This window comes from Chiroxiphia lanceolata, chromosome 3, assembly GCF_009829145.1.
Source record: "Chiroxiphia lanceolata isolate bChiLan1 chromosome 3, bChiLan1.pri, whole genome shotgun sequence".
NCBI classification, from domain to species: Eukaryota; Metazoa; Chordata; class Aves; order Passeriformes; family Pipridae; genus Chiroxiphia; species Chiroxiphia lanceolata.
This window is the reverse complement of record NC_045639.1, coordinates 88,784,435-88,856,523: the sequence shown is the minus strand read 5'-3', so window position 1 is coordinate 88,856,523 and position 72,089 is coordinate 88,784,435. Positions and strand designations below refer to the sequence as shown.

Genomic DNA, 72,089 nt, shown 5'->3' with positions numbered 1-72,089 from the left:
TGAAGACTAAACTTTGTATCTTCAATCAAAAGATTAAAAATGCACACTAAATTCAAAATGTGCATACATATGAAATATTTTTCCTTTAGTATGCTATCATTTGGTAATATAGACTATACATATAATGTCTCATTTTTCCATGTGCGGTGACAGAAATATTTTTCTCTTAAGGTCAAAGAAAAGGAAATATACACGTCACAATAATATGCAAAAAAGTGAAATAAATGTGTGGATAAGCCGCTTTAGCTATTTGAATATACAGAGTATAGAATATAGAGAATAACTAATTAATACAGTATTTTTGCCTAATACATTATGATGATTTCTTACCAATACCTAGTACTTTCAGTTCTGCATGCAATATGAAACTAATTCTCAGTAGAGAGAATGTATTTATGAGAATATTAAGATGTAAGGCTGGCTGGATTATTCATTGCAAACTACTTTCCTGACCAGTGATTCTCATCCTATTAATACAGTTGTTACAAGTAGATTTTGCCAAATTGCTTTTTTGAAAAGGATGCCAGCTGCTATATAGTTTAAGAATTATTCCTTCTGCTGTTTTTTCTAATAAATGTAAAACAAAGTACATTAAACTGATGAACTGAAATCAGATTTTTTTCACTGATATCACTGTGATTTGGATTAGCCTACATTCTCATTAGTCCAGCTTACCAAATACTTTTACCTGTTGAATTGTCCTTCAAACTTCTTCTCAAAGATCCTGTTTCAATTACAAAAAAAAAGACAAAACCAAGACTAGTTCCAGTTCCATAGCCCCATTGTTATTGAATTGTTTCATTGGACAGAATTATCTTTTCTATCATTACTGCACTGCATAGCAGGAATTGAGGCCATCGTGTAAGTATTTAAGGGTGAGATAATGTCAGTTTTACGTTGAATAAATGCTTATTATTTAAAAAATAACCCAAAAAATTTGTATATGTAACTGCACAGATCCTTCCGTATGATTTGAAAAGATCGAATAAATTCTCACTGAATATTTAATCTGGGCATTGCTCCAGTGGGCTTAATGATTCCTACATTTATTCCCACATAAAGAATCACATGTCAACAGCTCAGCCTGATTACAGTCCTTCTTCTTTCTTGAAGTTTTGAACTCTGGTATCCTTACAGCATAGCTGTCTATTTTTAAGTCGAACGGAAAAAGTTATCTAGAGTTTGTAAGATGGCTTCCACCTTCGGAGAATAAAGATTCTGAAAGAGTGTTGTTGGTCTTGGATGAATGTCAGGTGCACATCAAGCCATTCTAGCGCTCCTCCATCAGCAGAACAGGGGGAGAAAATACAATGAAAAGCCAATGGATCAAGTTAAGAACAGGGAGATCACTTACCAGTTACTATCACAGGCAAAGTAGATTTAGATAAATCAATCTAACTTATTGCCAAAGTAAAGACCCCAAGCCTGTCAGTGTTTAAGAGGCATTGAGACAATGCTCTTAATAATATGCTTTAACTTTTGATCAGCTAGGAGTTGTCCAAGCTGTTGGACTGGATGATACTATAGGTCCCTTCCAACTGAAATCTTTTCCTCTCCTCCCCTCTCCTCCCCTCACTTCCCCTCTTAAGCAGGATAATGAGAAATAAGAAAAATCTGAAAACACTTTTCCCCTCTGAGCACACTTCTTCCAAGTCTCAACTTCCCTCCTGCCTTTTCTACCTCCCCCTTGCTCAAGCACTGCAGGGGGATGGGGAATTGGGGTTGAAATAAGTTCATAATGTTTTGTCTCTACTGCTCTTTCATCCTCACACTATGCCCCTGCTCCATCATGGAATCCCTTCCTTGGGATACCACCCTTCATGAAATTCTTCAAAGTGAATCCTTCCCATGGGCTGCATTTCTTCACAAGCTGGTCTAGAATGGATTTTATTCATAGTGTAGAGTTCCTCATGAACAACCTGCTCCAGTGTGGGTCCTGCATGGGGTCACAGATCCTGCCAAGATTATGCTCCAATATGGGTTCTTCACAGCCTGCAGCTTTATAAAAAAGTTTTGCAAAAAGGCAGGGCAAGTGTAATTATTTGAAGGTGGAATATTTCAGTTATAAAAAGAGTTTACGTACTTCCTAGCAGTAGTAGGATACTAGAGAAAGTGGTGCAGATGATCCCTCACATTGTATGCTAATAGATTCATTTGTAGAGAAATTTTAGCTTTGATTGTGAACACATTTAGGTATATACCTCAAAATCATTATACTACATAATTTCTGATGCTGTATGCTTTCCTTCAGTGTGTAAAGTGGGGAGTTTCTATTTGTTATTTGGCCAATCATTTTCATAAACAAACAGAACAAAAAAAATTCTCTAAAAACTCAAAAAATGTAATATCTCTAAATGTTATTCTTTTGTATTTAGTTGTAAATGACCATGTGATTTAAAAATTATTTAAAAGATCATAAAAATGCAATGCATTGATAGGTTGTACCATGGGATTCAACAGTTAACAAGGAAGCTTGTTATTTGCAGTTTTGAGTTGTTCCAGTACAAAAAAGCCATTGACATATTGTAGAAACTTCAGTGGAAGCCACCGAGAGAGTTGGAGGCTGGAGGACTTGCACTGCGAGGAGATGCTTATGGAGCAAGTCTTGCTCAGACTGCAAAAGGCACAGCTTTGGGAGGGAATTGTAAAGCTGTCTGACAATACAAGATGGTGCCAGACTCTCAGAGGTGTGTAGCAACTAGATGAGAAGAGACACAAGTGGCAAAACTGGAAATTTATACTATCTAAGTGGATTTTTTTTCACTCTAACAATAATCAGACACTGTGGCAGCTTGTTGGTAGGGGCTCTGGAATCCCATTCTCCAACACTGAACTATACAGGACCTTGAACATCTTGTTCTGGGTTGCCCCTGGTTCCAGAGAATGACTGAACTACACAACTTCTAAAGGTCCCTTCCTATCTAATTTACTCTGTTTTTAATGTAATCCTTTCACCATCAGGAAATAACTTTAAAAGTGCTGTTAAATGTAATTTTTTTTATTTAATTGATTTAGTTTTGCTACCTGTAACTGTGCATTACTTAACACCCACAGAAGCACTTTCAAGTACGAATGTTGGCACCAGAGTTTGAAGATAGTTGTAACTGCTTTAGTGTCTGTTATGGCATCTGTGAATTTATAGAACATCTAGAAACATACATTTTCTCTGTTGCTATGTAGGAAGACGTGAGTAAGGTATAACGATATTTCTTTGGAAACCAAATCTAACTTATTAGGGAAAAAAGTACCAGTTTTTCAGCACCTTTTTTTCATTCTGAAGTGCTTTCTCCACCACTTAGTCCAACAGACATGCAACAAAATGTGCAGGGAAGGAAGACTAAATCACAGAAAACCTTGACCTATAAACTTGGAGGAATTTTAATATACTTAATCTTTTAAGTTCTCCTCCTCGAGAGACAGTATTCTTTCTTAAGTGACACATGGTACAAAGTTCAATTTAGTTATATACTCTTTCATTGGTATTTTTGCATTTGAGCTTTGAAAATTAATTTATGGTTACTTTATAAAAAAAATCCAAACATCACTCCTATTACCATCATATGTTACATTTGTGCTCTCTATTGAGAAAAAAAAAACAAACCTGCAAAAATTATGATTAACTTTATTTTCTCTTAAAGAAAATGCTTTAGCATTTATTTTCTTATTTACTGATGAGGAAGATCCTTATCAGTTTTTTTTTTTTCAGTACACTGTAGTGTACATACAGTGAAAATCTTAGTGATTAAGCACATAAATATATTTTTTCTAATTAAATATAAATAAATATTTTAAAGATGAGGTAACCAAAGAGCTAGCAGCTTTAACTGAAAGTCTAAAAAACCAGTATAGCTGTTGCACCTGAAATTATGGCTTGACAAATTGGAACATCCCATTCCTTTACATCTTTAATTTTTCAGTGTTTCAAGATTTTAAGGGTTTTTGCTAATGCTAACATAATTATAATTATAAATGTTGATATTTTAAACATTTTGCTTTAAGATAGTCAGTGATGTGATTCTTGGAGTGGTCCTCTGCAGGGTCAGGAGTTGCACTTTGGTGATCCTTGTGGGTCTCTGCTAACTCAGGATATTCTATGATTCTATGAATACCCCCAGTCTTCCTCTGTGGCTAACAAGGCAAAACAGATCTATTCCCACTTATAGATGTACTTTAGGATGAAGTTGATGAAAAATGGTGGTATTTCTTTCTGCTGTTGTCTGCAAAGTACTAGTTCAAATGTAAATATCTAAAGAATAAGCTCAGATGTCATTTTCAGATAACCACATGCTATTTCTGAACAAAAATTTAATTTTCAAGGAATTTTGGTAGGAGATCTCTTTCCTTGCTGAATCAGAAAAAATAGGTTATGAATCACCTCAACCCAAAAGCCCAAATCAAACCACTTCTTAGTTTTGAACTTAGTTATTATAAAAACTACAAATGAGGTTTTTAGTTAATGTTAACCAGAAATTTTTCACATCGTTGTCTCTTGTCAGGTGTTTGATGATTCAAAACCTACATTTTAGGTTGAGCTGAATAGCTCTCTACACCCCGCTAATCACATGGAATTCTCAACTGACTAAGGAGAGTTTAGATAACTAGCTTTTTGGGTAGACACCTTATTATGCAAAATGGATCCCACCCATAAGCCTTTACTTAGTAAATGCATTTGCAAAGGCATAAGTTCCATAAGTTCCTTATGCGTTACCATTGTAAAAGAGAGGGAAAAGAAAAAGCAAAATAAGTAAAAAGCTTTGAGGAATTTTTCATGGCTGAATGTAGCATATTCGAAGAAGCTTTTGCATTAGTTGTGCCTGTGTCTATTTATCAGCTTTATCTAGTCTTGATTTTATGAATAGATAAGTTCTACTATGTCTTTATTTTTCTCCTTTATGTCTGTGGTTAGACAAACTTTTTGATTATATGTTTTTCAGGTCTTCCATGATAATTCTTTATCTAAGTTTTTCTTTTTATCTTAGAATGATTATCTTTCTTACAGTCTACTCTAAAAATTTGGCAAATATACATATCTAGGTTTAGCTCTTTTTTATCTTCAGCATTTGACTTTAGCTTTATTCATGGCCAGGGAGCAGAATCTTTGAGTTGATGGTAATCTTGTTCACCTTAACCCTACACATCACTATTAACTGAAAAAAAAAAGAAAAAACCAGGAATCTGACTCTACTGTATCTTTGACTACCCAATAAATAAACTGATGTTAGTGGAATTCTTGCACAGCTGGTTAATTCTTTCTTGCAGGAGTTTCTGAGTTCTCAAGTATTCTCAGATCCAATACTGATATTTCTGGCCCAATTTTCTAAATAATGGTTTCATTTTTACTTTAACCTCAGAATTTATTTCTACCATTTTCTTTCCTATATTTCTTCTGTTTGCGTATTCAGAAACATGCTTCCAGTTTTGATGTTTGGGGGTCAAGGTCTCCTCTTAACTGAGTCACTCCTTTTAGATTGATAGCATATCACCTCTTGTGTGCTATCTGTCAGTGTTTTGGTGAGATGTTTAAAAAAGAGTTTTATACACTAAAGAAGACAAAGTTGGGAAAGAGTCTAATTTCTTAAATAAGAGGGAAACATCATCCATTAACAGGAAAGCCTTACTGAGTTGGGAGACTAATTGAAAGCTTTGGTTAGGAAATGTGACGTGTTCTTTGCAGCAGAGATGCAATTAATACATAAACCCTTTACTTGCTCCTAAGAAAATGTTTAAGTGCAACACCAGTCTCTCTTTCTTTAATTGGCTTTTCAGCAATTCCCTTTCATTTAAAGAAATGTATCAGATATTTTCTGTGTCACCTCTGGGTTTTGACCTACATACATTTTAAGGGAAGCTCTTAAAATTTAGACTAAGACATCTACTAATGTTACAACTGGAATGGTGCCCAGGACAACTCATGAGTGGCAATTCTGGGTGCTAAAACAGCAGTAGTTTTCCTTCTGCAAAATACCATCTACCTGGTACTCTGCTCATTACACATTACTGCATTATCTGAGGCTGTTGAATTGTATTTAATTAAAACCTTTAGTAGACTCTGGATTGATGATGTGGTTAACAAAATCTTACGTTGAACAGTTTCTCCCAAATATATTTTGTTTATTGGTCTTGGAACATTGTGCTCCAAGTGTTTTTGTTTGGTTTTGGGGATTTTTTTTGTTCGTTTGTTTTGTTTTGTGTTATTCTCAGAGGTGTTAAACCTGAAGGGAGCAGTAGACACAATATCTCTTGTTTCACTTTATAATGTGGTAAGAGGGGAACTCCCCTAGTAAAGATTTTCATGTGTAACCAGCTCTTAAGCAGTTTTACTTGGATAAATTCCTACATTTTCTTTGACAATCTAACAGCAGCCAATAATAAAGTACTCTTTCTGCAGTTTGTATCACTTCATAAAATTGTCCTACAGACTCTTCACTATAGCCTCTCCTATGAAAGGCTGGGCCTCTCTTATGTGGTGTTTTTGCTAAGAAAAACTTGTCATATCTTTTATTAAGAAAAACATTTTGAACAGTACAAATGTCAAAGGATAAATACCTGTCTAGACACTATTCTGGAGAAGGTATGGGGATTTTGGCTACATCGAATGTTGAACAGATTCCTCTGGTTTTCATGGGCTCGTTCACCTTCTATAAATACTTACACCTGTTTGTTTTCAACTTTTCCTCAATTAATGTCTAAGGACAATACAAAAGGTAAGTGCATAGTGTGAGATAGGAAGCTTTTCTCTGCTCTCCTGTTTTAAATTTAGTCTGGTATTCATACTTATGCTCACTGAAAGAAAACTAAATAAATTCCTCATTCAGAGTCTTGAAGTTGAGTAACTCAGAATATTTGTCTGTCAGTGCTTCTGATTCTCGCTTGCAAAGTAATCATGGAACTGTCTTTACCATTTGGCATTTGAAACTATGCCTATTTCATTTAAAATGCTAATATGCTAGAGTTTACTATTGCAAATGCAGTTTCAATTTCAGAGGCAATGGGGAGAAACAAAATGTAGAAAATACTGTAGGTAACCTTAAATCTGATATGTTGAGATTTGATAATTCATCTAATTTCTTTTCCATCACTATTATGTACAATCTAACAATACAGTTCCATACAAAACATCTTTCCATCACCCCCATATCACCACTGGCGAATCAGAGCTCAAATCAGTCCAGCAGTTTAATTACCTAGGTAGCCTCATCTCCTCAGACAGTGAGATTGACAGAGAGATAGACAACAGGTTAGCAAAGGCATATAATGCCTTCGGAAAGCTTCATAAAAGAGTTTGGTGAAATAAACACTTGAAGAAAAGTACAAAGATCAGTGTTTATAGAGCCATAGTGCTGTCTACTCTCTTAAATGGATCTAAATCATGGGTCATCTACCGCCACCACCTGCGTCTCCTAGAACGCTTCCATCAACACTGCCTCTGTACAATCCTAAACATCCACTGGTCAGATTATGTGACCAATACATCTGTTCTAGAACAAGCAGCAGTCACAAGCATTGAGGCCATGTTGCTGAGAACACAGCTGCGCTTGGCAAGGCACATCTCAAGGATGAAAGATCACCACCTCCCTAAGATCTTTCTTTATGGTGAACTTGCCACCGGCTGCCGCAAGAGAGGAGCCCCAAAGAGAAGATACAAGGACTCCCTGAAACAACATCTCAGCCTCGGCCATATTGATCACCATAACTCTGGCCTCCAATCAGGAGGTCTGGAGACACACCATCTATAACGCTGCTGATGCCTTTGAGAAAGCACACAGGATCACTCTCAAGGAGAAAAGACAAGGCAGAAAGAATCGTGCCTTGCAGAATTTACCAGCTAAGGAGTCTTTCTGCTGTGCCTCTTGCAACCGGACATGTCTATCTCGTATTGGCCTTTTTAGCCACCAACGCGCTTGTAACAAACGTGGGTAGAGCCCTTCCCAAATCTTCGTTCGCGAAGCCCAGCCACGATGATGATGATGATGATGACAGGTCTGTACAAAACATCTTTCTTTTACTGATAGTCTATTGTGAGGTTTGGAGTTGTTTTTCATTTATTTTGAAACACTTTTTTCACCCAGAGATTTATAGAACTACTGTTGGTGATAGTGTTTTTGATTAAAATTTAGATATTCATGCAGACAATTCTTTGAGGAATGTCATAATCAAATGCAATTTTCCTTGAAATAACTATATAGATTAGATACAGTCTCAGTGTATTGCAAATTCTTTTCAACTCATCTCCTTTTTATTTAACGTTATTAATTCTTTCAATGTGGTGAGAACTAGCCACATCTTTAAAGTAATTTGATTATTTTATGCTTAAAACAGTCCTGTTCCTTATTAGTACTTTTAAACTCTTTCTTGAACCTAGAATAGAGAGAGGCTAAATGATTTCATCATTAATATTTAAGGCAGACTAAATGGAAAGAGGTGCTTATAAAGTCCAGACATCTTTGTCATTGATATAATAGTACAAAGAGACAATTTTCTTCATAAGAACAGGAAGATAGTTCTGTCTGTTCCATGTTGGATCATTTATCTCTGTTACATTGATGAATTCCTTTTAGTGACAGTACTTTTTCTGAATAATGGAAAGCTGCATAAGATAGCCTGATGTTCAAGATGGAATGCTTAAATTTTGTCCCACTTACAGGAAAGCTTATTTTTAAGATTCATTATTTGGTAATCTATCTCATTTTTCTCTGTTTCTTTCTTTTTCTCTGTACATTCTGGCTCTTTCACCATTTTGTTAAACAACGGCTCTCTTCACCCTCATCAATTAATATTTTTACCTCTGTTATCAGAAATTCTTGAGAAATTGGTATTCTTCTATAGCTTTGATACATATTATTTTGTCAGTGATACCAAGTTTAACAGTATAGTACAGAGCAGAATTTGATGACTTTTTGTTCTTGAAGAAGTTAACACTTCAGCAGAAGTGCTAACCATTTGATTTAATGGGATGATAAATAGATTTATATAGTCAACGAGTGTTTAATTCTAGAAGACACAATTGGGTTACTTAATTTGACTTGCTGATTAATGTAAAGTGTAGAATTGGACACTTTTAGTCCTGTGTTAAACACACTGGTTTATGTGTAACTGAAGCATTTTCAAAGAAGGATGTCTATTCATAAATTAAAGGTGTCAAGAGATATATAATTGGCTAAATTTGAGGAAATGCTAAATTAGCAACTCAATTAAAACTTTGCTTCTAAGTGAATTTGCCTTTTACTTTGTTATGTTTTCCTCTCATGGACTAAAGACCCTTGCACTACTCAGATTTGTCCCACCATGGAGGTATTTAGTACTACTGAAGTTATTTTTTCATATACCAAATTGTTTGAATTACTAAAACTGGAGACATAGACTAAAGCAGACCTGATTATGACATTAAGATAAAAATCCATAAGTGACCACACCTTTCTATTTCCACTAATGTGCCTCTTAATTTCACAGTAAAAAAAAGAAATTCATATTTGGTAGTTTTTAAAATCTATAATATGCTTACCGGTACAGATGCTCAGCTTTGTAAACATTGTGGCATTTTTCTGTGTAGATTTACACTCAGCCTGCTCAGTAATGACAGCAAGAGACTGCCTTGTCTGATATGGCAGTTCTACTCCTCCCCTTAACTAAATTTTCCACATTTTTAATTAAAATAATTAATCATCAAAAAGAAAAATTTGTTAATGTATATAAAGGGGACAACCATAACTGAAGAGTTGCATATGAAAGAGAAAGGTATTCACAGAGAGAGAGAAAGAAGATGGAAGAAAGGTTGATTTACAGATGTTTATATTCTTCCTGTAGTGTTGAAACAATGGTGTTGCTAGTGGGATTGAAATGTCCAAACTGAAACATTTCACAAATCTTTGAATGAATCACAGTCAGCAGCAACTGTCTAACTAAATGAAATCATTTGTAGAAAACCAGTGACAAGGTTGATTTTGGAAATAAAAAAAAATACAGTCAGTCAACCCAACTGTCTTAAACTGAATATACTTTGTATAGGATGACCACCACGTTTTCTGTTGTAAATTGAAATAATTCTTCAAAATAAAAAATGGTACTTTTTCTGAATTTATTTTATCAAATACACAGGGATTATAAACCTCTGTTTACTGCAATCAGTTGATTTTGTCTTGTTTCTGTAATAAAAAATGTATGTAGTTCATATAGAATGTGATTTCTTAACAGAATGACAATGTTCTGTTCTGTTAAAACCTGGATTTAACAAACTATAGCTAAAATATGGCTCTCGCTCTATGCTATTACAGAATACTCATGGGATCAACAGGACAATTCAGATTCTGAGAAGTATGTGCTCTACCAAATGTGATCCTAAGAGCTCTTTTGCATTGAGTAATTTTGTTTTCATGTAATTGATGTTCTCGCTCACTGCTGACATTTAATGAGAAAGGAATTTGAACATGCCATTGACTGTATGCAACCTACTGAGCAACCTTTAACCAAGTTGATTGAGTAGTGTCAGCTTGAGCTTGATAGGCTTCCTAGGGTATACTAACCTCTAGGAAACTGAGCATCAGAGGCATTTTAGATAACATACCAACTAAATTCTATGTTTTCCCTGTTTAGGAAGATAAATGTGTTCCTGATATTTGTCAATCATCATTGCACAAAGATAAAATTTTCTCTTGTGGAACGGTTGCATGAATTGCTTTGAAGAGTAATTTTTTTCTTAAGCAGTTAATAAAAGATTCAGATAAACACCTAGAAAGCTGTCATTACAGTTTCAGTGCAATTACAGATAGATGTTCAAAATTCTCTCCTAGCCTCATCTTTCCTTCTCATCTCTGGATAAAATCCACTTATAGCCTGAGACTTTAAACCCGAGTATTTTTCTTCTCCTTCAGCTTAATTTATTTAGAAGAACCAGTTCTCTGAGAATTATTTTTTAACATGGAGTGTTTTAAAAGCCTATTCAGTGGATAGTATAAGATAATCTCTACCCTTTTTCTAGTGTGTAAAATTGCTGGTGGTTTATGCAATTTAGGGAAAAGTAAGATATATGATGACACAGTGGTAGTTGTATCCTTTTAGTTTTCAAAAATAGTTCAAAAATTTTGCTCACATATTAAAATATATACAAACCCAGTGACGGCTAAAACAATCTTATGAAATTATTCAGAGTGGAACTCAGGCAAGGGCAAACTGGAGGTACAAAAACAAAACTTGGATGTTTTACCTTGTGAACAAGTGAAAAACTTATTCTACAGCAAATCAATGTATATTGATTTTGATAAGGTTTGTGCATGGCATAGCCCATACATACAGTAGCACTGTACCCTGATTCTTGAATTGGTCACACCTTCATGTTCATTTGTATAAGAGTCTACTGTACTGTTTGTCACAAACTTAATTTTCCTGTTCATGTACCCTACAGCAAATAGTCACCTCATTCCTTTCTCAAAGAGACTGAATTGAGCGCAGGAGAATTACAGTTGATTCAGCTTTTTAAGCTGCAAAATGCTGCTCTCTTCACCAGAAAGAAAGGGAATTATACCTATAATAATTTTTTTTCTTCACCTGTCCTTTTTTCCTGGGTGAGGACTTTGACTATATATATATATATATGATTCAATTTGCTTGAGTACCATGAGAACAAAGAGCTGTACTTGGATAGTATGTATTTTATGTGCAGTTCATGCTAGTTACATACATGCACAGAGGCTATGAATGATTTCATAGCATTAATACGCAATATGCTATGTATAGCATATGCATAAATCATTAAAAAATGCACTTCCTCCGTCCAAAAGTGACTCCTCTGTTTGCAAGAATTATGTTCTAAATCCTAACAGAAAAAAAAATGCAAAGTGTTTTTTTTGTTGTTTTTGTTTTGGAGGTTTTTTTCTGGATTTTTTTTTTATTGCTTTCCAGTTGAACCATCATTCGACAGCTCTGCCATCACTGACAGACATTTTGCTTGTCAGTCTCAACGAATTAAATACACTGTCTCTGTTTGCCAGTGTACATTTACAAAAGGTCAGTATAGAAAACGATATCAATTCCTTAGATGTTCCTTCTAGGATTGCCATAACAAAAAAAAATATCAATTCACTGATATCTTCTGCTCAATAATCATATTTTAAAATAATTTTATGATATACTTCTTCAATCTGCTGCAGTTCTTACTGCATAATTTTGACAGAATCATTTGGAAAATCAATGCCTCAGAGCTGTGTTTGGATTTACTGCTGAATCCAATTACAGTGTATTATCATAAAAAGCATCAAAGTGAAGTTTATTGATGGTGCTTGTTTAGTGAACATGCAACTGTTAACTCTAAATATAAATATTTTAGTGGTGTGATTTCTCACCATAACAAAAGAGTAAAGAGAAATAAACTCTGTAATCTGGCACAACATCCTCTTACTTTCAGATATAAACAAACACCTTAGAAGGAAGCACTTTACTATACATAGGTCTGCTCTTACCTGACTACATTCCCAGGCAGAAGTACAAGCCTTAAAATGGTGTTATCATTGTTTTTTTCTTATTACTGTTATTGATGTTACCTAAACAAGAGACATCCAATAAATGCTATTGTGTATACCACTGAAAATTTACTATTATTTATAGGTTCAAGAGCACTTAAAGCAATGTAATTTTCCTGTCCAGCATCCCCAGATGAGGCTGATATGTTTCTCCCTCAGACAGCCATCAACTTAATTGCTATTCCAAATTAAATAACTGTCATATAAAAATCAGTCATTTTTGTACATTAAGAAATTAGACTCTATTTTTTAATACGTTAAAATTTTTAACATTCTAACATAAATGCTTATACATTTATTGTTTTGACTAGTACACATTTTCAGTGATCTCTTTATCACTTTGCATGGTGCAAGACTGAATACAAAGCGCTACTGCATTCTGTAGGCATGATAAGGTGTAGAATACCAGAGAGGGTACAGAAAAGGAATCTTGCATATCAGGATAGATACACAGCTTGGGTTCCATCTATTTTTAGCATATAGAAATAAGATGTGATGCTGAAGATTCCTTGCATTATGAGAAACCTGTGCTTCAGGAATTTGTGTCATTAGCACTTTAGCCAAAGATTACCACTGGAAATTTTCACAATACATCAGTTAATGCGTAGCAATTCAGGTACCAAAAAACTGTGGTTGTGACTGATTTCGCATGTGACTAAATGACAATTTCGATAAATTCAGCAGTGCCTTAGTTATGCCAGATCATATGATGATGTGAGCTTTAGAACCAATTTTGTCTGACTTATAATGATGAGCACAGACATCTCCCAATAGCTTGTATATTAGCATTGTTCAGGACATTGTGATAACAAAGTCTCAGGGAGGACATATTGAGCTTAAACACAGATGTTATCTGTTAGTGCTACTTCAGTAACAATATATTTACTATTCATCTTTGCTGAAGCATTTTCAGAGCTGAACATGCCAATCATAAACTCCACAAAGCAGAAATAAGCAGATATCATATGGTCCTGGACCAAACCTTGCCATACACACGATAAGAGGTCATATCTGAGAACTATCTGTCTACAAACACCAGTTCAAAGAGGTTTTTGGGTGACTTAATATTTGGCTTTCTTCAGTAGCTTAAAAAACCCTATGTCTTGTGGGTGGTTTTTTGCAAACCAAACATCACAGAAGTGTTTCAATAAACAACTTCCCCATACCCAGAAGTGTTCAAGGATGAGTTGGTTGTGGATTTGAGCAACCTGATGTAGTGGAAGGTGTACCTGCCCATGGCAGTGGGGTTGCAATTGAAATATTTTCTTTTGAAGTGAGCAGTGTACCCTTAACAAATTCATCTAAAAGATGTACACAGGTTGCGGTGCACTCAAATTTAAAAAAGAAATTAATAACTACAATACTGCATCCTCTTCACTGCCAAACACAACAAAAATTGCTACGTATAAAGAAGCACCCCATCCCATACATTCTTTCAGACTGCTCAAATACAGAACTTCTACAGGACTGGAGTGGAGGTGTTTAGGCAAGAAGCATGCACAGCAGAAGGTAGCATTAAAGGCATAGCTCAGAGAGAGATGCTAACCAGTAAAACACATTTTCAATTGGTGAACTGTTTCTCTAGTCAGAGAGAGTTAGAAAAAGGTCATCCAAAATGTTCCAAGACAACTGTTCACACAATAATATACATACAAAAGTGGGAACTTACACAAGGAGAAAAGGCAAACCATCCTGAAATAGCCACTTACACTACACTACTCATTTGTGAAGTTTGAGAGTTCAGTGATATTCTCAGGACCACTCTAGCCAAGCTCTTCCTTCACTTTGCATTAGACTTTTGTAAAGCCTGTTCCACAGAATAGAGCCCAAAGCGAAGGAAAAATGTTATGGTTCACTCCCAACCATTGTTTTTTTATCATGTGAGCAAGTTCAATTATAAATTTTCCTTCTCTGAGTGCTCTCAAAAACATGGTCGTATTTCCATCCAAGAGTGGTTCTACAATTTTCACAATAGATAGTGTGAAATTTATTTTTAAGGTTTTTTCTAATCCAAACCTATGCTGCTCTATGATTCTATGCTCTACGAACTTGAATTAGGTAAAAAGAAAGTAGTGGGAAAATTTAAATATTCTCTGAAAGATCCTTGTTTCTTTAGTTTGACGAATCTATGAATTGAACCACTGTAATTTATTTTGAATCATACACAGGAACTGATGCATTGCAAAATGAAAGAGTTAAAAGATATTCTGAAAACAATGGCAAATGAAAAGTACCCTAGTGATACACCCAAAAAAAAAGACCTAAATGGTTAACTGTTTATGTTATATTTCTCAGTTTTAAAAACCCGATTTATTTTAATTTAATCCCACAACACTTTGTGCATAATACTGTATTTTTCTTTATCTATTTATGTATTTCTTATCTATTAAGAAACAAGCTTGATTGGTTTTTTAAAAGGGAAACCTGTAAATTTGCAGGGAGTCGTCACTTAGGAAAAATGTATTCAAGTCTCTCTTGAACACATATTCAAACAGATATGGTAATGATACATTTAAATAAATAAACTGGCAGTTTTATAATGTATGCCAATAAAATATGCCAATAAAGCATTAATTTATTTATCTAGGACTCTTACTTCTACTCTTGCCTGTATACACCCAAGTGGTCCTTGGTTGCTCTTCCAATTTGAACCTGGTTCTTTGCATATAAATAAATAAAAGTTTTATGCTGCAATATTTATGATATAGCAAAAATTCCTCAGTATCTAAGCCATCATTTCAATTCTTTTAGGTACTGCTATCTTGGTATATGTTTGAGAAGCTTTAGAAAAGAAATACAAATTGCTCAGGGTATGTGAAGCTAGGTCAAAGACCAAGGCTCTGAGCTAACAAACTGTCATTATCAGTTTTTTAATCCAAGGTCTGTTTATGTGTCATTTTGTCTGTGTTTGAACATAGAATTACAAGCATGTAACAAATTGATACTGTTTTTTTTCACTACTGTATTGTAGAAAGAGCTGCCCAATATTTTAGTACGCTGTTTCTTCAGTAATTTGTATTTGACTGTCATTCTTCACCCTAATGCTGCTGCAATAAACCCTTGATGTAGTTCAAATGAGCTTTGGTGATGGAAACACATATACAGGCAAAAGTATAGTTGAATGAAATTGAAAAATAAGGCAGTTGATGCAAGTAGCAAAATTTTCAATGACCCTTTTTTTGTAAAATCTTAGTTCTTGATGCCATTCTTAAGGCAAGACAAAGATAATATTCAGAGGTCTCCTAACATTATTTTAAAGCTCCAAAGATACCCACGGTTTTACACAACCTGAGTAATCTATCAACAGTTTTTTGAAGTGATGTATTGTCAAGGTTTATGAATATATTCCCCAGTTTCCCTGTTCTCACTGAAAACATGTGCCTAAGCACGTGCCACTTGCTCAATTCCCCCTCCTCCTCACCTTCCCTCTGCAGAGGGCTGGAGAGGAGAATTGGAGGCACAAAAGGTAAAGACCACGGTTGAGAGAAGAGCAATTTACTGAAAACAACAGTGAGATAAGAAAATTGAATGGTAACAGCAAGAATATTAAGAGTGTACAATAAATGAACAATTGGCACACAAGTGCTCACCTCTGACAATGCCTGACTGCTCCCTCAGCCACGCTATGCAATCCAGAATGGACCCTTCCTCCAACGCCAGAAAATTATGTGACATTTTATATAATAACCTCTGGGTCCTGGCCATGCCTCCTCCCAGCTACTGCAAAAATTAACCCCATTCTGTCAAGAACCAGGATATATATGAATATTGGAAAGAATTAGCTAACAGCTGTCCAAGGGGAAGTGAGAAAGAGAAGAATGGAAAGTCTTGCTTATGAATGGGAAGCAAAAAGCAAAACAATTCATTGAAATAGCAGCTTAGGTTAGCATATTCCAGTTATAAAATAAGAGGTTTATAACGATTTGCCAAGTCTAGCATGTTTCTCACTCTGAAGAAGCAGAAATTTTTGAAATCCATCATTGTGACTGTGACTCAAGTCCTCGATTCTGAGCAGAGTATACATAGCTCTAATGCAACAAAACTGACTCTGTGGGCTGCTCCCCTTGAATATGTTTACTCTTGTACTTTCCTATTTCCTTGCCTAAATGAATGAAAAAACCTGGCAAGAGAGTATACACACTGTTAGCTAACTGTGAAGGAGGCAGAAATGGCTGAGGAACAACGACAGGTATGCATGTTAAAACTTTTATCAGGTAAAATATGTTTGCTATTTAAATGTCAATTTTTTAAAATATTACCTTTTGTTCTTCACAACTATGGTGGGTAGATCAAAAGATGATAATACTCTGACAAAATCCATATTATTTATTAATTTATATTACACTAAGTCAAACAGTTATAGTACAGCTTAGATGCCTTGCATGCTTTTCCTTCATATGTTCATTATTGTAAAGCCTGTGTTTTAAATACACTGATGGGTAGAGAAATATCTGGATTCTGAAAACAGAAAGGACATGTGTGGGCAGACTCTCATAAAGTGAAACTTTGTGCCTGTCATGGTTTAATCCCAGCTGTCACACAACTACTTGCTCACTCCCCCACCAGTGGGATGACAGAGGGAATCAGAAGGGTAAAAGTGAGAAAACTCGTTGTTTGAGATGAAGACACTTTAATAGGTAAAGCAAAAGCCACACATACAAGCAAAACCAAACAAGGAATTAATTTGCTGCATCCAGTTGGCAGGCAGGTGTTCAGCCATCTCAGGAAAGCAAGGCTCCATCATGCATAGCAGTGACTTGGAAAGACAAACACCATCACTCCATGCATATCCCCTTCCTTCTTCTAACCCCAGCTTTATATACTGAGCATAATATCATATATGGTGAATAATAGTAAGGAGTGAATAATGTGCTAGTTTTGGCGGGGGTAGAGTTAATTTTCTTCACAGTATTGCTATGGGCTTTGTTTTAGATTTGTGATGAAAACATTGTTGATAATATAGAGATGTTTTTGTTGTTGCTGAGCAGCGTTTACGCAGAAGCAAGGTCCTTTTTTTTCTACTACTGCCTCCCCAGCAAGCAGGTTGGTGCTGCTAAAGGAGTTGGAAGGGAACATAGCCAGGTCAGCTGACCCCAACTGGCCAAAGGGATATCCCATACCTTATGGGGTCATACTCACTGCATAAAGGTGGGGGAAAATGGAAGGGGGAGGCACTTGAATGAGGGCATTTGTCTCCAAAAAGTCTGTTATTTGTGAAGCCCTGCTTTCCTGAAGTTGGCTGAACACCTGCCTCTCCCTGGGAAAAAATGAACAAATTCCTTGTTCTGCTTTGCTTGCGTGCACAGCTTTTGCTTTACCTATTAAGCTGTCTTTATCTCAACCCACCAGTTTTCCCATTTTTAGTCTTCTAATTCTCTCCCCATCCCACTGGTGTAGGAATGAGTGAGCAGCTACATGGTGTTAGTTGCCAGCTGAGATTAAACCATGACAGTACCTAAATAAAAAGCTAGTTCAAGAAGATTTTTATGGACTTGCAAACAGAATGAAGAACATCAAATGATATACATTTTTTGTTAGTCTAAATTGTATATTCCACTAACTCAAATATTTTTGGTCACACTGATCATGAGATTCAAGACCAGTAATATACAGAAGAGTTGACAATTAGGAAGGGCAGCAGAGATGAATAGGAGGGCATCACCAGAGCCTGACCATCCATATTTTCATTCTTTTGTTTGTTTTAGTTATTTCTTGAAAGATTGCCTGGTTCCTCACAACATTATTCTCACTAATAAAGAATTAAAGTAAAAAGATAAACCTCGACTGAGGAAAGGTTAATACAGTGCACTTTTTCTAGGGTTGCAGTCCAGTTAAGTATATTCTAATATAACCCTAATCTTGCAATGAATCATTTACCTGAGACAGTAAAGTAAAATCAGGTTCTCTATAAGGCAAATAAATGTTAAATCTTTAAAACCACATTAATACACTTGAATATAGAACACCTGTTTTATTTTATCCTTTACTTTGTGTAACACAAGAGAAAAACTTCCTACAGAAAAAGAGATTGTTTTTAAGTGAATACCATCAAACTAATAATTTGTCATTTCATGCGTTTTCACAATCTTGACCTTCTGAGTTATGTTGTTTGGACAATTTTTACTGTGAACCAAAAGACTTTGCAGTTAGTGCATATGTAACTTTAAAGACCAAAACAATTATCTATTGATGAACATGCACAATAGATTATGAGACTTAACAGGTTAAGCATTAATATGCTCACCACTCATGGTACAGCACCTAATAAGTCTCTGTTGTCCACTCACTCACCAAGCAGATGAATAAAGGTTGACTGCTGTTACTTTTAGATCTGTGCTGTTCCTTTTACTTTACCAAGTTGTTATTTTTCCAATTCCCAGGGATTTTTTCCTTAGGATTTTATACCTTTTCATATCAGTGTTTTTCCTTCTAAATCCTTGACCTGCTAACTACCCAGTCTCAATGGTCTTCTCTTTGCCTGAAATTTTACCTTTCTTACCTTGAATGGCTTATGGTTTATGTACTTTCTGATGGCTCCTTCCCACTGCTTAGCAGTTTTCTCAGAAATCTAAGCCAAGGTTGCACATCTGTTCTCTATCAAAACCAGGCCTTGTACCATAGCCAACTGAACCCCTGGGAGGAAGATTATATACAGGTTACACCTATCCTGGTTTATTTGACTGGGTCAGGGATAATCACAAGATCCTGGAAGATGACAAACTCTGTTATTAAATTACTGCCACACTTACTACAGTTTATTCAGGGTCAACTAGCACTCTCCAGATAGTACCTGGGTATGATTTGAGGGGTAGTATTATACCGTTACTGTTAACCCCACACAGTTTTCTTGTGGTTTCCTAGTAGTGGGCTGTGAGAGTTTAATAATGCAAGCTCCAATACCAGAGAGCAAATATAGGCATGTATAATTTATAAATGCAGATTTAGCTTATCATACTACCAATCTGGAATCAACAACAATGTGAAAAAGAAAAGGAGCATATAAACTAAAATCAGAATTAATATATTATCCATTATGTCAGCTATAGAAAATATGTTTATGTTGTAATGAGACACTTTGGGGAGATTTGGGTAGTGAGAATACTTGATTGTCTGAAATAACTAATCTCATTACAATTCAATACCATAATCCACAAAGCTTTGAGAAAAAAATCAGTTTGCCAAATGAGGACAAGTTTATTTTAAACCACATATGATTTTTCCTGAACAAATATGCATGAACACGTGTGCATGAACACATGAAACCGAATATGTTCCGGTGAAGGTTGCTAACACATTCCTCGCAAAATAACTTTGAAGAATTAACATAATGTGTAAATTAAAGCAGAAACATGTTACATTTTTATCACTCTGCAAGCTGAAAGCAGCTTGGCTGATTTGCTTTGAACTTTCAAAATATTCCTCTTTTGTAGTTTCAAACTAGACAAAAGAATTTACAGGCCAGTCAGTATAGCTTTAAACAATTACAGAGGTGCTGAAAAGTAGGCCAACAAGTGGAATACTGGTTGAATCTTTAACTAGTCTCATTTTGTCAAGTTCTGCAGATTCATTCCATAGTCTGCAGAAACAAGGAATATTTAAGCTTCTTATGTAGGTTTGCTTAGCATCAACACAAAGCAAAATTGCAACATTCCTCTTGATTTGCAATGTATTATACTATTATACACACACACACCACCCACTCACCTCCCCCCAAGAATAATCTGCATTGTTAAAGTTGCAAGAGCTTGAAAAAACAAAAGGAAAAAGAGAAAAAAAATGAAAAGAAAAAAAAAGGGAAACCAGGTAATGCATGTCACTATGCAGTTTACAGAGAAGGGAATAGAAAGAAGTTAAAACCAAAGAGTAGAAATTCCATATGCCACGGATTGTTGAACACCTGTTTTTCTCCAACATCATGGAATCTAATGGGATGGCAGTGTTGGAGTTGTGGTGGGGGAGCTCATGATGTTAAAATCACAAACTATATTTCATAAAAATTTTGTTTGTAAGGCTAGGACCGGCACATCATTCTATTATGAGACAAAAGAGCAGAATTGTTGAAGTTGCACAGCTTCATGAAGGCTGGTTACTTATTATTGTTGTTGGTCTTATTGTTGCTGTGGCTGTTGTTTTATGCATTTCCTTATTTTGATTCCAGGCATTTTTTCACTGGTTTCTTTATTGTGTTTTTGCACACAGCAATCAATGATCTTGTTTCCTTATCTAGCCCTACAGGAGAGCTATGTTCTCTCACTCCATCTTCCATCAGCCTCTCAGGTAATAAATGAAAAAGATGATGAGCACCTTGCTTGCCTCCCTCAGTACTCTGACTCACCCTCCTGGAAGCACTTTCTGCATGAGGGATCCTGGCTGTTAGTACTTTCATCCTTTTTTTCTCTCTCCTGCACCAATGAATAGCCAAAAGCAGACCATAGGACCATAACTGCTAGCCATCTGCTTTCTCTGCAAACTAGAAAAAGCATCAAAAAGATTAGAAATTATTCACTCTGATTGTGTCTTGATTTGTTTAAAGCGTAACTCTGTGAACAAAGAAAGGAAGCAGGGGAGAAATAGAGAACAAGAGATAGTTATTAGTTATCACTGCAATTTTCAACCACAAAAGAATCAGAAAACAGAAAGAAAAATTAAGTAATCTAAGCCAATTCTTTATAAGTTTTGCAAAAGGCTACTCTCTGTCAGCTACTCTGATCAATGATATTATTAACATTATTTTACACACATATGTGCATGCATCTTTTAAAAGGTGCAAAAGATACATATGAAAGGTACTAGCAGAGGATTTTGTTTTATTGTCATGGACACTTCATATCCAGAAAGTTTTACATTATCATGAACTATAAAGAGATGCATTAGAAGGTGAACATTTGCTCATAAAATGTCAATGACATATACATTGTTGGCTAACCTTCATGAGCGAAAATGCATGCTTGGTTGATACCTCAGCTACATCTGAACCACTTGTTTAGCTGTATTAGCAGTTAAAATTAGCCAAAGAACCTTTTCTGCACTCAAAACCAATTTCAAACTATTAAAAATTAACCATCCGCAAAAAAAAAAATCAAAAAAAACCTGCAATGGACCAAAGATGGAATTTGTCCAGTAAATTTCAAACCGTGGTAGTATTTTGATTCAGATTTATTAATAGGGAATTTAAATGGAAAATTCAAGTATATTTCCTAAAAAAATGCAGTAGCTGTAGACATGTTTTCTAGTTTTAAAAATTTTCTCATAGAAAGATGAACAAAGTGACAATTGAAAAACAGACTTGCAGAAAATGTCTCTATATGTTAAAATGAGAGAGTTTACTATTAATTTATCAAGTATTTAATTTAGTCATAGATTTGTCAAATAATAAAGTATAAGGTTATAAGAAACTATTAGATCATCCAATTTGTTCAGTACATCACAAGTCATTACATTTTACTTCACTAATTCTATATCAAACCCACTAATTTTTCTGAAATATATTTTCTAGAGGAGTAACTTGCTTGTATCTGAAGTACTCAAGTATTTTAAATATCTTGCTATAAGTTTCATTTTTTCATCTGCCCATTTTAAGCCTTCAGCCATCTTGTTTCCTTCATTCTAGTAGAAAATGGATTATCCCTTTATTCTTCCTTTCTCTGCTTGTGAAATATTATATCAAAAGCCAGTGTCTGGATTCAAAATGCACATCCCTATGAGTAAAACATTATCAGGGCATGAATCTGACCACAGGTGTGTGCTTATCCATTCCATTACTATTAACATAGCCTCTGGAAGGCTTTCGGCTGAGCACAACTAATATTGTCTGATACAATGCCTGAGTATAGTCCAAGGTTTAAAGACCATCGGGCAGAGGGTCAGTTCTAGGTCTCAATCTGTATGCAGCTACCCTGTTTCTGAAGGGACAGTGGAACTGTATGATTCATGCTTTGCCACGTTATAGGGACTATCAATAACCTCCTGGAAATGCACTTCTGTGGGTATGATGTCAGGTCATAGAAATGATGAGGAAAGATTAGAATTCGGTTTAAAATAGATAGGAAAACGAATTTGAAATTATTATATCAAAATTAAAGAATCATATTTTTCACTTGAATTGCAGTCGGCATACATGACATATTTTGTGGTTAATTTCCCTTCCATTTGAAATATGATTTACAAGGATATCTACAAACTATAGCACTTATTCTTGCTGATAGCCCAGCAGGACACCACTGTTAGAAGACAAGACAACAATATTAGTAGTAAAGTATTCAGGAGAGAGAATGCTTTTGACTGAAGTCATGTTTAATGAGGCTATTAGTATACACAAAAGGGGCTCCAGAAGTAGCATACAGAAGGATTATACAGAAATTCAAGTTAGAAAATGTTAAAAAAAAAATAAAAGAAAAGGCATGATTGCATGAAAATAACTTCTGTCAAAGAATAAAAGGGTGAATTCCCAGCCACATAAATGCTGGCTCCAAACACAGGGCTAAATCTAAAAAGATTCGTACATCCACTCAATCTTGTCTTAAGCATCAGAATTGACTATAGAAAATGAAAAAGTGCAGTAATAGAATTTCATGAAAATTCAGGAGCTTTCATGTCTCAGTAAGTCTTCACTAACCACACGATACTACACAAAAACACGTCAAAGTTGAAACAGTGAAAACAGACATAAAATGAAAGTTACTGAGTTTCAAAGACTGGAGGTTATGGCGCAGCTCAGTGGGGGTTTGTTTCCTGGACATGGTCGATAACAGAAACCAGTTTCATTCTGCTTCAGCTGTCGACAATTTTTTAGTTGGAAGAAGTCCCTGAATAGTTGCCCCACAAAAAATTTCCATTGCAGAAGAAAAGTCCTCAATTTTGAAGCTATTAGAGATAAGTCTGTGATGGGGATAGGAGCAGGAAAAGACTCTGCTCTGCTTTTATAAAGATAGAAACAATCTCTTTTATTCCTTTCTGAAACTATGCAGGATATCGGTATAAATGTGTATTTGAACGCTGTAGAGAAAATTCTCAGCAACTAAATCCTGTAAACACATCCACGTCTCTGTGTGTTTTGATACAAAGAAGTTGCTAGAACAAGGAAGCTGGTCTGAATCATAAAATCATAGAAAAGTATGAGTTGGAAGAGAACTTTGAAGATCATCTAATTTCAAATCCTCTGTCATGGGCAGGGATATCTTCCACTTAGGTCACTATGATCAAAGCCCCATCCAAACTGACCTCTTGAACGCTTCCAGGGATGGGGCATCCACAGCTTTTCTGGGCAACCTGTTCCAGTGTCTTGTCATCCACATAATAAAAAATTTATTTCTTATATCTAATTTAAATCTACCCTTTTTCAGTTTAAAACCATTGCCCCTTGTCCTATCATTACAGGCTTTAGCAAAATCCCCATCTTTCCAATAAGCCCCCTTCAAGTAGTGATATACCACAATAAGGTCCCCAATGAATGCTTCAAAAGTGGAGTACAATCCTGAGCACTTAACCTTGATTATTACCATGCAAAGTAACTTGTTTCAACATCTTTGACTGAACAATGTTTCACCATCTTGACATGTCTTTTTCCTTAACAATAGCAATTTTCTTTTGTTTAAAATCTTGAGCTCATGTTAAACAACTCCATAAGTCAAAATTTCTCCAGTATTCCATTAAAAGTACTGTAAGAATAACCACATTGTTTCGAAATAAAAGTATTCACTAGCATGATCATCTCGAAATATCTAAAAAATCCACAAAGATTAAATGAGAGACGAAAAAAATGTGGTCCCTAAAGCAAAAAAGGTGTCTTTAGTACTGAATATAATATTTTAACACACATTTTTACAATTCTAAAATATTAAGAATGGAAAATGTCAGACTTCATAAAAGAATAAATTTTTATGCTTTAATTTCAAGTCAAATATTTTGCAAAGCTTAATGAGAATTTCAACTATTTAATGTTAAATCAAGGATGGGAGATAGAGTAAATTTAAAAAGTAAAGGCTTGATAGCTCAAATGACCTTTTCTTGTTCAAAAGTTTTAAGTCTTCCGATAAAATAGATTTTTTATTTCTATAATTTCAGCAAAAACACACTGGTAGACTTCCTGAAATTACACCATACGTGACATTTCTACGAGAACAACTGGCAAGTTTGATAATAAAACCTGATGTAACCAGTAAGAAAATGTAGACCCCAACTACAAAAATTATTTTTCTTCAGTTTGAGTCTATGAGACCTAAAAATATTCAGATGTAAGTTTCCTATCAAACGTGTTAACATGATTGACAGTAAAGGAAATATATACATGAAATCTTTGAACAAAAATGAAACAGAAAATACAATTTATTTCACTTTAAAAACATGCACAAACATATATGTATGTTATTTGAATTCACACATGTATATATCTGTAAAAGAAAATATCTTTCAGAAATTTCTTTGATAATGTTCCTCATCATTAACCATTGGAATATGGTAGATTTCCATTAATATCTAAACATTTTTTGGTCAATCTTCCACAGAACTCTGAAAATATACCAACTCCTACTACTTATAATCCATCCAGACTGTATGTAACTAACTCATTTGAAATAAATATGTATATGCATAAAATACAAAATAAAATTAAAAAAAAAGCAAACCAAAATAAAACCCCTACAAATTTGGGGTTTTTAAATGCATACTTTCTTCAAAAATTGATTAATTTTGCATGTAGTTTTTCAACAAAGAAATCTCTGAAAGAAAAAGTCTCACATGCTTTTAACAACTTTGTGCCATCAGTTTTTTAAGAATTGTTCTTATAAACATTTAGAAGGAAAAAATATCACACACTGCTGAACATTTTTTCTGTACTATTTTCTTTTGCAGATTTCTTTGGTTAAAAATTAGGTCAATAGTCAATCTGATAGCAATTGTACAGCATGTTTTGAAATACTAAACATTCTTTGGAATAATTTCTTCTATTAAATTTTAAAAAAATATTTACAAAACTTTTTTTATTTTCCTTAAGAAAAACAGCATTCAGTCTTGAGGTTTGATATAGTTAAGATATATAAAAGCAATGTGCCTTTGAACTTTATTACAGTGATCATGAAGAGCAGAATATGAATAATGACACTCAGCTGGAAGTTTCTATTTCCAGCTCTGTGAATTGTAATGATTTGAAACTTATTATTGGGTCATATTTTGGACAAATTCTTCCAGAACCCTATTTAAAAGTATCTTCATAAATGCTTTAAATTATCAAGAGACCTAGAAAATGGAATTTTTGATATTGTGAAAAAGTGGGTTTCATGCATTGAGTTTGACAACAATGTTATGTTTTAAATTATATATCTACGCAAGTCTAGTACATCACTATAGCCATAAATGACCCCTATGTAAAAGTGGAAACTGAATTTAATTTGCAAATATAATTCATTTATTATCCTATAATTTCAGACTCCAATGTCATTCACAGGAATACACTGTTGTTTCATTGCCCCCTGCAAAGCTGAATGAATATTGTGACTTAGTTGATGTTATTATTCTTATGAATATAACACAATTTCTGTTTAGAAAAAGCCTGCCCTTTAAAAGAAAAATTGCGTCCTGAAGAGTAGTAAAAATTTCATCATCCTGAGTTTTATATATTAACATTTTGTCCTCTGAGGATTTTTTTATAGTAGCTAGTTAACAGGTGGACGTCATCTAAAAACTATGTAGTTTCAAAATGCAAGTTGCTATTAATGGTGGATAGTAAAGCAGAATGGAGCATGGTTGCATTCCAAAACCTAGAGACACGTAAGCAAAATATGCTTGTTTTTTTATGCAAGAATGACCTTACTTTATGACTCTGTTTGTTCCCTTTCACCTATTGGTTTTTTTTCTTATGTGATATCATAGATACCATTTCATGTACAGGAGTATGATCATTATTATTCGTTGTAGTCAATGCTTCATCATTTCCACATTTTTATATACTTTTTGTACTCACCCATCTCATTCTCCTTTCTGCCTCCTCCACGTGGGATCTCAGTATTAAAAAGTGTGCAAGAAGGAATAGACTATAAGGTAAGGTTCAAAAGATTTCTTGGTCATAAGTTTCAAATGATGAATAGTGATATTTTTCCTGGACTCAGGATAGTCGACACATCAGTTAAAAACAATACTATGGAAATCATTATTAAGATGGCTTGGTAGAGGCTCTTGTTAGTAGAAGGAATGACTTGAATAGATGGATTCATCGGTTTTATCTGGATTAGGAAACATTAGTCTGTGAGAAAGTATACAAGAACAGCACAGAGATTTTATGAGCATCAATTAAACATGAACAACTTGTCATGTCAATCTACTTATCTTTAATATAGGGTAGTTTACGATATGCAATCGTCACTATAGAACCACATGTCATTTCACCTTTATATTATTTTGCTTTCTGGTATATGCCAACCAGGGACCCAAGGACTCTATCAGTTCTATGAGGGCCAACCTCCAGCCTTTTTTAATAGATAGGCATGAGACTTATGTTACAGGTAACTTGTCTGATCCTTGTCTCCTTTTACTCCTGTCTGGACACCCTGACTCCTGACTTATCCCTCCTGGAGCAGTCCCACTCTTGTTGCTCCCTGGAAAGGCCTATCTCAACATCACCATTTCATTACAGCATCTAGATGGTGATTAAAAGCATTCTACATTTTTATGACCTTTTGCAAATAAACTGTTGACTAGAAAAAATAGCTGACACTCCCTAAAGAGGTCTATTCTGACTTATTTGTTAATTTTTATCCTATTTATTGTTTTTCTTTATTTTGTCTGTGTCCCATCAACATACATAGTTGCAACAAAAATTTGTGCAAAACATGGTTGAATTTAATTTATTATAAGCCTTAAGTTGGTATTATACCTCTTCTAAAATAGTTCTCTCATATACTTTGGTGAAAGTTGAGGCCTTTTGGGTAAACTTTGGTCTAGTTTCTAAGTCTTTTCTAGATTGTGGTAGGGTTTTTTATTAACTTTTAATTTAATTCAGTTATTTATCTTGTTTTTGTATCATTAGACTATGCAGATTATACATAAGAATTTTGGTTTTATGACTCCAGTGCAGGGCACCTAGGGTTACAGATTTCTTTATTCTATTACTTTAGGACTTTTGAGTATTTACGACACAGTATCTATTAATTTGAAATCAAAGGGATTTCAAACCAGCAAAGGTATTTTCTGGAGTGTATGAGTCTGTATACTGTGTGAAATTTGTAGTTGTTGAGTGATTTTGTAATAAAAATCCCATTGGAGATATGTGAAAATTCCAATACTGTTCTCTGAAAAACTGTTGTCTAAAAATACACCCTTTGTGATAGATCAGCATGAGAAAATCTCAGTTTGTCTTTTCTACAAAGTTCTTATGTATCCTTTAGTAAGAAATATCAGCTTTTTAGCCATGAATCATTGGCAGTTATGAGAAATAAATTATGAAACTTTTGAGGTAGTGAATTTTTAGATAGCAGAGCATTTTCTGCATAGTTTTGCTACCACGTCATTTTTTTTGTCCATATCACATTGATGGCTTCATGGTACTTGGGTGAAATTTCATGGGATATGGCATATGGTAGTTAACATGAAAGAAATGTTCAAAACTCAGTGGAAGATATTTTAACTCTTAAAAGGGCATATAAATTCTCTTCTATATCATCAGCTACTTCCTGCAAAAAAATAAACAGACATCACTGACAAATGGTGTTCCTCAAAGGTTAGTACTGGGACCAGTGTTATTTAATATCTTCATTAATGACATGGAGGAAGTGATCAAGGGCACCTCAGCAAATATTCAGATGACACCAAGCTGAAGGGTGCAGTCGACACACCTGAAGGATGGGATGCCACCCAGAGGGACCTGGGTAAGCTCAAGAAGTGGTCCCGTGGGAGTCTCAGGAGATTTAACAAGACCAAATGCACGGTGCTGCACCTGGGTCACGCAAACCCATGGTATCAATGCAGGCTGCAGAATGAACAGATTGAGAGCAGCCCTGCTGAGAAGGACTTGTGGATGCTGGTGAATGAGAGGCTGCACATGAGCCAGCAATGTGCACTTGCAGCCCAGAGAACCAACTGTATCCCAGGCTATATCCAGAAAAGCAGTGTGGCCAGTGGAATGAGGGAGGTGATTCTACCCCTCTACTCTGCCCTGGTAAGACCCCACCTGGAGTGCTGTGTCCAGATCTTGTGTTCTCAACACATAGACTTCTATAAGCAAGTCCAAAAGACAGCCCCCAGTATGACTAGAAGGATGGAGCACCTCTCCTATGAGGAAAGGCTAAGACAATAGGGATTGTTCAGCCTGGAAAAGAATAGGCTCTGGTGTGACCCAATTGTGGCCTTCCAGTACCTGACGGCAGTCTACAAAAAAAGTTGAAGAGAGACTTTTTACAAGAGCATGTAGTGACAGGACAAAGAGAAATTTCAAACTGAAAGAGAGTAGGTTTAGATTAGATATTGGAAAGAAACTCTTTACATTGAGCGTAATGAGGCACTGGAACAGTTTGTCCAGAGAAGTGGTGTATACCTCATCCCTGGAAGTTTTCAAGGCCAGTTTGGATGGACCTCTGAGTACCCTGGTACCTGAGTACCCATGGCAGGGAAGTTAGTAACTAGATGGTCTCTAAGGTCACTTCCAACCATTCCATGATTCTGTGATATTATTATTAGTTTTTTTATGGAGAATTCTTTAAAGTAAAAATCCTTCTTTCTAGTCAATATTCCTCTTGAAAAATAAAGATGGTATGTTACTTTTAGCAAAATGAAGTGGTTCTTTTGAAGAATGCCAAGAGGTTTTTAATAATAACACTAATGGAGGGAGTTGATTCAATTTCCTTCTTATTAAACCAGACTACTAGTCTCAGACTGAAATCTTATGAGTATAATTTTTCAGAAGCTATAAGAAATTCTCTGTATACATTAGCAGAACTACAAAATGGATATATTGCTTTTCCTATTTTTTGCAATGATCCCACCCTCTCTTAGCAGTCCTTTCCAAAAAAAGATTAAGAACAATAGTTGTATTATAGTGTGTTACACAGAACTAAAGTGGGGAAAGACCCAAAAAAGCAATCAGGAGAACCTTGACTCTGACCATGTTCCTTCACAGATAGAGAAAAATTCCGTGGATTCCTGTAGGATCCAGTACCAATCCAGACGGATTGCTCCCTCTATTCAAATAGAGTAAGTTTATTAGCAGGGTGCTTACTATGTCCTGAAAACACATCTTACATGGCCTGAAAATCTGTGTCTGGTCATATTTTCCTATTGATACAAGCTCTTTTTTAATGATACTTTTTCAGAGAATCACAAAATACGCTGAGTTGAAGGAACCCACAGGGACCCTTGAATCCAACCCTGTGCAGGACCATCCCCAAGATCACACCATGTGCCCAAGAGTATCATTCAAACGCTTCTTGAACTCCATCAGGCTTGGTGCTGTGACCACTTCCCAGGGGATCCTGTTCCAGTGCCCACCCTCTGAGTGAAGAACCTTTCACTAATGTCCAGCCTAAACCTCCCCTGACAGGGCTTCAGGCCATTCCCTTGGTTTCTGTTACTGGTCACCACAGAGAAGAGATCAGCATCTACCCCTCCTCTTGATTTAATCCCAGTGGAGCCAAAATGAATTTAAATATTTCTTTTATATAATACATAAAAAGAAGTGAACTGAGTCAAAGTATTAATTTGTGAGAAACTATTCACTGGGTACATAATATTCTCATTTTTAGGAAAGTATCTGTTAGAGTTCTTGGCCAAGACTAGATTTAGAAATGCATTTAAATTGTATCATGTTGACTAAAACCTATAAACGACAGAGACAAAGAATACTTAACCAGGAAGCAGTGGACTATATGTTATATTTAATAGGCTAAGAATTTTCCACATAAGAATTACTGAATCCTTGTCTTTAAGGAAGGTTTTGCTGCAAGGTCATCCATCTTAGTGTTCTATGGGGCTGTGTAGAGCTACTTCAGGGAAAGTCATAAGCACCCCTTTTACATGGGTTTAATTTCCTTGGAGCTAAGAAAACTAAAACCATAAGATACAAAGATTCCTTCAGCTCTCCATCATGAATATGTTTTTTGGAGTGATATGTTAAGTAATACTTCACTTCCCTTCACTATGTTGTTATGTTATTGAATTATAATAGCTGAGAATTTATTTTTCAAGTCTGAGTGCAAAATAAATTTTAACAGTTTTCTTATTTTATGGAAAGAAGAATCAAAGTGAATGAGCAGTAGACTTGTGATTGTGGCAGGAAAAAATCACCTTTATATAGCCTAGGTTAGTTGGGAATGTAAAAAACGAGAGAAGATGAGCCAGTAAAATGGGAATATAGATGTTTAATAGTGCACACAACATCCCAGTTTTGTTTTCATTTTTCTATTAGAACCAAAGACATCATGAAATACATTATTTACGTTAACTGGAATTCGTTGAATAATTTAATGTTGAGGTTTTCAACTGTATTTTCCTTCACGGAAATTTATTCTAAAGTTCAAATCATTAATTTACATATCAGGGATTAAATGTCATTGAAGCATAGCCAGTGCCAAAGTTACTTTAGTTGTTTCTCATTGTATCGAGTCTTTCCCTCTCTCATTGAATATTACCATGTTTATGGACTTTTTGTCTCATATTCCTACACATAAATAGATATTCAGTTCCTTCAATTATTTGTGTTTCTGGGGTTTTTTTCTACTTTGTTTTCTTTATCTTAATGTTTTTACTATGGCAAATTGCATTTTGTTTTTTGTTTGTGTTTTTTTTTCCGGCATAGCTCTGTCTTTCTAAATATTTCCAGGAAGAATTGTTCAGCAGTTTAGAATTATTAGTAGAAGATTTTTTGTATGTGGATGTTTTTTGGGGGAGTACTATTTTCCAAGCTTAAAAATAAGGTTTTATATTAAAAACACCTTCTCTGTTAACTCTCATAATACAAGGTGATTTTTTTTCCCTCAGACTTTCCAACCTAAGTGATTCTGTGATTTTTAACATTTGTTAGTACGATAGTTATAAATATTACTAGCCTAGAGTGAGTAATGGGTAAATCTTTTCCTAGATTAATGTTATGTTATAAAAAAAATGAACAGGAGAAATATACAGACTTCTGAGTCAAGACTAAAAGAACTAGGTTTAACAGAAGATGACAAAATAGGTCATGATATTCTACAAATATTTGAAGGCTGTAATAAGGTATAGGGAGTGTCTGTTTAGTGTGATACATAGTAGAATAACTAATAAAAAATAAAAGAACCTCTGTAGTTAATATCAGGGAACACTTGCCAGTAGGAAGATAGAGATGCCTATTAAGACCTCTAAAGACATTTGCATAGAATTAGAAAATATGCAGTAGGCAAAAATCTGACAAGCTAGTCTGTAAACCTTTTCCATATCTCTTTCATAATTCCCTCTAATTTTTATTTGATTAATAGGGTAAGATCTGGAACATCCTTCTAAAGTCAATGGTTAGGATCACTATATGCCAATATTTGAAAATGCTTGGGTAGATGTTAGAAGGTTCTGGTATTATGTCTGATGACAATCTGATGAATCTCTATAATTGAATCCTCATCGTCCTTTCCTGTTTCATTCTGCGTATCCCAAAAGAATTCTGTAAGCTCTCAGCCAGATATGTGCATAATTTACTTGGGATTTAAAAGATAACCGAGGGCCGAAGCAGTACAAATTCAAAAGGAATACTCATGTGAATCAGTTATTGTTCAATTCTCATCTGGATAATAAAACAATGTAACTAGAAATACCAACACAACATGTGTATAAAATCTAGGTCTTTGGCATATCTGGTGTGAAAAGCACCACTAATTAATTGTCTGTGATATAGTTTTCTCTTATTTATTTTATTCTAATTGTTTATTGATGTATCTCTTCTCTCCTGGTTACAATGATAAAAGGATCCATTGCAGCAGTAAGGAGAACCATATACAGAGAAAAAGCACTTTCTTAAATCCAAATTGCAATTCAGGGAAGAAATGAAAATTTGGAAGGGGCTTAGTAGATCTCCAATATCAGAAAAGCATAGTATACAAGAACCAGAACTATTGTCTTAACTGGGGAAAATGTGAGTTTGTCCTATTGTGGCAATTTCGAAATCAGCTGTCAGCTTCCTCTATATAAAAAAATTACTGCTAACTAGATCTTCAAGAAATATTGCTAGCCTAGAGTGAGTAATGGATAAATCTTTTTCTAGATTAATATTATGCTATAAAAAAATGAACAGGAGAAATATAGAGACTTCTGAGTAAAGATTAAAAGAGCTAGGTTTAACAGAAGATGACAAAATAGGTCATGATATTCTACAAATATTTGTATACCAATGTTATACCAATGTATTCTGATAAATTTCCATCACTTCTCTACTCTGTAGTTTCTAAAACTCTTATTACTACTATTTAAATCTAGTCTATGCTGTCTTATTAATTTTTGTATTCACCAGAGTTGTTTTGTTTTTAAAAAGCTCATATCATTTTTTAATATGTTTTATTTACATTTCTTCTTAAAATAAAGTTGCATAGTTTATGTTCTCTTTTTCAGTCCCCCTAATTTTTTGGTTTGGTTGTTTGTTTTCAATGTTTTCTTTTTCCTATGGGGTCATCAAAGAGACCAGAGAATAAAATATGTCTTCATTAAAATGCAGTTTCAAAAACTATCCTTACCCTTCCTGATGAAACTCACTTTATTGTCGGGAGACTTCCAAAAATATTTTCCTCTGTTGACCAACTTTAAACTACTAAAGTTTCAATGAATTTAAATGATTGTGCTAAAAGTCATCCAAGAGGTTATGAAATCCCCCATGCTCAGAAGTTGCGAAAACATGCCTGAATAAACCTCTGAGCAACATTGAAGTCGGTGTTCTTTGAGCAGGAAGTGGTACTAGGTGAACTTCAGAGCTCCCTTCCAGCATTTTGTATGATTCTGTGAGAAAAGCTGTTGTGAGGTTATAGTCTGTTGTTTTCCCTTTGAAACTCAAACAGGTGTTGAGGGCCCAGACACTGGCAGAGCTCACAGATTGCTGGGTGCTGGGTTCTGAAGGCTAAGAACAACCAGACACAGGTATGGTGCATGTAGAAAGTGGTGACTCACCAACATCAAAAGTGTTATTCTGAGGTGTCTTTATAGAGTAGGTGATGAGTGTCTGGCCCTCCAACATTCCAGAGTGATAGAAAACATTAGTTTTCACCAATGTTGCGTGAGAGCTCAGCCAAAAGCTTCAGCACATCTTTTAACTGTGGCCGGTACTTTTCAGCTTTGGATACAAATTTAGCCAGCTGTTAAAAGACTGCATCCATTGATGTAAACCTGCTAAACTGAAATTGGAAGTGATCCATGCACCATTTGGAAAGGTTTTTGTGTGTAGTTTCACTGCTAGGACATACCATTGTTTCAGTTTTTGAGTTGGGTGTTTATGAATGTCCAAGTTTATTTATTGTTCTTATATGAATTTAAAGCAGGCAGATCTTCCATTTTGTCAGAGGTTATAATTTTTTTTAATTAAATATCTTAGAGGTATAAGAGCGTTCTATGTCATAACTTTGAATTTCTTGTGATTTGGACTTTCACATACAGATTTCTTGATTTTTTTTGAATAATTACAAATTAGATCCAAACAGAAGGGCACTATGGCACACATCATTTTGCCAGTTTGTTTTGTTACTAATGCATGGAGTCAAAACTTTTATTAAAAAAAAAAAAAAAAAGACAAGGCAAATTGTGTCTATGACATGTAAAAAACTCTCAAACATCTCTGTCGCACAATGCATGCAGAATTATGAAGAAAGACATAAGTACAAGAAGTTGAGAAAGGCAATTCAGGATGGTTTTAGGTTAACTAACCTTATTCTTTAACCATAGGCATGAATATTTAGCCAAACACAAAACCATACTTATGGACACAAATTATGTTGTGTCGTGTTCTGTGTGAGCTGGTTCTGCTATAGATTATTTATATTGTTGGTAGTTTACAGCATGTTACTGAAATAGTCATAGAAGTTAAGAATACTAAATCACTTGTTTCATAGGGTAAAATAACTGCAATGTTACAGGTCTGACTGACATGAAGTAATGACTAGTTGCTGTTTCTACTACATTAATCAATTGCCAGTGAAAGAATAAACTCTCACTTCCTTTGATTAGAAATCCACCCTGGACCAGATAAATAATGCCAATTGAAGATCTTCCATACAAGTTACTCCCTGAAAAAGCTTCTTCCCCTTACCTCAAACCCTCTACCTCTTTATTATAATAGAATTTTCTGAAGGAAAAATATCAGCTATTGCAGTACATGTCATGGGAGTGAGTAGAAAATAATTTAGAAAGTTTCTGATTAAAGCTTCCCTGAAGATTTATTTTATCATTCATTTAAACTTATTTTCAAAATCTTATGAACTTTTCAGTTGCTTTATTTCCATTCTCAATCCCTATGTAAAGCTTAAAAATCTATAAAACATATGCTAATTTTGTTAGATGTATTATGAAGAAAAAAATATTGAATACTTTTGATGCAGCCTTTTGTGAGAGCACCCAGTCTATCCCTAGATATTCCTTTCAATCAAAACAGAAGGCAAGTAAAATATTTTTGTGTCCTTATTCTTTTTCCTTTCATGTCTTTCAAGAATTCACAAATCTGTCTCATTAGTTTGTGCCTTGGTTTCCAACTATGATCTTAAAACAGTTTTTAAATGAAGGTAAAAACTTTATACTCAAAATTGAAACATAACAGTTTTGAAGCAAAACATTCTGTGTAAACATCATTTATATACAGTTTTTACTAAGATTTTAGGGCTAAATCTGCCTTCTGTTAAATTATGTGGGGATAATATCAGTGAAGTTGATAGGAATTAAATCAGATTGCCCATGATTCACTGCAGACAACATTTAGTTTAGTAGAAGATATTTCATGAACTTCAAGACCTTGAAGTTGTAGGTACTGTATTATGATTCCATTTTAGTTACACAATTATTTTTCACTATATTATTAGATCTGACATGAACAATGGAGTCTTAATAATTGGAACTACCCAATTAACTCTGATGTATAACTGATGGATCTCGTTTCTTCTTCTTAAGACCTACATTATTTTATTTTCATATAATTAATTCATTTCAACTATGAATCCATATTGAGCTAAATTTCTCATATGCTGTTCTGGACACAGACTTCAGTGACCATTCTGTAACCTTTATAACATTCAATCCTATTAATTTGTAACCTGAGTTTGTCTTGTCTAAGTCTTTTCCTTCATTATATAATGAACTGACATATAAAGTCTGCATAGAGGTACAAAGACAATTTATTTGCTGAGGCTAGTGTCATTAAGTATACTAAACATATTTTATTCTGGGAAGCAGTCAGCACGTACTTACAGAGTTTCATTATGTCATATGAAGAGCCTTTAATGAAAATTCCAAACAAAACCCTTCACAGAAGTGTATGCTAACATTTGGCTTTTATTCCAGGAAAACAAAAATCAGAGCCCTGATAGGGAAAATATAGAGCTGGATACAACAAATGCTTTTATATTTTGTGTTCCCATTGTGAGCTGTTAACTGTTTCCTCTATCTTAATACAGAGATAGTATTAATTGAAAGGAAATTGGTTATGTGCTTACCAGTATGTCCTGCCCAGAAAAAAATTTATTTTCTTAGGCTAAAGCTACTCAACAGTTACTGCTGAGAGCTGTCAAATATAAAATATTTTATTAAAAAGAACAAAACTGTTAATATTTGAGGAAAATATCAACACTTAAACATATCAATAACAACTTCTTCCCAGAGTTACCCAAGAACCATTGAAACGCCTAATTTAAATGGGGATTTTTTTGGTCACAAAGCATGACTTACAGTTCAGCCTAACTTTGGAAATTAATAAGTTTCTCCACTTAGGTAACATAATTTTGGTTAGCATATTTTCCTAGATAACCTTGTCTGTGCCTGGTGCTTTGTATTTTTTAGTAACAATGAATTCTATATTTTATAATAATTTTCATTAAATATGTATGCATATATATATATATGCACACTTGGTTACGAATTGGAGTCATATGTATGTATGTGTATGGCCAGTCTTCATGAATGAAGATTTGGGAAAGGTCTTTACCCTTCAAACCTGCGCAGTGGATTTTTTAGGTGAGACACAGTGTGCACTGAGCTGAACCCACCCTTTAATCCTAACGTTCATCTGCTGGGGCCGAGCAAGCTTGGACAGTGGCAGTGAGGTCCTCAGGACGTAGGTTTGTTTAGAGTGACCTTCTCTTAGATGGATGGCCTTACAGGGCTGATGAGCTCCCTCTGCCTGGGGGAGTTTCCCTGACCGGGAATCAAACCCGGGCCGCGGTGGTGAGAGTGCTACATCCTAACCACTAGACCACCAGGGGTCCCCGAACTGGAGTCATAAGCTTGATACATCCACCTCTTTCAGTTGACCGCGTAATGATTGGCAAGTGTGGCTGTCTAAGCTGGCAAATTTAAAAGTCTTTGCTTGGTTAAGAATGTACGTTTTTGATGCTCTTCTGCTGGGTTGAAGAATGAGATTTCACGTGTATGCATTTTACTGTTAAAAATCTTGAGCTGGGCCTATGTTGAAGAGACACTTTGATCTTCAACCTTAGAGAAATACTGTACTCATTTCTCCAATCATCAATTTTTAATTCTTTTTTTTTGATGCTAATTCTCTAACTAAATAATTCGGAGAAGACATTATGGTCTCCAGAGAAAGAAGTTTCATAAGAAGATGAATCTTCTACCTTACTTCCTCTCTCCTGGACTGAAAGAAAACTACCAAAAAACAGTGCTAAACTGAATTTACATAAGTGTGAGGATTCCCTTTTTGTGTTCTCTAACCAGTGAATGAATATATATCATATATCTACTGCTTTATTTGTATTTTTGCTAAGTTATGAATTTTATTCCGATATCTTTCATCACTGTGTTGAAGCTGTTCCTCCCTTACCGGAATTTCAGCCAGGATGAAGCATGTTCTACTGATATCAATAATCATTTAATTTGTTTCTATTGTTTTACTATTACTTCTTTGGATTTTGGACAAGGTATTCTAGATTCCTTTTTCTTGTTCTTATTATGAATTTTCAGTACATTATTGGGTTTTTTTCACATCTGGAACATTCAGACTAACATTTGCTCATTAATTCTGGGATTAATTCCATTATGAATTTATGCATCTATATTTTATTGATTTTTTAAATATTTAAAAGGAAGGATATTATAAACATTTTAGAAATGCTACCGTTTTAAATATGAGTATACTGTTTAAAGTTTTGCAAGTAGCAGAAGCAAAGGTCAAAAAACAGGAGACTGTGAAGTACTACTGTTGCGCAAGAATCCCAAAATGATTGTTCCTCTGTGGGATTTCTGTATTAGTGAACAAATATTGACTCATGATACGTAAAAGTGATAAGTGCAAAGTCACTCTGTGTTATTGTGACTGTTATCTAAATTTTGCACTAGCAAAACTGGTAGTGATTTTTTGTACGATGGTGGAAAACGAGCTGTCCATGAGCCAGCAGTGTGCCCTTGTCAGCAAGAAGGCCAATGGTATCCTGGGGTGCCTTAGGAAAAGCATTGACAGCAGGTTGAGGGAGGTGATCCTGCGCCTCTCTTTAGTCCTAGTGAGGCCACATCTGGAGCGCTGCGCCCAGTTCTGGGCTCCTCCGTACAAGAGCTACACAGAACTCTTAGAGTAGGTCCAGTGGAGGGCAACAAAGATGATTAAGGGACTTAAACATCTCTCTTATAAGGACAGGCAGAGGGAGCTGGGTCTATTCAGCCTCAAAAAGAGATGGCTTAGAGGGGACTTCATCAATGTTTATGAGTAACTAATGGGAGGGTGTCAAGAGGATGGAGCCAGGCTCTTCTTGGTGGTGCAGAGCAATAGATCAAGAGGCAATGGGCAAAAACTGATGCACAGGAAGTTCCGTCTGAATAGGAGGAAGAAATTGTCTACAGTGTGGGTGACCATGCATTAGAACAGGTTAACCAGAGAGGTTGTGGAGTTTCAGTGGAGATATTCAAGAACTGTCTGAACACAACACTGTGCAGTGTGCTCTAGGATGACCCTACCTGAGCAGGGAGGTTGAACCAGATGACCCACTGTGGTCCATTCCAAATTTATCCATTTTGTAATTCTGAAAACTGGACATCTAGTTCTACATCAAGCAATCAGAATTAAACTTTATTCTTCAAAAATGTCAGGGAATATGTCTATATCCACTACTTGCTGAAGTCACTGCAAAGATTTTCATTGGCATAATAACTCAACAGGTTAGACTTTGCTTTCTTTTTAACTAGAAACATTGCTTAGTATCTTGATTTGCCATAGAGCTATCCCTTAAACCAGAAATAAGTAGCCATGTGACTAAATTGTAATAAATCAAGAAAAAAAACAATACATGTGTCTTCTTGCTATTCTACCAAACAAATAGGTTTAAGACAAATCCCAGAGATGTCATTGAAGAAATTAATAAAATATATATAAAGAACTGTATTTTAAACAGCTTAATCAAGTTCTGTTTCTTTAGTATTTTCATATATTTCTGCTTTCAAAGCTCTCCTACAGAAAGGTAAGACAAACTTTAATGTATATTCAAGCATGTTTAAGCATGCGGGGGTGTATAAGTATGCACAATATCTGTTGATTTCACAGTAAGTGCCAACTGCAGATGACTTACAGATCTTTGTACTAGATTTTACCTTTCCATTTTTATTTAAATTTTTAGAAATATGGTTTTCTTCTCTTGCCTTTTTCTCCAGGCTATTGTTTATCCCAATAGAAAAATTCCTTATAACCAGGATTTGTATCTTTTACATAATTACTGACAACTTGCCTATAGCTATATTGCCTATAGAAGCAATTACAAAATGACTGGATTGCACATAAGCAGCCCAGAATCAACTTTTTACTGCAAATTTCTTTTAAATAGAAATATATTACCATTAAAACAGTGTTAGTTTTGGCTGCAAAGTTAAAGGCAGAACATCAACAAATCTAAAATGCTTTCAGCCCTGAGGGAAGAGAATATTCCATTTCATGAAATAAGAGTGGGGAAGCTTAAAAAAGCAGCTCGTAAAAATCACTGACTTTCTGTTTTCCCATATCTGGTACCCTTCTTCCTCTGAACAGAAACAATGTTTTCCATCTATTTTTTCCTATTTTGAGTAATCACTTCCTTAACCCATTGTAGTTTTTACCTTTAAATTTTTTTGATACTGTGCTAGTTTTCTTCAAAATTTTTTAGAAAAAAAGCTTGTTTCTCTTGTACCTTTTTACACTGCCTTTTTACCAAAGTTTCCCCTTATACCTCTGTAAGACAAAAACCAATAAGATGACAGAAGCTTACTTCATAGGCATCATCACCACCATGCTACAAGAACAGCAGAGATTAATATTACAGAAAAATTACTTCAAAGTACAAGTCTTTTTCAGAAGGTACCGCAAAGCAAGATCTTTCATCTTTTAAAGAATTTCCCCCACCTTCTGACTTTTAAGATGCTATTTAGGCTGGTGAAAAGTTACAATTAAAGACATTAAGTTTTAAAAATTATTAAATTTTATCACAAATATGTATCTCTTTATTAATTTTTGGCAGTTTCATTTTTTTTTAGAAAGATTTTTGTCTTGAAATATTTTGCCAAGAAATGCGGTTTAAATATATATACCTAATTTAAGTTTACTTAATATTTCTGTTTAGAACAGATAAATTACCCTTATAATTACAGATGTATATAATATTTTTAATCTCTATTTTATTTTAAATTAACTTTGTGTGACTCTGCCAAAATAGACAACCTTGTTTATACACAATGTGAAAAATTTCGATTCACTATTGTGCAGAAATTGCTGAAATAGGCATAAAATTGTTGTAAGATCAGGACCTTTGAAGTAGATTGAACTGGCAAACAGACACTTTTTCCATGTAAGTAATTTCTACTTTCTCTACTTGATTTCTCATATAAACACCTGTATATGTTCCAGTATGTGCCTCTGTTTGTGGTTAGATGAACAGGTAAGGAGAGAAAGAGAATTTATAAATAACTTTAGGGAGGAAAATGTAACATAAGCATTAGATTCAATGATCTGTTTGATCTGTACTTGAGTGGCTGGGAAATATTAATTTATTAATAATAAAGACAGCAAATGCTTGATAGTTGAGATTTTATTTTTCAACATTACTTAAGATAAATTCCCCAAATCAAGTATAAACCCATAATTAAAATAACAAACCTATGAAGATTAGATTAGATCTTGTCAATCAGCTCTGAACAGAAGAGTCACAAGCCTGTATTTTAAAGAACATTCCCATGAGTCCAAGAATTCAGTTTTCCAAAATGAAATGAGAAATAGAATCCTTTAAAAGAAAGATGAAGTCCTAAAGGGCTTCATGCCTTTTCAATTATTTGTAACTTTTTAAACATTTATACACTTCAGTTCAGATATGTGTCTCTAATTTATAATTAATATGTATAATAGATCTAAAAAATCCCAAAACAAATAAAGTACCCTGTGCTTTTTTTTTTTCTGTATTTCAGTTAGTCCACTGTCAATGACTCATTTTAGAGAGAGAAGACAGTGTTCTTTAAGTTTCCGTCTGTTAGTGGCACTTTCAACTCTATGCTGAATTATTTAAATGTAGAGAATTTCATTTGTGGTTCCTTTGGATACTGTTCAAAACTCCCTGAAAAGACTGTTTACATGATATTTAAAATGTTCAATGCTCCCTATTGAATTAAACTCTTTTATTACAGAAAATATAACTCAAAGATCAAACTGGAGATCAAACTGTCACTTTAAACAGTACCGGATTTGACCATGCTTGTTCGTGATATCGACTAAAGGTGAAAGAAAAGAAAATTTCCCAACCTAAATAGTAAGGACTGCAAACTTAAAAGCAATTGTGTATGCAAGAATCTGTTACTACTCATAAATATTAGAATTCTATCCTTTTCATAGTTAATTGACGTCTTATACAGCATTCAGTGCAGCAGAATATCATTTTTTGCTGATTTCCTGATACACTTTCAAATAATAAAAACAGAGAAGGTATCAATATTCTGAGCGTCACAACATTTCAGCAATTGTCATCAGAGAAAAAATTTATTTCCCCATGTTAAATACATTTTTAGTGTTATATCTGCTAGGGTATCCCCATCTAGAAATTAGTATGAAATTGAAAGAAAAACAACCACTATGTGATGAAAAGAACCTGTCCACTAGTGAATATGACACCTGGAGGTGTGTTTTAATTACTTTTAATTAACTAATTAGAATTAATGGTTTTAAGTAACTACTTACTTACATTTTACTCAGAAATTTTGAGAGGCCCACAACACAGAGCCAGTTTCCAGAGTATATCTTGCTGTCACCTCAGAACTCTGTCTTAAAAAATTCCTTTTCCCCTCACTACAGCATTTGCAAAGACATGGAGTTTTTAGAAATTATATTTAACTACTCTCTACAGTGTGTTAAGAGATAGAATGCTGTCATACACAGATGATAGATAAGGGCTTGTATCTCTTCAGATAGTAGAGAAAATTAAACTCTGGTCTGAACTACCTTTTATATAATTGAATTAATCATATCATGACTTAATTACAACTAGCAAGATATTATTTAAAGGGGACATCATATATACCCTGTGTTTAATGGCAAAGTTTAAATATAAACAACACCATGGGCAGTGTTGTAAAGACTGAAATCTTTCTACCATATCAAGATACAAAGTTTTGTAAAAAGGAAATAACATCTATTTATCTCAGGAGCTTTCAGGAGTAGGCGGCAACTTAGCTGTGGTCATGAGAATCTACAGTTTTAATTTAGTTATCAAAGTTGAGGCATTCTATTGTGGTTACAGCTCTAGTTGCATTGGTTGATTAATTGATTAATATTTAAATAAAATATCAGAAATATCGGCTTTAATATTTGAGTTGTAGTCTTTCATAGATATGCTATCCAAAATGATCTCATGCAGTTTATACGTTTTTTTTAAAAGTCCATCAGGACATGTAGTTATGCCTAATTCTAGAAGTATTTCCCTATGTTTTGTCTTCTAAAAAAAAAGATTATATCCAGTTTCTCACAGTAGAAAGAATGTCACTTATTTTCTAGAAAAACAGAGCAGTATCTCAAACCTAAGCTAATTTGGTTGTTTGGGGTTTTTTTTAGCTATAGTCTTCTACAAATGACCATTCAGTTATTCTTTAGTCAATACCAAAAAAACCCGGAAATTATCATACCTTATTGGCCATTGTACCTTGAGGAAAGGCAGGATCTGATTTCAGAACTCTAAGATGCTACTGTGGTAGTTTTAGTATAGACCTTCCTTGGTGACCAGTTTGTAACCAAGGAAGTGTCCAGATTATTCAGTATTCCCTACGTTTTTTAGGTAAGCCAGGGGTATAAGAAGAAAGGAGGAGAGACCTTCACTCTCTTTCCTTCTGGTGGCTCCAGAGGTGCAGATTCCCTGCTGTCAATTCTACCATGATGGGGAGTGAGGCCTGGTAAGGCCTTGCCGACCTCGGGAGGCCAGAGGTTGCCGGCGGTCGTTCCAGTGCGACTTCTGTTGTCCCAGGAAGAGTAGTAAGGTATTCCTTTGCTAATTCTTTAGTTACTAGATCTTGAGCTTTTGACTGTGTATATTTTAGTTTGGTTTTTTGTTCCTTTCCCCTTCCCCTTTTCCTCTCAGAAATTGTATATAGTATTTCATCTGTAACATACGTAAATACATTTATTTTCATATAAGTTTGGCTAGTTTGGATCTTTCATGGGTTTTTTTCTTAGCTCTTTACCAGAGTTCTTTTTCGTTGGGTGTGGGGACTTGGTGGGGAGCCAAGTAAAACTTAGACAGCTACTGGAAAAGAAAATACTGATAATCCATTCTTAGCCTTAACTGCAGATTTTGAGAAAATAATTTTTTCCACTATCATAATAATGAGTGGTTTTGGCCTCAAGGCACCTTAAACTGATCATACTTCAACATAAACTTTGGATTTTGGCATGTATCATCTATGATTTCTTTGCTAAAATTTGTTGTAGACAGGATATAAAGGAAAAACAAGAAAAGACATAATGCTCTTGAATAAAAAGCAGACGGTATTATTCTTTGACACTGTATTTCACAGTCTTAACCAGTGTTCAGAATGTGGAACTTTCAACAAATAATGAGTTCCACAACTCTGATATAAGCTAGTGGCATTCATAATTTTAAGTACTCTCAACTGTCTATTGAACATATTTCTGGTTTATCCAAAGTAGTATGAATATCAATTTTCAAACAGATTTGACGCATACATAAAATAATGACTTTTTCTTTAGTGATGAACTGCATGGTAAAATTAAAAAAAGACTTGCATTTTCAGTTTATTTGTTGTTATTACTCATCTAAGTACCTTTCTGTGTGGGTAAAATTTATTTCATTAAAAATGTCAGATAAATATTGACTAAATTTCTTTTAAGTAAAAAACGGTTGTAAATCTAAGATAATAGTGTGTTAAAATGAGTTTTAAACTGCAATTTTTCATAGTAGCATTTAAATAAACAAGCATATATTTTGTAACAAAAAGAAACATCCTAGAGTGAGATTTTCATCCAGAAAACCCAATCAGATAAATGAATTATCGTGTTTATAATCCGAAAGCAGAATTGCAATTCACTGTGCAATAATCTATCAATGTGCATTAAGTTGAAAATTCCCATCTCTGAAAATTATTGTAAATCTATTTTTTGGATAAAAGAAGGCATTGGAGGAAAAATAAATTACACTGAATAAAAAATTAAAACCCAGTTAATTCCTAGCTCAGGTTCACTGCCTGTGGAGGGAGTGTGCAGTGTTACTGATTGCATCAGAGAACAACTCTTGTCTCAGTAATAAAATGGACTGCAAATATTTTCCATTTCAGTGCTGTAATGTATATCAGGGATTAATCTTTTTTTTCTTTTGACCTAAGAGGCTCATAAAGGAAACCTTTGTGCTCTCAACAATATTCTGATAGATCAGAAGCTTCTTACAGTCATCCTGAACAAAAGGAAAACAGAATTGCAATGTTTGATTTTTGAAAGGGTAGCATGATTTTCGATCAATGTCCCAGTGATTTTCAATGGATTTTGGCTCTGAAATTTTTAAAGGATGTCAGTACTGTACAGAGATATCAACTTGCTTTGACTACAATTGAACTAGCTTTGGGACTGGAAGTAGTATAGTTCTTTTAATCTTAAGCTAATTCATGAATTAAGCTGAGAAACAGGTTTGCTAATTTGAGTGAAGCATGATGACGACTGACACACTCTCTCATACGATTGAAAGAACAGTAACTGAAAGCAGTTAACATGGTTCCTGCAGTCTGACTAGGTAAATTTAGTTTATCTTTTGGAAGCTCCATCAACATTTTAAACAGCTAGTCAGACAGTTAGAATTTACCACCTTTGTGAATACTCAGATCCTCTCAATCTGTGGTTGCATCAAATTTGTAAAAAGTACTCTGAGGAGGTATCAAAGGCAAGGAAGACCATGGTGCTATCAAGAAATCCACACCTTCTGGATTAAGGGTTTGTACTGACCATTGATTAACCTTCAGATTCAGCAGGTAATGAGAGGGTGAGCAGGTCACTGGATAAGGGGTAGTGGTAAGTTTCTTTCTAGTGAAACCCCAAAAAGATCTATTCAGGTACTGATTTTAACATTCAAATTATTTGTAAGTATTTTTTATATGTTTCATTGAGATGATGGAGCTTGTCCAAAGAAAAGAAACAAAGTTGGTGAAAGATCTGGAGCACAAATCTTATGAGGGGCATTTGAGGAAGCTGGGGTTGTTTAGCCTGGAGAAAAGGAGGTTCAGAGAACACCTTATCGCTCTCTACAGTTAACCTGAAAGGAGGCTGTAGAGAGGCAGGGCAAAAGGAAGCAGGGTAAAAGGAAATGGCCTCAAGTTATACCAGCGTTTAGATTGGATATTAGGAAACATTTCTTCACTGAAAGGGTTGTCAAACACTGGGACAGGCTGTCTAGCAAAGTGGTTGAGTCATCCTCCCTGGAGGTATTTGAAAGATGTAACTGTGACACTTAAGGACATGATTAGTTGTTGGACTTGGTAGTGCTGGATTAGTGGTTGGACTCAATGATCTTAGAGATCTTTTCCAACGTAAATGATTCTATGAATCTAGGATTTAGGAATTTTTAAAAAACTCACCCATCCTAAGTTATAAAGCAAGATGAGGAAACGGTATGCTTATTTCTCTGTTTTTTAAAAAGAAAGAATTTTGTGTGTTTTTTTCTGAGTCAAAGATACCATTCTCTTTTCTTCCATATTCCAAAACATCTCAAAGGAAAAAAAGTACAAAAAATTAATTCTGAAAGGCAAACAATTTAATGGCATTAGAAGACACTGTAAACAACAATCTAAAATTCAGAGATGCTGGTTTTTTAATAATAATTTGAATATTTGAGAAACTATGTAATATTAATTTAATTAATTTACTATGTTGCTTGTACAAAAAGCTGCCAGCTATTTTATAAAACTTGTAAGAGTATAGCTCATTCCTGTGATTTTTCTAATTGAATGCTATCATACTACAATTGTACATGAGTAATTATATGCATCACTAATCCCTGTCTTGCTCTCAATAAGTCTGTTCATATGAATAATGTTTACACATTTTGCTTCTAAATAGGAAACCAGACAATAAAAAAAAAGCAATGCAATGAAAATTTAATAATAAGAGAAAACAGAATAAAAGCCACTATAAAGAGCAGAAAACCAACAAACAAAACCCTGCTCCAGGATTTGAATTCATATTTTTAAATAGCTGGTTTTCCATTCTTGACTATTTTGCCTTTTGTCTTCTCTACATGTACAAAATTTATTAGCTACCTTTTATTAAGCCTTGACTCTGAAAATGCTTTGAAATACGAATAAAGATTTTGAGAAATCAGATTGCCAACAGAATTTAAACATTTAAGCTTTTACGTGAAGAATTGCTAATGGTGTGATAGTTTGTGGCTTTATTTACAGAATTTTTTTTGTTGAGATTTACTTACAATAACCCTAAAAATCACCTGATACTTGCAAAATAAATACTTGTAAAATTCTTTGAGAATAACCCCATGTATACTGTATTAACAAGCACTTGATTTGTCCCCAAAGTTATAGTTTTAGTAATATTAAAATAATAGGCATTTCTCTGTTAAAGAGTTACATATTAAAACTGTGTGATAGGTCATATTTCTGTTTAAAAACTTAGTAATTGCATTTACCATAACACGAATTTTAAGATGTTCAGTCTCAAGGATAAATAAAAATACTGTTTTTCAATACTAAAAATTACATTAAACTCTTTCCATATTATGTAGTGAAAGGAGGATTTGAAAGAAAGATAATCCTAAACTTAAAATAACCCAAACAACAAAGCAACAAAAACCTCACAAATTATGAAAAAAGGTTTTTTTTTGTAGAAATCATCAAATCTATATTTTTAATTAAAAAAAATTAACTGGAGAAATTATCTCAGCTCCTCAAAATATCTGTATTCAACCAGATTATGCATTTGCCTGCTGTCAATATATTATTTCAACTTAGTGTATCCAAACCTTATAGCTGGATATCTTTATAGCTGAAGAAATATTTTTATTCAGGAAAAGTGACAAAAATTAAATACGGTTGTTAAAATAGAGTTGGGGTAAAAAAAGAAAAAGAGCCCAGTTTTATAATAGCTGTCTAAATCTTCTGTAAGATTTGAGAACCTGAAGATGCAAATGCATCCTTTATGGCTATGGAACTTGCACTGTTTGAAAACCTCTGCCTCATAACTTCTAAATCCCTATTAACTCATTCCAATCAAGTGAGGAACTAGCAATGACTGAGTGGTTGTATCAACTGATGTTGTGATTATTCAAGTGGCTGCAAATAGCTGCAGTATATAAGTGCAGAATCAAATTCACGATTTCAAAGGTGAGGCATAATATGGGCATGATTTAATAGGTTCATCATTTGATGCTTGTTCATACATTTCACATTACTCAATCAAGTAAATGTCTGTGTGTGGATGGACCACTGAAAGAGTTCAAAAATGCCACCCCAACCTCAAATCAAGATCCCATGGAGTCTCTCTGCATGACTGTCTCTCTGTCTGGGCTTTGCTGAGTATCATCATGTTCCTGTTTGCCCATTCCTCCATCCTGTCAGTGTAATTTTTGACGGCAACCCTGCTTTTACATATACTGATGGTACCTGAGCCAGTCTGATGTCATTTGCAAACTTTATGAGCAAGTACTCCGTCACCTTCTCCTGGCCATTGACAAAGATGTTAAACAGAACAGTTTTCAGAACATATATTCTTCTTATATAAAATAGTTGACCATTTTTTAAATCACAATTTTAAGACAAAAATGGCAGACAGAGTCTCTGGTACTTCTTTCTTATATTTCTGGGTGGTTCTTCCTATGCAGAAGAAAATCTGTAACAAAATGTGCATACTCATGAAATGAAATTTGTACAAAGAGGGAGAGACAAATCTGTAGAATCTGCTTGGGGAGTTTCTTTAAAGATATTAATTAAATTAATCGTCCTTGATTTTCTATGATATTTTACATACTAATTTTTAAAGAAATTATTATAAAGATTCACTTTTTTCACCTGAAATATACTGTTAGATATAACATTAGTATGGTTAGCAACATGTAAATGTTGCATGTAAGCAACATGTAAAAAAATCTCAGAAGAATTCATGTTGGTGTCTTAGATCAAAATCAATTGTGTATCAAAATCTAAGTGAAATTATAATCTACTGATACACAATAGTGTATCTTTATATTCCTTCACCATAACTGTAATATTTGTAAAGATGTAATTCAAAGGAAGATGCAAAAAGTTCCTCATGCAATTACACCACTATTTAATCTGACAAAATTTTGTCTTTCAGTAATATACAAATAATGTTCTCTCAAAAGGTCTCCAAATTACTATCTCAAAATCTACTGGTGTGTCATGGTTTGAGAGCCCCAAAATCCAATTCCCTAGTCCAAACCTCCTCCCACATCTCAACCCAGTGTGAGATGGGTTTCCAGACACCACACAAGACCCAAAATGGGGGGAAAGGGAATATATTACAATGATTGTACAAATAAATACTACAATACATTATATACAATCTTAGTTATCTCTACCATGACATAAAAGTATTTACAATGGATCAAATCTCTTCTCCCCTCCAAATAAAAGTCCAGGAGGGAAGAAGGAAGAGATCCTTTCCACTTTCAGAGCACCATGTCTCTAGGGTAGCAGTCTATCCTCTTCTCATGCAGCAGCTGTAGCTGGATCTTTGCCAGTACATACGAGGGGGGTATCCAAGCCCCTCGGCCCATCGTCTCCAAGCAAGGGTCTTTCTCTTCCGTGGACTGTGTAGCAGGGACAAAACTCACTTCACCACGTCATATCACGGGCTGTAAGACCCCCATGAAGGTCCCTTCCCCACCCCTGAGTCAAAACATCTCAGGCAGCTTTCAGTTGAAGGCCTTTCCCACAAGAGTTCTATCAGAGCTTCTGTACTCTGATCTCAGGCTGTTAGCTTAGCTTGGCAGCAGCGGCGAGGTCACCCCCCTACGCATTCCTTCTGAACTTTTCAGCTCCTTTCTGCAGTGCTGTAGCATTCCACGTCTCTTTCAAGTAAGAGTCCATCATCCTCCTCTCTCTCAGAGGTCTCAGAGGGGTTTGGGGTTTTGTTTTCAGTTCTTACACAAACTCTGTCTCTGCAGAGCTTAGTTTTACTCTCTCTGCTGTTGGCTCTCTTTCTCTTGAAATGTGTCTCATTTGAAAATATGTATTTATGTATTAAATTCCCATTGAAACAATATATTTAAACAATATGTATTCCAACATGAATATGTTGGAAAAATTCAGAATTAAAGTGGTGGTCACATTTCATTCCAACCACTTATTTTTTCATCTTTTGATAACCATATATTGCTCAAAGGGGAGACACAAATCAAAAGGTGTGGTAACTGTAACTTTGCAGGTAATGAATCCTAATTATAACTACCCTGTTGAAACAGGAAGATTTTAGGTTCAGTTGCTTTTTGTCTTTTTATATCCTTAATTTAAACTTATTCTGTTTTTAATTGCCATTCTCTTGAACTGTGTAATGGTCAGCAATGGAGGGGTGGATCTTAGGTCCATTTTTGAGGATACAGAGAGCACTAAGCCACAGGAAAATCTGTGAATTATACTTGTAATTAAATATTTATATTTCCAGAAAAAAATGTGAACTAAATTTTCAGCTATTCTTTGTTCTGTTACTTAGTGGCTTGTGAACGTTTAACTTCTCCAGAATCAGATTTACTTACTCATTTTTGAACTCTCTTACCTTTAGCAGTTCCATTTTCCTATTTTTCCCATCATACAAGGCTACCAAGTCTGCTCAGGCCATCTTTTCCCCTTCCTTGTTTCTTTGTACTTGGTCTTGTTAACCCTCATGGGACCCCTGTGGGCCCATTTCTCAAGTCTTTCCAGATCCCTCTGGATTGCTTTCTGTTCTTCGGGTGTGAATGCATCATTAGTGTCATTTAGGATATAGTATGGACCACCGCCTCCCTAAGATCTTGCTTTGTGGTGAACTTACCATCAGCTGCCACAAGAGAGAAGCCCCGAAGAGAAGATATAAGGACTCCCTGAAACAACATCTCAGCCTTGGCCATATTGATCAACATAACTGGTCTACTCTGGCCTCCAATCAGGAGGACTGGAGACACACCATCTATAACGCTGCTGATGCCTTTGAGAAAGCACGCAGGATCACCCTTGAGGAGAAAAGACAAAGCAATAAGAATTGTGCCTTGCAGAATATACCACCTAAGGAGTCTTTCTGCTGTGCCTTTTGCAACCGGACATGCCTGTCTCGTATTGGCCTTTTTAGCCACCAATGTGCCTGCAACAAATGTGGGTAGAGCCCTTCCCAAATCTTTGTTAGCAAAGCCCAGCCATGATGATGATAAAATGTCATTCTGGAATGCATGTGAAGACTATTGACTCACAGTTCACTGGGTTGTTTTTTTTTTCCCCATGGGCGATTGCAAGTAAGACCATCTTGTGTGATCTTGTGTGATCTTAAAGTATCTATGATAGAATATATTTTATATATGTTTACTGTAGATACTACACTTAAAATAAATGTAGAATAAAATCTTACAAATTTCAGTTAAGCTAAAGTAATTTTTAAAATAAACAATCTATAGATCCACTGTGTCTAGCTATCACAGAAATCTCATTGATGAGATAGAGCTTCCCTACTAGTCAGAAACTGGTGAATGAATAGAAAGAAGTTAGTTGGCAAAAACAGTTACTATAATGAGATTCAAAAGGAATGTGGCAGAACAGTGGTAGCAATAGTTTATGTGATATGTACCATCAAATCAACATCAGGGTCAGGATTCTTGGATCGCAATAAGGACAAATCTCTTTAACTGTTTACTGGTTTAAAATATTTGGGTTTTATGCAAGTACATTTCATTTTCTTTTGTCTTCATTTCTCATTCACAGATATGAGCTGTCAGAAAGAAGTTGAAATACTTTGTACATATATGTGGATAAACTTTCCCAGTTATTTAACAGTCGTAATTATGAGATTACTGTTTATTGGTCAGAGGTCTCTATGACTAAATAATTAAGTCACTAATATCTTTTGCTTTTCAGAGGTATGAAATCTAAGGATATTATCAAGGTGTGAAAATTTCTCACATAAATTAAAAGAAAATGATAGAAAAAAACAATGCCTACTGTTTTCTAATAGAAGAACCATAGGAGAGACTGCTATGACATTGTCTGATCCTGTGAGGAAATGTGGCCCTTCACTGTTAAAAGGAAGGACCTTTAACTACCCATGTCTGTTAGTCACTATCATCAGTAAGGTAAGATGAAGTATTCTATTATGTCCTCATATTGTCGCTAAAATGAAAATACAAAAGCAAAATTACTTTGACAAGGGACATTCTATTTGCAAATACTGCAAAATGCTTTGGGTATTCTGGATGTCTGCAGTAGTGGAGCCAAGCGCACTCCATGAGTGACATGATTACTGTATGTTCCCTACTACACAGCTAAAACATCTTGAGACGCTTATGCCAAGGATCTTGAAGCGGTTAAGTAGAACTGCTTCAAATTCTTTCTTCGATGCTGATTGCACCGTCTGTTTACTCATTCCTGTCTGTTGTTTACTGCGGGAGTCACCTCCTAAGCTAAAATACCTCACTGTCATTATGTTCTGAGACAAATTTTGTAGGAAGAGATAGTAGCTGACAAATTGATAGAATTGGAAAGAAGTTTTCAGAAACAGCTTTTGTTTAGGTCTTAAATAGAAACAGCAATTTCACAATCTAACAATGTGTCAAGAACAATTTTTCTGTGGTTAGATGGATTGTGCTCATCAGTTAGACAATGCTAATCATACTTGTGTTTTTCAAGTTTTAAAAGATTTAAACAAAGTAACACAAATCCTTTTGCCTCTTGAAATAAGTTTACTTTGGATAAACAGTAAGCCAAAACCATTGGTTACCACTTTTTCAAACCAAATGGAGATGTTAAGTTTTGGGTTTGAAGAATACATAAAAATTAAAATCTAAAATATCAAAAATACTAATACTAATTCAATGATAATATAACCAAGGCATTTCATTAAAGAGCGGGGAGAATATAGCTCTATGTTGGGGGGGGGGGGGGGTTAAGTAAAAAAAAAATTAACTAAAGCAATTTTTTTTCTATGACAATTTGGGGGTGTTAATTTTCCAGTTGGTGATATTGTTCATCAAGGTAGTAATTTCCTAAAACAAATAATAAATCTGCAGTTCAGATTTCTAGAAAACACTTTTCTTATCTAAGATTTTGCTAAATGTCAGTACATACACAATCACTGGTTTTAATTCTTTTTTTTCTCACTTCTTGCAAATATCCAAACATGTTCAGAAAATAAGTACTTAATTTTTTCTAATAACTTCTACAAACAATTTCAATTTAAATTATCTCATTAGTGAATTTATCTAATGATTTAGGGAATACAATTTTCATTTAAGTATAGTGGCATTAGTAGGTTTTTTGGCATTAATTTTGCTTTTTCCCTTTAGTAAATGTATTTCAGCAAGTTAAACTGCAAACCTGCATTCCTGAAAACAGTACATTGATGTTTTGGCTTAGATCAAGACTATAATTTTGAAGTGAATCTCCTAATTATTGTCACTTATCACACATACACTTAGATTCATATCACAGGCTGGTTTCAAAGTGTCAGTTGTTTACATTCTGGATGAAAATGAGGCCAAACATAGAAAATAAATACTTCTAGTGTTCTCTAACAGCTAAAATAGCTTCAATCCAGGGTTCCTATCTGGAGTAAAACCTTCTATAGTGTGGCCACTGGATCTTCAGTATTTACTGTTTCAGCCTGAAGTGTATCATCTACTGACACGCACTACTCATGAGTGTAGACGCATTAAATAATCCGAATGTACACTCTGTGAATAACTAGTTCAGATAACTTTAAAATCCTTAATGTTGCAAAGCAAGCAAAAGAAAAGGAATCCTCATTTGGCAGTTTTTCAAAAGGATCTGGGACCACTGCATTCCATCATCTGACCTTGAACGCATTTGGAATAATGCTTTTGAAAGATATGGTTGCTTATTCTGTCCTGCAGAAGAGGCAGGTTTTACTTTTAACCTGCATATTTGTTAAGAAAATCATGTTCTAGTTCCTTGTTCATCATATTTAAACACCTTCCAGATTAAATGTACAAGTTCCTTCACCTTTTGCAATCATGTGGTTCAACAATGGAAAATTATTTCTTAGGTGTTTCTATTCTTTCTTTCTCTTTCTTTCTTTCTTTTCCTTTCTTCCTTTCTTCCTTTTCTTTTTTGCCTCCCCATACAGATTCCTAACATATTTAGTACCTTTCATGGATTACATTCTGTTTGAATCACAAAACAGTAAACAGAGTCCAATTTCAAATGTAAAAGAAATCCAAACGATATCCCCAAAAAAGTACATCATGTAGGGCAAAAAAACCCAAACAAGACCTATATATATTCTATTCATATCTAGGCTTTAACTGTTCAAATTTTTGTAAGTTCCAGTCATCCTAGTTATTTATATTTCCTGGAGAAAAAAAAAAGAGAGAAACAGATTATACTTCTGTAATATGCTTTCTGTGTTGTCTGCTTGAGATTCATATCCATCTCTTGTTATCAGCTTGAGCAAAATCTTTTCCTTCTGAAGAAACCTGTAGTGATTTTTGCATTACTCTCTTGCCCAGAAGTGGGACTTTCAAAGAAAGAGATTATCTTCTCTGATAATTCTCTTTGTCTTTAAGCATTATTATTTCTGTCTTCTTGTTTGCCTTCTATTTTGTCTAATCACAGTGTTTTATTTATGTGTATACAGCCATTCCACATAATAATAATAATAATAATAATAATAATAATAATAATAATAATAATAATAATAATAATAATAATAATAAGAAGAAGAAGAAGAAGAAGAAGAAGAAAGAATAAGAATAATCAGGTAAACTGTAGATGATGTGTGTATTGAAACAGAGTGCCTCCTTCCCTTTGTTTTCATATAGTCTTATTCCTTACATTGCGGTTGAATAGCAATTTCAGTAATTGGAAAAGTTTTTTACTATTAGATGAAAGGAGTGACATGTGAAGAAGTACTTAAACTGTTGTTGTGAAAGATATAAAGCACAAATAAATATTCTAACCTGTAGGATTCCAACTTCAGGAATAGCTGAAATCAGCAGGTAAAGGATGCCCAGGGTAATGTTGCAGACTAAGTAGTGATATATCCCCTTTTGTGGCCCTCGGGAACAGTGTTTTAGCAACAGAGTGGCAATATCTGTACAACTAAAATATTGTCCTTTATTATTGTTCCCTCATTTCTCAGGTTCCAAATATTCGTCTCCTTCTAGAGCAGCCACACTAAGGCACTTCAGCAGGTAACTATGTATAAATAGTTGAGTTACCCCTCTGAAGACTACTGATGTATTTAAAATTAGACTCTTGCTGAAGAAACCTGTTGAATTAGGACCTGAGTGATTGCACATGCAAATTGTAATTGATATCAACAATAATGATAGGAATCTGTCTTGGTAGCCAGCTGGATTGTCTATGCCTGAAAGCTCCTTCTGACTATTATACACATTTTATAAATACAGACAAGGACAGTTACATGTTTTGGACGTGACAACAAAACTTTGAGTAAGAAACATTGACTCCAGAATTGTTGTGCCCTAAATTTCTATTTTGAAAAATATGTCCATTAGTACAACTGTTGATTATAAAGGTAAGTTACAAATATATCCTGTGTTTCATCAAATGACTGTGCATTAAATTAAACTATAGCATGTATAAAATGAAATATTATTGCCAAAAACCAAAGGGTCTAAACTCAAAGGATTTTAAACAGATTTCAAAGACTGAGTTGAAGTAGAAAAGAAACATGGGGGAGCATCTGAGCTGGCACAGAAAATGCTTGCAATTAAGTAATTTTAGAAGAAAGAACCTGAAAAACTCATCTCAGCTCCTATAAAATTACATATTTCATGTTGTTACCTTGCTGAGATGAGGAATATTTGGATGGTGCATAGAGGTAGGAGGTATGGAACAATTTACAAACACATGCTGCCTTCAAATTATAGCACTCTCCTTCTAAGTAATTATTTGCACATTGTCTCTGTCACTATTGATTACACTAAATACATTATTAAAAGACTATTTTTTGGGAAGGAGAAGAACATGACTCAGTAGATAAGATTTTCATCTTTAGAAACAGACAGTAATTGTGTGAGCATTTGGAAATAAATATTAATTTGTTGGACTTTTGTTTGAATTTAACTACAGTGTAAAACCCCTACACAGTTAAAGTGATTGGCTAGCAGTTTTTTGCAAAGACTCTAAGGTAATAATGTAAATTAAAAGTACAGAAATACATGGCATACAGATTAACTGTATATTTCTGAGAGATTAAGAAAAATGAAATTCTATTTACAGAACTAGTGATCTCTAAAGTCCATTTTTAAGCACACAGTTCTATTTTCTGTACAATTATTTGTGCTTAGTTTAACATCTGACATAAATGCTCAACCCTTTTCCCTATTACCCCACTAAACTTAACCTAAGTTATTTCATTAAATTCGATAAAACTAAGATTTCACATCTAGGAAATTAGAAACTATTTATTCAAGATGTCTACCAGGATTGTGGTAACTAGGTGCATTTTAGGTTTAAAAAAAGAAGATAACATTCTTCAGTTGTGTTCATCACACCACTGACTCTTGTTTTCAATATGAAACAAAGCCAGTTTTGAAGACCATTATTTTGATTGGAGAGATCAATTACCTACAGAGCTTGTAAAGCTCCTGAATCAATGAAAATTTGTTACTAATCTTGTGCATTGCATATAGGTAGTATATCACATCACATTACATTTAGGTAGCACATCACATTAAAAATGCATGCACACATTGTTTCCTATAAACAATATTCCTCCAATATTGAGAAAAGTAATCCACACCTTTAGAAATATTATTTTTTTAAAAGACCAGTGATATGAACTCAAACTTCACTCCTCTAAAAAAGTATTTATTTTTTTATTAAGCTTTGTGATACTACAAGTACATACTAGCAAAAACTGGTACTTGTGGGTGTTTATACTCTCTGGTGCATTTGGTTTCCTGAATGCTTACATACAAATTCTGTCCCTGTGCATAAACTCCACTCCATGTTGACACCTGAATTGAACATACCCACCTTTGTGCCTGTTGCCTTTGAAGAAGGTTCCTGGTTATACCAGGGAATTTCCATGGATCACTCAACAGGTTTTAGATTGTTAGGCAGATATACCTTAAGACGTAGATACTACCATGAAATTCAGAGATTCTTGAAATTCCTACATGTGCAGCTTAACTCCTGTGAAAGACATATTTACCGTTAATGGAACCTGGTCTTTTGTCCTCAAAATACTGCACTTTGGGAGAGGTAGAGAATATAAATACACTTCAGCCACTGCTTCTTTTGGGCTTCCCACTCATTTAAGTGACGTTGGTTCCAAGTTAATCGTCTTTCTACTTCTGAGAGAATAGGTCCTTGAAACTGTCCTCTAAGACTGAACAATTGCAACATAGTAATACTGTAACAAAGTTGATCAGACAAACTCCAAGGAATATCAGAAAAAGACAAACATTTGGAAGAGAAGTATTTACCAGAAACATACTGTTAGATGCTTTTAAAAACTAAACACTGTACAGTGTGATAGAGCTCATCTGTTTGCTGATTTTAAATTGTATATGTTTATACCACATAGAAATTGAAATCCAAATTATTTTTTCAGCTTCTTGGTAATTTATTATTTGAATCAACAATTACTTTAAGGTACGTTTTATATGAAATTTTCACTTTTATTTAGTTCTTTTTCTGTGCTAGCACTAAAGAAAAAGATAAAATAGCTGTTGATCAGTTGTTATGAAAAAAATCATATTTTATATGGAGAAATAAAGATAAAATGATGTACCATGCTTACCATTATAGAAGACTACTTGGAAGATGGAAAAATTATATTTTGCTATGGTCATCTCAATTCATATTATTTGTTGTTAACTCTCAGTAGCACGAGTATTAGCAAGTTAGAATTTAATGATAAATACATATTTACAGCTGAACATTTGTTAAATGAAACACCATTTCTTAGTAATTTCCAAACACATATTTAATATTTATTTTTCATCAATATTTGCTAAGTAATTCAATTTTCTTAATTAGTATGGCTCATATTAAACAATAGGAACTAGCAGGCATACACGTGAAAGAGTAAAATAAATCTGTTTTAGAGTTGTTCTCTAATGGTAATTAACAAGTAATTTATTAAATTTCTCCTTCACGTATGTTTTCTCTAGATGAAGAAAATGGATTGCAGTGAACAGCAAGGGAAGTTACCTGATTATGAGTTGATTAACAATTAATCACATATATATTGTCTGCACTTGTTTATAAAACAGGTAATGGTCAAAGCAACTAACCTTTAACCCTTATCTGTCCTTGATTTGAAATACCAGATCTATCCCAAGACCTGAGCATCTGACTGTGACAGAAACAAATACTGAAGGAGAATGTACTTGATCAAAACTCAAATCTCACCTAAAGACATGTCAACTGCTTCTGAACTGATTAAAGCTGATTTGTAGTATTTCCTCAAGAGATCTCTACACTACCTTATTGTTCTTGACTAAATCTCTGGAGAATGCAACACAGTTTTCCAGTTTAGGTACATATTCATATCTATTCTCCTGGAATAATATTTTGTAGCATTTCCAAATGTCACCAAAATGTGTTAAAGTTTCCATTCTGCATGCACAAAGCCTGGTCTTCCTAAAATTTCTTTACAAATACTTCAAGTTTTCATCAGTTTATGTGTGGAATACACGTTTTCTTTCCTATTTTGATTAAAAAATATTAAGACCCTGACTCTTCACAGTTGTTTCTTCATTGCTATTGTCAGGATCTTCAAAAGTCTCTGTACCAAACAAGCACAGCTCAAAAAACCCACATTGTTTCCATCATCATCATGATGGCTGGGCTTCGTGAAGATTTGGGAAGGGCACTACTCACGTTTGTTGCAGGTGTGTTGGTGGCTAAAAAGGCCAATACGAGATAGACACGTCCGGTTGCAAAAGTCACAACAGAAGGACTCCTTAGGTGGTATATTCTGCAAGGCACGATTCTTTTTGCGTTGTCTTTTCTCCTCAAGAGTGACCCTGAGTGCTTTCTCAAAAGCATCAGCAGCGTTATAGATGATGTGTCTCCAGGCCTCCCGACTGGAGGTCAGAATAGACTGGTTATGTTGATCAATACTGCCAAAGCTGAGATGTTGTTTCAGGGAGTCCTTGAATCTTCTCTTCGGGGCTCCTCTCTTGTGGTAGCCAGTGGCAAGTTCACCATAAAGTAAGATTGTTTTAATGCCTCACTGAAATGACTACTCTGTTCCTGTGACCTATCACCAGGAATGACTATCATAGTGTTTATCTCATAAAAGCTAACTGCTTAAATGTCTTACTTTAGTAGAATGAAGGGCTAATTCTGTCCACACTCCATGTAATTCAAAATCACTTTGATAATCTGTTGCAGAAGAGATCCAAAGGCTAAAAAGTAATAAATCTACATTATTACATCTCAATTAATAAGGTATTTATTAATGTCCATGTTATTTATATTTAGTCATAATGACTTTTCCCATATGCTAGAAGTCAAGAGACAGAGTGTCATAAAAATATAAGATATAAAATTTAAAATATCATGCAGTATAAAAAGTCTGTTTACTCTGATATACTTGAATCTGATGTTAGCTAGTAACACTAAAGGAAGATTATATGCACATCACAACTGTAGTAGCGTGCTTTGGGTTTTTTTATATTTGCTCTTTCAGTTTAAAGAATTTGGAGTTTAGAGATTTTTTTTTGGACTCATGAATTATAATGTTTAACACCTGTCAATACACTTGTATTTTCTAAAATTGCTTAGCAACTTTTTGAATGCAAGACTGCTTCTGGCAACCATTACATCCTGCAACAATGTTTTATATTATTTTGTTATACACTGTATTCCATATAATTTATTTAAATTTGTTACCATTTTTTAAAGTCCTCTCATTGCATGTTAATTTATTTGACTAATTGACTGTTCTTCTTACCATTAGGATTTTCAGTTAAATCTTCTTAGTAATTCTAAGATCTTTTTCTGGGAAAGTAATAGATAATTTCAAGGTCACTATATTATACAGATTTTTTAGGGTTTTTTTTTCACTTTTGAATTACTTTGCAGCTATTAATATTGAATTTTATTTACCAGCTTACTACCCGTCATGAGATGCTCCTGCAGCTTTTCACAGTCTGTTTTCTTTTTCACTATCCTGTATTACCTTGTATACATGTCAAAGTCTATCACCTCATTAATTTTGCCTTTTTCTAGATAACTTATGAATATGTTGAATGTCAGTTCTGTTAGTAGATCCTGTATTTTCATCAGTTCTTGAAATTTCTTATAATGTACTTCCAGGCCTTATGGCAGACAAGAATGATGTTTGTTAAGCATTTCATTTGGAACATCAATTTATCTGCAGCAACAACAACAAAAAAAATTTTCCAGGAAATACATATATCATGCTTTTAGTTAAAGTGTTGGCAGTACATGCCTTACTTACATATTGAAAGTGTAGTTCAGTGTCTAAAATATCTCTTTTGTAAGCTCCAAAAATAATCCCATAAAGGTATCAAATACCTTAACTTAAAAAGTATGCTATGGTATACATGTGTCAATAAATTACAAAAATGATTTCCTAATATCTAACTGCAGAATACTTTTATAGTTAGTGGAATATGATAAGCTGCTATTTTTATTGGCCATCTATCCTTTCCTAGACATCTATCTTAAAATAAAGTGAATCTCCTGCTTGATTGGCTAGTTCTCATTAGTTATATTGAAAATACATGTTCTTCAGCTTGGAAAAGTGTGTAGCTTGCGGATGGCTGAAGACAGAATTCTGTCATTTTTATTTCAGTTAAAATTAATGTTAAAGCCTTCTTACTCAATGAATTGTTTACCAGTGTTGCAAAGAATATATACCCACAAGTCAGGGAATAAGAACTCTTTTGATCTACAAGGCATAAAAAAACTTGTGGGCATGAAACAAGCAAAGTAAGGTTTTGTACAAACCCAAATGGATGGAACGAGTCAAGATGAAGAGAATTGTGACACTGGGAAAGAAAGGGAGTAAACTTGTCTTCTTTTTTTTGTGATGTATAGCAGTCTGCACATAAATCGAGTGTCTAAGCCAGCTACTAAGGAGGTTAGCATGTATAGCACGTTAACTGGAAGATCCATTTGCATGTGTCCATCTGGGCATTAGAAAATTGGACTCCAGACAATTCAGAGGTTAAGCTATTAGATAGACTAAGTGTATAAGACCAGCTGCAGGAGAGATCCATGTTAAACATATACATATACATATTTTCCATTAATGGGTATTCATCCCGAGCACCATAAAAAAGTGAACAAGGTCAGACCATTACTGCTGTTTGTGTTTGTCTAAGTGCTGTGTGTTCCTTCTGTGTTGGTCTGTGTGGCCAGACATGTATACACAAACATGTATTGTGAGCATATGTGTATAGTGCCTGCTAGGGTTGCATACTCAGCTGCATTACTCATTAATAACAGCACCTCAGGACATGGGGCTGCTGCAGGCTTGTGTGTATTGAGCTACTGCATTCTGAAACGCCTAGCAGTAGGCATGACAGAAAAAAAATTGATAAATAATTGTTAAATAAACGCATATAAAATAGTAATAGATTTCGACTAAAATTTCTATTCCAAGAAATTTCTGTTCTCTTTACAGTCTGTTACTGTGACTGTGCATCAGTGAGTGCAACATATTGTTCTTCCTCTTTTCTGATTGTAGCCTTTTGCAGGGTAATTTGTGCTATTGCGGAGTGAAATTATGCAACTTGAAGCACACCATTAACACTGTACGAGGTTTTCCAGATGTCCAGGTATCAAAATGATTTGTACATAGTCCGTGGACTTTACAAGCCAAATGTTATTAGTCAGCTGCAAAGAAGATAGAGATGAAGAGACCATGATCATGTCCTCCAGAAATATTTGTTCTTCCTTGTGAGAATGTAAGTCCATCCTGTCTATGACAGATGTAAATTGCAGTTATAACTGACTAAATTTATAGTTTCCTGAAGCAAATGTCTCATTAATTCATGTTTTTAACACAGATGGAAGATGCACACTTATTAGATGGAACAAAGATGCTTGCCTAGTAACAGTAAGATTCTGTATTTGGCATATATCAATGTTTTTTCTGTTTCAGCTATTTATATTCATATATTACAGATGGTAAAAATAGTGATTGTGAGCATAAGATGAAGAGAACAGGGAAGAGAAAACAAATACCAGCGTGATCCCAAAATGTGAAATGGAAAACATCATGTTAGCAGCAGACAAACAGTAGCCAAAGAGTAGATATTGGAATAGATGTGGTAACAAATGTCAGCAAGAGATGGCAGGTGTGTTGTCATTTCTTCTAGACTAGAAAAACATGCCAAATATTGCCCATATGCTATGATTAGGAATAACGAGAATGAAAAGTACTCATATTAAATGCTAGCATTAGGAACTAAAAAAAGAGGAGTGGGCTTTGACTTCTAAAGTCGTTATGGAGAAAACACAGTGCTGTTTAGCAAGGAGATTCAACCCACCTGAGATCTAAGTCATCCTTCATAGATGTCTGTCAATGTGCATTAACAATACAAGCATTCTAATATGATTATGTTCTGATCTGGAAGACTCATTTGATGCCATATTTAGATGAGATGCATCCTCAACTCTTCACTCAATTCTTCTCTAGAGGGAGCTGATGACAAAGCTCTTACTGTCTTTTCTGATGACAGGGTTATTACTGTTTTCATCCTAGGATCTTCAAATATATCCTACTCATTTTCTGCAGTCTGCACTTGTAGTGCTGTAATTGAGATGTCATCTTTGAAATATATGAAATCTCACTTGTTCTGTGGAACACAGAGTACACACCCAGTCTTGTCCTTTGCTACTTCACAATTTTAGTTGAAAGTGCTAAATGGAATAAGATGTTTTGGATTGTTTGATTATTCTGCACTAATTGCAAAGAACACAGTAAGATTAAATGTTGTATAAAACGCCCTCATTTTAGACAATAAATGATTAAACATGATCTATCACAATAAAGTGGAAAAAACCATAGTTTGGGAAAAGATAAAACAAATTCAAACCAACTTATTTTTAAAATAAATCAGTGGGGAAGAAAATAATTGTTACATTCTTCTGAGTGTCAGACCCACTGAATATATTGCTCGTATGAAAAAGAACTATTTATGAATATTGCCTGGGAGCAGATTTTCGAAGTGTCACATGCCAATTAACACAGTACATGTGAACAGAAGCATAATGAATTTCAGAAAATAATATTACCACATGCAGAAAATGTCAACAAGAACATAATCGGCAGCTATAGCATATGGTATATTGAGCTCAAAAACTTGTTTATACCATCTTGAATCTCCCACTAATAAGATTTCTGTTCATTAACAAAATATAAAGGAATATAACTGCAGTGCCATTCAGAAGTGTCACTTCCTTTTTGAGATTCAGGCATGAAAATTGATTGATGTGCTTTCTAATGTCAAACTTGATATTATATAATCCAATGAGGGTTTGTATGGCATCAATATCATCGAGCTTGATTCACATTTACTGAAGTTGCATAAAAGTGTTTGCTAGCTAATATAGATGTTGACCAAGGCATTTGTGTGTGTCTGTGCATGTGAGTTCATATTTCTGAACTTTTAGTATGTGAAATCACAATAACCAGTATTTTCAAAAACAAGTATGCAAGTCTGATTTCATAACATGTGGACTGTGCTCTGATCATAGTTTGTTCACACTAAATATGAATGACCAAAAAAGTTTTTCTCCAGTGTTCTAGGCAGGATGTTTCAGCTAGTAAAGCAGGTTCTTCTGCCAAACTTATTTTCTTTACATCTGGCTGGCAAGGGGATATACATCTTGAGAGAATTAAATATCAGTGTTACACTGGATGATCTCTCTTTGGCCTTTCTGATGCTTTCAGAATGTTTCGTGTCCGGGGCAGATGATCATATCAAGACTGTCTTAAAACCCCCAAACCCATAGACAAAAAAAATCAGTGGGCATTAGACGGACATGAGATCAGAACCCTAGGGTAAATTGTGGATAATTTCTTTTGCATTTCTGAGTCTTTACTTTCATAAATTCTTAGGACACATAGCTTAAATTCAAGTAATTTCATTAATAATTTTTAGCTTTTACTTTGCTGAAATTAAAAAAGCTTTAATCGAAATCCTGGAATGTTTCCGTCTAATTTTCTCAGGAAGTTTCATCAATCCATTCTCTCTCATCTTCCATTCTTCCTCTTTCAACTGTTAATAGTATTAGTGACATGCAGCTATTGGTTCTTATTAAACATGCAAGCATCCTGTAGGTGACTTGGTTTCTCTCTTAAGTTTCCTCTTCTTGATGCTATCAGCCAAGTCGTATTTGCATATAATCCAAGAAATACTGTCTGTGAAAATGGATCCAGGATAGGTTCAGATGCACCTTATAAGGATTTAAACACTGCTACCTCTGGTACCCTGCCTCTCAAATTTGATATGAAAAGGTGGACCCTACCAGAAGATAATGTAGACTCATTCGTTTACCTCTAATGCTTAACCATGGTGCTTTTGTTTTGAGTTGGAAAGGGATGTCCAGAAGGCAATCAGATCTTGGAGGTTCTCAAATTTTTCTCTAGAAATGTTTTGAGCATTTTTAAATCTAGCCATTTAACAGTGAAATTAAATACTGATTCTATTTGGGAGGTTTTATGCTTCTTGTAACATTATGGCTACACGATCCTAAGTATTGGAGAACCTCTTTATTTGTTGTGAGCACTTAGGTCTAAAACTGACTTTAAATTTACATAAAAAAATTTGATGGCAATCACAATGATTTTGCAAAGATAGTTATAAAGGAAATAGAGAACCCAATATCCAGTTGAAATTGCAGAAGTGTAAGTAAGTTGAACTTGCCTTTTTAAATTCATGATTGGGATGGCACTAACATAAAGAGGGTCTGAATTTTTTAAAAGCCAAAATGCTTACACCTATCAGTTTTACAGGTCATCTGATATTTCTCGCAACTTCGTAACCATCTTTCATAGGTTATTTAAGAGCTATTTAAGAAAAGAGTGTATTAATTACTGTCATTGCTCCCAATAGCTTATCCCAGTTGTTTTTAACAGTCTTGCATCCATACAGTAGCTTCAACATAATCTAGTTTGTAAGGACTACCTAAACAATATGTGAAAATATGCTAAACCAGAAATTACTATTTTCAATAGTGGCTTTAGTCTTACATGAGCCAAGTATTTTGGTGGCTTTGATCTGATGCTTAGCTCCACCAGGATGCACAAATGCCTACTTTTCTCTGTATATCCCTCACTGGAATGGTGACAATCTAGTATATAGTTGCAAAGTTTTCATTACAGGTCAGGTGCTTCTTTGGTAAAGGAAGCAATTCTTTGAAGCAATAGTTAGATGCTTAAAGAATTCAGCCTACAGATGGTTAAAATCTGCATTTCCCCTGAAAGAGAATATCTGACAGCCTTCATGAGTTTTAGTGAGACTATCCTCTGGTGAGACTTCACATTTAAAAAAATCAAAGTTAACTGGGCCAGGAAAAAGGTGACGCAAAGAGTGAAGATCCACAAAGACTATGGCAGGCACTACTGAAGTATTTAGTTGTTTCATCTTCTGTTTTCAATGTCACAGGAAATTCAATCCCTACCCCAGAGGGATGTCTCGGGTAAGTCAACTTTTGCTTACCTTCTATGGTCCAGTACATCATAGCAGATCATCTTTGTGGTTATCACACATGAAAAGAAAAAAAAAACCAACCACTTAGTAATTAAGGATTTATTATTAGAGTTTGAAGGCATGGGTAGCAATAAAATGTTTACACATAAACAACCAGTTTTGGATGATAAATTATTAACATCTGTTTGAGTTACTCTCCAAGGGTTTTCAACCATTCAGTTTTCTATGGTTCTCTCAAAGTGTTATCACTGGGTTTTTTTTCTCATTTGTTTACCAAATAAATACTTTCTACAGATTTCATAATTACATTCAAAATTATTATTTGTCTTAACTGTCTTCATTTTTTTTATTTTTTTTTTTCAAACTTTCAAGTGCTGGCAGTATGATTTCTGTAGTTGTCCTGGAGACTAAGTCACTTTTTTACTGTTCTTGCTTGATTGCATAATTTTTTTGTCCTTGAAGTGCTTATGCGATAGTTGGGTTTAGGTGTCTGTTCCTATTTAGTGTCCTCCCTTGATAATAATTTGTAATGCATATTGCATGAACAGAACCACCCAGAATTTCTGAGTGACTATGCTCCCTTAGACTCTTCTGAGGACTTTGGTGCTTGTCATGAAGGTGGACTCCCGCTGCTGTGCTTAGCAGTATGCAATAGATCAGATTACTGTTGCATAAATGATAACACCAAAATCCACTATATCCTTATTATACAATAATATAGTCATATGCTTACAGCCAGATGAGTCCCAGCTTTTCCACCCAGGAAGAAATTTTTATGTAAGATATTGAGAAAACCTATGTGAAAATAAAGCCTCAGAGCAACCTGTCATTTACGGTACTCTCATGGGAGACATGAGTTTCTTTCTCCCTAAAGAAAAATGGATCTGAGCCCCGAACTTTCATATCAGGTAAATTCTTTAAGCACTGACCAAATAGGAAAGGTATTTTGGAAAAGAGTCTGGATCTTTTCCAAAAGATCCGATTTTACAATAAATAAACAATTTTAAAAGACAATTATAATTCCGTAAAGATTATGATCCCTTGACTTGAAGAAGGTTCTTCCTTGAGTCCAAAGAGGAAAGCATCTTAGCCCTAGAAAATGGTAGGTGTTAAAATAATCCATGACTCAGCATATGCAAGGGATTAACATAAAGAGCCTTCCACTAACCCTTATGAAGACTATTCTGAAATTCTTGATTTTCTCCAGGTTGCTAATTTAAGGCTAATCTAGTACAGTTGTACTTTAGCCCTGCAAGTCTATAATGACACACTGAAACTATTTCTGACCTTTTCAAATCGGGATAAACAATGCAGAACTAAGTAACATATTCTAGCTATTTTTAAAGCTTATGATTCATGTTGATCACTGGCAAACATGCCCTCAAAAAATTTTATTGATTCTGCTTTAGGATGTTACCTTTAAATGGATTAATGGTGTATGCTTATTGTCCTGTTTGTCAAGTTGATTTTTCTTGAAGACACTTCACATTTTTACTACTCTCATTTACTATTTGATAGGAAATATTTTTTGCCATGGTTGCCTGTGAGATCTTTCTTCTTAGGGAGGTAGTTTTCTTATACAAATGCCATATAGTTCTCTAGAGGATTGTACATGTTGACAAGACAGTTGTTTGCACTGTAAATATTTTGCTGTCAGCTAAATTATTGCTTCAATTTGTTTGCAAAATTTAAACAAAACACAAGAGCAAAATACATGATGCCAAAACAGGCATGAAGAAAAAGGATGTTAATAGGGGGGGATGTTAATAGCTTTGCCCTCTCATAAATGCTTTAAGTCTCTGTGTTTCAGAACACAACTGAGATTCATATTAAAATAAAAAATAAAATATCACTAGAACTCTCATGGCTGACATCTTCTCTCTTGTTCTCATCATGTTGTACTGGCAACATCCAATCCCCATTGCTCCTAGAGGCTCATCCCTAGCCTTTACTGGAGACTGAAAGCATATATACTAAGCCTCAAAATTTGAAAGAGACTTTGCTCATTTTCTGTGCTATGAAGATTTATGAGTTTCCATGATGTGATAGAATTAGCTAACATCTATTAACATAATACCAAGTTCTCATGAGTCTAACATTAAATATAGTTCAGTACTATACTTTATACTTGAGTCCATGTCCAGATTTGGCTTAAAAGATAAAGAATTATGCAGTAAGTATCCATCTGTGATCTCTTACATTGGATATGAAGCTTTACCGTATTTTAATAATACAGGTAAGTGGAATGTGGGAAGATATGATGAGGGAAATATATTGTATGTCTCTCTCATTCTTGTATACTTTACATAAATTTATCTCTGAGCATGATCAGAAATAGCATACAAGGTTAAAGTGACCTTTAGTTGTATCCCTTAACAGTGTTCTTATTTGCCTATATTAATTCCATAATATGTTTTTCAGCACAATAAAAATGTGGAAGAAATCACTTAGGCTCAAATTTGTAGTTACCTTTGAGCTTCTTTCACACGTATTTCTATGAATCTTCATAGAAATAAAACTTTCTGATCATCTTAAAAAAATGAGTATGTACTGTTTCTCTATTGGTTTTTGATAGATTCAGGGCTATCAGTTAACTTTGTTTCCATTCTGCTGTTTGCACACATGCCTGCGTATGTGCATCTATTTTTGTAAATGTCTACCTAAAAAAACACAAGCAAACCCTCTTCTATTTCTTAATTTAAAGCATTGAAAATTTTTTTACATCTTCGTAAGATTGTAATTTGATTTTTTTATATGAACTTCATGAATATATGTAAGTAAAGTTCTAAAAATTTGTCAAAACTTACAGGACAAAAATAATCTTACTTTTTTCATCACTAAGGTTTTGTTCACCTAGTATGTGTTAAAAGATTTATTACTGTGCAATATTTACATCTGCACCAGCTGTATAAAAATAAATAAAACTGTGAATTTAGTATAAATATAAGGATAACTATCCTAATAATTAAGATAAAGATTTGTTAATATCTGAAGTAATTTGTCAGTATCAAATACAAAAATGTGTATAATGGTATTGGAAAAAGATTATAATGTGATCTTCTAAAGTGTTGAATAACATGGAGTAGGGTCATTTGCAAAATTTGTAGTTATCCCCACTTTTTGCTATTCTTTTTTTTTTTTTTGTGAATCAGTGAATTCACCCAAAATATTTAGTTCATTGCTGAAGAACTCTGAGCACTGTCATAATAAAGTTAAGACAGCGTTGATGATGACCTGGATGAGAAATCATTCCATACAAAGCCCCCCATTGATTAACATACACATTTTGTATTTCACCATGGCAAATGACATTTGAAATCTTTTACCTTTTTTACTCCTTTCAAATACTTTCTCTGATGTTAAATATTGTATTACAAAAGATTAACATGGCTGGGATGTTTGACACATAAAAGCATCAGCACTTATTAGTGATAAACACCTTTCTCTCTCCTCTCCTGATGGATTGTATGTTCTTTCATTAACTGTAAAGAAAGGATGACAGGGATGAGCAATATTCTAGATTTTTCTGTTAAAATGTTGCTGGCATTTGAGGGGGTTTTTTTATATTTTTCTAAGAGAACACGTGTCTTTGGTAATTGATTCTGTTGGGAAACGTATGACAAAAAAGCATCTCTACTCCCACAGCTTAGGGGGCTGTCAAATCGTAACTCCATCACTTCTTTTCTAGACTTGCTAGACAGAAGTGCTAGCAAGAAAATGCTAAATAGCTTAAACCTTTTAAACTGATGTTTAGGGAAAGGAAGCTTGTAAATGTCAGCACTGATCACACCAATAAACCTGAAATGGACATTTTGTGATTTCAAGATTTTAAGAACTCACAACAATCAAGTAACTTAATGTGATGAACCTGAAATGGAATTACAACTCTGTGTTGGACAAAGCAGTTATAATTGTGACTTTATAAAATTTGCAACCTTATTATTTTCTTATTTATTACTCTTTCTGTCCTATATTATCCTTGTTTGTCCTGGGAAAAAGTTAGGAGTGCAATTTTGGAGAGAAAGACCTAGCTTAACTACATTTCTCTCTCGATGAAGCATCTCAGCCAATTTCATTGAGATAAAACCTGCACATTCTGAATTGCAAAATTGTACATAACTAATTCTTTATGCCATTTTGGCAGTTATTCCACACTCTTGTACAAAGTAGGCCATCTACAATTTTTTTAGTGTAATGGATATTCTGTTGTACAATAACATCGTTTACCTCTCCATTTACTCTAATTGAGGATGGTTTAATTTGAATTAAATTTACATTTATGGCTGAAGAATCATGATAACAGAAAAGTCAAGGTGAGCACAGTCGTCTTTTTTGTTTACTTGATTAAAGTGCACTCTTATGTACTTCCAACTAGAGAATAGAAATACTATATATAACACCTACTAAAAGCAATTTTAATAAAGCAGAAGCCATTGAAATGGATTTCCATTGAAGGAGGGAGGCCTAAAAGAATATTTTTTCATAGTGAGGTATTTCTCTGACAGAATGCCACTGGTTCAAGTGGAGATGATTATAAAGAATAAATAATAAGCATTGGTCCATATATTAGCAGATAGAAATAAAGAATTGAGACTGCTGCTTATGCAATTCCATCCGCATTTAAGGATAACATCATTATCTGTATCATTAAATGCCTGTATTAATTAGACAAATATTATTCTGATTGACAATCTTTTACCTCTGCAGTCACTTCTTTGGTTTTACTCCCTCTTGCTGCTATCAGACCATATACTATATCTACATTTTTTACCCCCCATTGCTTTTAAGGAAAACTAAGAATAAATTGGCCACTACAGATTCCCTCTGAGGAAGCTTCAGGTTCCCTCTGATACAGGGTGAGGAGATGACACATTAGACTACCAAGTTGAGGTCTGGAAGCAAAGTTTTGTGACTATGCCACAGAAAGAAGCAGGACATATGAGAATTCCATCCTGTTTTAAAGGTCTTGAATTGACTTATTCAAGAAGCTGTATGTCTCTGTCCTTTTTGGCTGATTTCTCTTGTTCTAAAATTTTCTTCCTTTAAGTTTCTCCAGGTCTTAATTCTCCAGTATAATTTGACTTCTATGCTTTGCAGTTCTACCTTTTCCTGTCCTTTTTATCAATATTTTAATCGTATTTTTTCAGCATTTATTCCTGCTTGATCCTTTACTGATGTTGTTACAAGTTTCCTCTGCTTTTTCCTTGCACCCTATTTCCAGTTTCCTTTTGGCTCTGTGATATCACATTTCACTATCTTTTCTGATGTTTCCACTTATAAGCTTTTTGTTTCATCTCTTTCTCTTTTGAAAACTTCATTACAGCAGGTATCATGAAGTGTTGAATGTTTCCCATGCAACCTAATGGAAACTAAACGCTATGTGCAGCGAGCATTTATTAATGGATTTTTTTTTCTGTCCTTATTACCAGCAGAGTCCAGTTTGTGAAAGTCTTTTCATCACATTTAAAGTTCTAAAATGCTAGCTTTTAAAAATTAGTTTCTCAAGGTATCTCCACTAGGAGAAAGGGAGAAAGTCCCCTAGCATCATGAAGAAGTGATTTGTCAGATACCCTTTAGTAAAATAATTTTATTGTATATACATGCTTACAGGAGGCCTCTCAGTGGAGAGACTGATGAGCTGTGAGAGCCTCAATACAAGAGACCATAGCTGAAGGCCATGCCACCTGGAAAACTATTGCTTGTGTAAGGAAACTGAAATATTTTGTGAACTAAACAGATAGTTCAAAAGAAATTTTTTTTCATATTCACTTTATAAGTGCATTTATCTCACTAGAGGGATAAATTTGGTATACACACCAATAAAGTTGTACATGGAAACGAAATCTGTTTAAGTTTTTCTTTTGGCTTTAGGGGGATTCAATGCAATCTTCATGAGGGACTGATATAAGGATTAGGCTTCAAAAATAAGATAACTTGTTGCCCTGTAACATGGTAGGGAGTACACAGCACAATAAATTATACTAATTAGGAAGAAAAGAACCCTAAACTTTTTAACTCCCCTTAGCCATGCCTGGCTTCAGACCTGCAAGTTCCCCACTTAACAGAAAAATCTGTTGTGTTGAAACATCAAAGTTATAATCACAAAGGTTATTTGTCAATGGTCCTTCTCTACCCTTAAAATAAAGAATTCTGTCAAGTAAATACTTCTTTGTCAGATCACTGGAAGGTGACTATAATATGTACAATGTTTTATTTATTTATTTGTTTTTAACATGCTGATTTATTTTCTATGAGGGCATGCATGCAGACTCTCTGATAAGTGATCGTGGTAAGCATAATATAAGATTCAGCTTCAGGAAGGCCTATTCTAGATTTTTTTTGAAAGTACTTTAAATTCTAACAATTAGATAGGGATACTCATTTTTAAATGAACACTGATTTGCAGGTGTTCAGCAGTAGGCATTGTCAGTCTAGAAATGACAGAAATATTTAGTCTTTCATTGTTGAAAACAGAAGATTTCCACAAAAAGAAAGATGAAGGAGGAGCATATCAGCTCTTTGAAAGAAAGGTCTCTGCAAAATACCTCTTTCAGGACTCCTTTACAGTTGCCTCTTTGATATGGGACTCCAGGATGCCAACAGATCTTCAGTTTACTCTTTTCAATTTGCTAATCATGATAGATATGACTAACAGCAACTCATAAAGATGTAACACATAAGTAGCAATTTAAACTGAAATATATTAAAAAAAAAAAAAAAGGAAAAGAAACCCACAAAAGTCACAAACAAACCAACAAACAAAAAAGCCTGGCATTTACAAAAATTGATTTAAAATCTCAGAAAACTATCCTATCATTTGTGCTCATCAAACCATGCTCCCCCATAATATGTACTTCTGTCTCTGCTGAGAAACAAGTTATAGATGTTGTTTCTAACTCAGATTCTTGGTTATCTGTCAATCTGATGCTAACTTCTTTCCTTTGTCCTCTTTGAATGAGCTTTCTCTCCATCTGTAACTATTATGTAAATTGATGATATAAAGATTAAAAATATCTTGTGGTCCAATATCCCTGAAATTACAATTGTATTTGTCCTGTGCCTGACAATTACACTTCTTATAAAAATACTAATATTATTT

General features: G+C 34.4%; 1 long non-coding RNA gene across 1 annotated transcript; it reads left to right on the top strand.

The window, feature by feature from the left end:
• Nucleotides 1-51,321: 51,321 nt before the first annotated feature.
• Nucleotides 51,322-57,762, top strand: LOC116784818. The gene is made up of 3 exons (XR_004356258.1): nucleotides 51,322-51,433; nucleotides 54,457-54,508; nucleotides 57,464-57,762. It is a non-coding gene; the product is annotated as an uncharacterized LOC116784818 (long non-coding RNA).
• Nucleotides 57,763-72,089: the final 14,327 nt, after the last annotated feature.